The sequence below is a fragment of the Malania oleifera genome, chromosome 2 (assembly GCF_029873635.1).
Source record: "Malania oleifera isolate guangnan ecotype guangnan chromosome 2, ASM2987363v1, whole genome shotgun sequence".
In the NCBI taxonomy this organism is placed as follows: Eukaryota; Viridiplantae; Streptophyta; class Magnoliopsida; order Santalales; family Ximeniaceae; genus Malania; species Malania oleifera.
In genome coordinates this window covers 148323207-148395295 of record NC_080418.1, presented here as the reverse complement: position 1 = coordinate 148395295, position 72089 = coordinate 148323207, and the positions used below count along the sequence as shown (strand labels likewise).

At 37.7% G+C, this 72089-nt stretch overlaps 2 protein-coding genes across 2 annotated transcripts; one reads left to right on the top strand and one right to left on the bottom strand.

Annotated features, from left to right (window-relative positions):
• Positions 1-7467: 7467 nt before the first annotated feature.
• Positions 7468-8619, bottom strand: LOC131148455 (auxin-responsive protein IAA13-like). The gene is made up of 3 exons (XM_058098152.1): positions 8319-8619; positions 7935-8058; positions 7468-7537 (listed from the first exon to the last, which is right to left on the bottom strand). The coding sequence occupies exons 1-3, from the start codon at positions 8617-8619 to the stop codon at positions 7468-7470; spliced, it is 495 nt and encodes a 164-aa protein (XP_057954135.1).
• A 29439-nt stretch (positions 8620-38058) lies between these two features.
• LOC131149305 (casein kinase 1-like protein HD16) lies at positions 38059-69197 on the top strand. Its single transcript, XM_058099647.1, has 16 exons — positions 38059-38688; positions 39300-39428; positions 39573-39646; positions 39754-39823; positions 39904-39959; positions 45463-45534; positions 45643-45737; positions 45835-45901; positions 45989-46118; positions 46208-46426; positions 46525-46667; positions 56405-56579; positions 57374-57464; positions 63049-63206; positions 68230-68418; positions 68914-69197. The coding sequence occupies exons 1-16, from the start codon at positions 38305-38307 to the stop codon at positions 68971-68973; spliced, it is 2112 nt and encodes a 703-aa protein (XP_057955630.1). The 5' UTR covers positions 38059-38304; the 3' UTR covers positions 68974-69197.
• The last annotated feature ends 2892 nt before the right edge of the window (positions 69198-72089 follow it).

Here is a 72089-nt window from a genome sequence, read left to right as displayed (position 1 = left end):
ATGATATCAGAACCTGGTTGGCTTGGTCTAGGCTAGCACTTGCACGGTACCGTTGCTATGTGTCCATGGTCTTCGTGATCATGATATCTGTGTTAACGCCGCTGTACGGAGTGGTGTGAGATTGGATGGTCGATGTGGTTATTTTCAAGAAGTGTGCTGTTATCGCCCCTGGTGTACGGACCAGTCTAGGTAGACCCATCGGACCTACAGACTACTGTTTGACTTGGCAATGGTCGGCCAACCATTGTCAGGTCCCGCCTTCGGGCCACATAACCCAGTCATGTGGGGGTAATACATGACAACAACCAACTAACCTACCAGGATTATTTTATGTTATTATTAGTGTATGAGATGAGATATGTTTATGAAAATGCAGTATATTCTGCTATGTGTTGATATGCATATATTTTTCCATATTTAATAAACAGTATTGAATATGTTATGTATGGTATATGTAGAACACAAAATACTCATGTTGCCACACACTGGTATTAGTTTATTTCCCTTACTGAGAGGTGTCTCACCCCTAAATCTTATACATTTTTTAGGAGCCCCTGATAGGAGAGCGGGAAAAGCCCCGCTGATCTAGATCAGTTGTTTGCCCTCTTTGGAAGGGTAAGTTTTTGGTAGGGACAGTTAGGTTTTGTGGGGGATTGTCCCTAGATTTCATTTTTGAGATGTATATACTGTGAGATAGTAATTGTAGTGACTCTGGTATGTGTTATGCACATTATGATGAGATGTATATGATTTTATACTTTCTGCTGCGTAGGCTTCTGCTGTATGTTTTGTTATATCCCTGGTGCCCACGGGCCCAGGTGGATTGTGACCTGCTGAGCTGGGATGTATGATGTGATGATAATTTATTTATATATAAAAAAAAAATATGTGAAAAAAAAGAGCAGGTCGTTACAGTTCCCATATCAGATGATTATGGGCTGCGCATTGTATTGGACGCACATTGCGTTGGTGAGACATATTTAACGGTGCAATTGTATGTCGAGACCATTCCTCAAATGGGTGTAATCGCGGTAGGCAGCCAGACGCACCTGCAGAGCAATTAGATGAAGTCGATGAAGACACCGAACAAACACATCACCTCGAAGTTGGTGCGAAGGTTTGTGCTATGTCTATGGAAAATTTTAACGAATATCCAGGATCGTCATTCGAGCCATCGGCGTACAAAGCACCTGTTCCTGACACGTTTCCACAGGGAGGTTGCGAAGACGTCTCGAGTGCGGGACCAGCATCATTGTTCGCCATTGCGAATGACGCATTGGACGAGGGCATGCACATTACGAACGATGTTCATCTTGAAGATGAAGACATGCACGAGCAGGAAATGGGTGAAGGGTTAAATGATGTCCCCAATGATGTGAACTTACCCCACCGTGACACGGACGACCCAACGTTTGACGCCCAATTCATGGTCGAGCTTCCGATGTACGGTCATATTGACCTAGATGCTGCAGATTTAACTACGGTGGATGAGCTTCCTATACGTGTGACTCGTTAGGAAGAATCATCTGAGTTGAGTAAGGGGATGCTCTTCGGATCGAAGGATCAGTTAATCGTCGCAATGTGAATATATCACGCTCCCACCCACCATGACTTCCACGTCGTGCGATCTACCCCTGATTTATGGTTTGCTAGGTGTAAGGACCACGATTGCGCGTGGAGATTGCGTGCCATGTATCGAATGATACACCGTTTATTCGAAATCACCTAATATGGTGGTCCGCACACGTGTCTGAATGAACTTCTATCGCAGGACCATAACCAAATCACGTCATCCCTCATTGTTGGGGAGATAGTGAATATGATAAGGGGAGATGCGTCGACGTCGATCGCTACATTGAAGAAGTTCATAAATCATCGATTCGGCTATTCAATCTCTTATAAGAAGGTTTGGTTGGGCAAACAGAAGGCAATAGCCCAAGTATTCGGTGATTAGGAGAAATCCTATGAAACGTTACCGAAGTGGATGGAAGCGATGCGCGCGTACAATCCTAGGACTATAATCAGGTGGAGGTCGACTCATGTTCCAGGTAGCGAGAGAAGCACAACCTTCGTATTTGTATTTTGGTCATTTGCAGCATCTATTCAGGGTTTTCGTCACTGCCCTCCCGTTATATGTGTGGACGGGACACACTTGTACGGTAAGTACAAGGGCAAACTCCTTATTGTGACGTGCCTGGATGCAAATAGGTAAATATTTCCCCTTACATTCGCTATTGTGTAAAAGGAAGTTCTTGACACATGAAATTGGTTTCTGTGTTGTCTGCATTTCATTACCGATAGGGACGATATTTGCCTCATATCAGATCCGCATCTAGGGATTATCGCTGCAGTGTAGCACATTCTTGATTGTTAACCACCACGTGTGCACCACCGATTCTGCCTTCGACATGTGGTGAGCAACTTTAATATGAAAGTGCGGAGTGTCAATCTGAAGCGAATGGCTGAGCGAGCGGGAATGGAGCATTAGGTGAGAAAATTTGACAAGTGGATGGAGAGGATATTCGATCAGGGTGGAGAGCCAGCCAAGTTGTTCTTCGATCAAATCCCTCCTCATATGTGGACTCAGTGCCACAACGGTGGAAAGAGGTATGGGAACATGACCACTAACCTAGTCGAATGTTTCAACGCCATCCTAAAAGGCACTCGTAGCCTTCCCATAATGGCCTTTGTGCAACTAACATTTTATCGCGTTGCACATTATTTTAATAGCCGACGAGAGGCTACTCGTAACGCAATATCTAGAGGAAATACGTTGACTCAGCATATATTGCTAGCGATGGAAAGAAAGAAGCTGAAGGCGATCAGATATCGAGACACGACATTCAACCGGTCTAGGGGTACTTTTAGCATCACGATTACGCAGTTGGGACCCTATAAAGGAAACAATGTCCAAACTTTGAGCATCTAGAGGCCCTAATGCTCATGCGGGAAGTGGCAATCTTTACACTATCCCTATTCTCACCTTCTCGTAGCTTGTGCCAAGACACAACTAAATGGAAGCCAGCATATTGAGCCATATTGGAGCACTATGCGACATATGCTGTGGATTTTGATCTGATTATGCATGAGGCATATTGGCCAGCTTCCTTATTGCCAAATTTGCAGGAAAATCCTGCATATACTCGACATAAAGATCGGCCTAGGAGCTCACATATACACAACGAGATGGATGCCCGGGAAGGTAGAAAAAATATCACGTGTAGTATATGTCGTCAAGAAGGACATAACCGCACGAGATGTCCGAGAAGGACACAACCTGGGGATGCAGCTGGACCTTCGCACTAACCTATCACTTATAGGTTAAATGACGTGTCCTACACATTTAATTGCCATAAGAGGGGCGAAAGAATGATTATGGGTGCTACCACACGTCAACCATAAGATTATGGGTGCTTAGGAATACTACCACATTTCCAAACATCTTTGTGCCATACTACTTCTACCTCTTTGTTTCACACACGTTCCATATGCAATAGATGAAGAAATTTGCCTACTTGTAGCCCCATAATTTCAACAAGTTTTCAGCTACCATACTACTTCCTCCTTCTAAACAAGACGATTATAAATAAGTCACCCGCATCCATTTAGGCGAAGATTCATGATCTTGGGCTCGGGTAAGGTGAGCCTTATTCCTAGATTCCAAATCTAAGATCCCCAGGCCGCCTTCCTTTTTCGGTGAACACATCTCCTTCCATGCTATCCGTTGCCTTTGAGCAATTCAGTCACTCTGCTCATCAATGGGGAATAGTGCATTTTGAGAATAAAAGCTAGGTGGGATATTTTTAGTTGTACACATCTAGGATAAAACCTGAGATTTCCGCTCAGTTCCACCTTACAAAGCAGCCATGACAGATACTCAATTCTGATGATTTTTATGTTGACGCTTTAACTATGCTGTCTTGTTTGCAGGATAGATCCAGGGTCGTCCGATCCTAGTGTACTGACTATGGGCTATTGTCACTGGTCCAGTCGGGCGTGGACTGATTCGCATGCTAACGTGTTATATTAACGAAAGGGCAATCAGAGCGTACAAGAGAGGATAGCGCGGACCACCACATTGTTGATTGGATACGGGACGCGGGCTTTTATGGGATATATCATATTGGCCATATCCAGTTGGATTGGCATCTCGTAACCGCATTGGTGGAGCGATAGAGGCCGGAGACACACACGTTCCACTTGCCACAAGGGGAGGCGAATATCATCTTACAGGATGTCGTGGTGTTGTTTGGGTTGCCGATTGATGGGTTGCCCGTCACTGGTCGTACTGCTGGACCAGTACAGGAGGGAGGCGCCGGTCAAAGGGGAGCACTCCACCGCATATGCGAGAGATTGTTAGGAGTGGTGCCCTCAGATGGTGAGCTTGTTGGTGCCCGCATTCGCATGCGGTTTCTCGAGGGCGAGCTATTTCGCCAGCTCCAGGCAGCTGCCGATGATCACACAGTAGGGTGCCATGCACGTGCCCACATGCTGCGATTGATATGCGGGACGCTGTTCTGCGACCTCTTGGGGAGTTACGTGCATTTGATGTTCCTTCCACTCCTCGCGGAGTGAGTAGAGACGCCCCAGTATAGTTGGAGCTTTGCGACGTTAATGTGGCTGTACCGGGAAATGTGCCACACTGCTGACGTTTACCACTCACAGATTGGAGGAGCACTCCACTTATTACAGGTTTGGGCATGTGAGAGATTCACGTCATTAGCTCCTACATGCCGCGGTATCTGGCATCTTATTCAAAGGGGCGAGGATGGACACCCGATTGACCTAGCTCCACTGGCGTGGAGGTTAGTAACTCCACTTACAATCCTTTCCTTGTATAAGTGCTACGAATATTGATTCGTACTACATACTAGTCGTTACACCTTTTTCACTTATGTTTTATTTTGTACGGGTGGAGGGATCAGTTGTTGGCACCTAATGTTGCACAACACATGCTGCCCTGGTACGGATTCGAGCTGGACATGCACTAGGAGCATGAGGTAGTCTCGGTCATGTGTATTGACAGTATTTTGCATTCTTTGCAGATATCCCCGCCCACCTTTTACATTTACCATATGTTTACGCACAATTTGTATGGGCGCCATACACGGATGACATTTTAGCTGACCTATCGACTGACTATCCAGTTGGGTCCGACCTCTGGGTTGCCCGAGTGTCACTCATATGTTTTCATATTATTGAGTGGCATCTCTCAGACCGAGTGATGCGCCAGTTTGGCTTTCGATAGGGCATCCCAGACCGCTTCTCTACTTTGGGGGTCGATGTTCATGGGGACGACCTGCACGAGATTGATGGTCGTAGTCGGAGGAACACGGATTAGGCTACCGAGCACGCGATGTATGTGAGTATGTGGGGACATAGGCATGACTACATCGTACAGGGAGTGGAGGCGGATGGCCTAATGGGTCCGGAGGATCCGTATTACATGTGGTACAGGTCGATCACACGTCACTTCGTAGATAGGACCGTGGCGGTCTACATGAGCCTTGTACGCATACTTAAACGCATACCTAATTTGTTACCGTTTACATTAACGGTTCAATGTCGTAACCACTATTTTCGTATGCTGTAGGCTGACGTATTACACCAAATCGACGTACTATCATCGGACCCCGCTGTAAGCAATTTAGCGAGAGCTAGTTTGGACATTGTCTATAAGGACGGGAGATGGATCCCTACCCCACGCTGGCCCCCGGCACCACGAGGTGGTCAAGCAGCTCCGGTACGAGGTGGTCGAGCAGCTACCTCCAGTCGTCCATCGAGTTCGGCCTTCTCACCACCCATTGTACATGAGGAGTTCATATTCGGGTCGTCTGCACCGTATGCCCCATCGACAGCCGTTGATATTGCGGGACCCTCCAGTAGACCAGTGGATTATCGATCTGACTCTGCCGCGACCCTGTCGATTTCGTACCTACTAGATAACCCTCTCAAAGCAGAGGAGGTGGACGCACCCGGGTTGCCACCTTGGACTCGTCTAGTGACTACATACGACATAGCTCCCCGTCCGCTTCACCTGGAGATTGATTATCCAGTACCTATGGGCGGAGACAATAGACATGCAACACAACGACGTGACCGAACGCCAGATGCGGACGAGTAGCCAGGTGAGGGCAGACGTAGACGACAGCCACCCCGACACCAGAGACAACCTCCCTGCGGCACCAAGTAGGCGATGATCGTCGTATTATTTCACTTCTACAACATGTATATGTTCATTCTTTCATTTGTACATCATGTATATGTTCATTTGTACATCATATATATGTTTACAACTTCATTTGTACATAATGTATTTGTTCATTACTTCATTTGTACATAATGTTTTATTCATTACTTCGTTTGTACATAATGTATTTATTCATTACTTCATTTGTACATCATGTATTTTTTTAGAATATATCATTTGTACATAATGTATTTGTTCTTAATTATGAATCTATAAAGGACCCCTATGTAAAGTGTCAAGCTTGTATCAATTGTATTTGAAGAATGTTTTCTTTGCACAGGTGCATGGATGGATATTCTCAATTTGTAAACAGGACTCTGCCGAAATTAGTATAGTACTTTGATAGGTTGAATGTATACAAATCTTGTGAATGTAACATTGTGAACATACTGGTATCAATTGTATTTGAAGAATGTTTTCTTTGCATAGGTGCGTGGATGGATATGCTCAATTTGTAAACAGGACTCAGCCAAAATTAGTATAGTCTTTTGATAGGTTGAATGTATATGAATCTTGTGAATGTAACGTTGTGAACATACTGGTATCAATTGTATTTGAAGAATGTTTTCTTTGCACAGGTGCATGGATGGATCTGCTTAATTTGTAAACAGGACTCTGCCGAAATTGGTATAGTATTTTGATAGGTTGAATGTATACGAATCTTGTGAATGTAACGTTGTGAACATACTGGTATCAATTGTACTTAAAGAATGTTTTCTTTGCATAGGTGCGTGGATGGATATGCTCAATTTGTAAACAGGACTCTGCCAAAATTAGTATAGTATTTTGATAGGTTGAATGTATACGAATCTTGTGAATGTAACGTTGTGAACATACTGGTTCCATTAAATTTTAAGAATGTTTTCTTTGCACAGATGCGTGGATGGATATGCTCAATTTGTAAACAGGACTCTGCCAAAATTAGTATAGTGTTTTGATAGGTTGAATGTATACGAAACTTGTGAATGTAACTTTGTGAACATACTAGTTCCATTAACTTTTACCGCAATTCCATTCCATGAGTCATAAACATAATTGTAGAGTAATTAATACAATTGTAAATATATTCTTTATTTTTGTTTATAGGTATTAAAATGTTTTCCTCTATTTGTTTGACATTTTTTTGATTTTTATAATTGTGTTAAGTAAATTAGTTAACATATAATTTCGTATCATCTAGGCATTTCCAAACTTCGATGTCTTCATAATTAATAATCTTAGGTACCAAGTCCATTAGCTTCCGATGTCTTCATGATTCTAAGCCTCTTCACTGTGTTGAGAAACATCCTATACACAAACCAACAAACATATGTTTACCATCTAAACATCCAAAGACAATATTGTCTTTTCCAACGACATAAGCCTCTGCCTGTCCAAAGTACCTAGGAACTTGAATGAAATAGGCCTTAAAAGCATGGTCCAAAATGTTTAATATTACGTTACTAGTAGTGGAGCTACTGCTCCTACACCTTAAAATGTTGCTCGAAATAGACCAACTACTCTTCCACAAGGCTAGTCTTGTCATTTGATGGGATGCCATTTAGGGCTTAGTAGTGCATATACAGACATCAGTCATAAATATGTGCATATATACACACAAAGACTCATTCACAAAAACATATATACATAAGTATAAATATATTGCACTAGTATAATCATTTAAAACGAAATGAAAGGTGCATACTCCCAAGGAACATCTCGTACGAGCATCAAGTCCCCCTCCTTATCTTCATAAATGAGCACAAATTCGGATGATCCATTTAAAAGCTTGGTGGCCTTTCTTGATTGTTCACTCGCTCCACTTGAACCTAGTTACACAATCATAATTACATTTTAAAACTAGAAAGGAATTATCTATGCAACTCATTACTGTCCTAGTCCTACTAATTTGACCTTGATTATCAAAATGTTTATGTCATCTTAAACCACTTGGTTCTAAAAGTTAGTCGTTAGATTGAGGTGCAACAATGATTTAACAATAGTTTCACATCAAAACATTTAAGATTGAATTTATAGAAAATAAGTAAATTATACATTACTAATAAAAAATATAAAAAATAAAGATTACACTCACGAATGGAAGTGATGCATGTGGTTGGATTATCCAACATGTCCTCCCGTGCTTGGGCTAAAGTAGCATATATACAAGAAGCATTTAGATCCACTTTGCTCCCTATTGACAATCCATCCATGTTAACCTTAAGAAACCCAATATGTCCTTTTTTCATAGCAACAGTATTGTTCTTATTGCTACCATTGTACACTTTTTTCTTTGAAGTTTGCTTCAATTTATCATCCTCGCATGTCTCATCTTCTTTAGAGGTCAGAGTCTTTACCTGGTTAGCCAAGTTGTTCATCCTATAAGCCATATAGGCAGTTTCCTTACCTGGTTAGCCAAGCAAGTTGTTCATCCTATAAGCCATATAGACGGTCATCCCACAACCTGACTGCTCCCAAAGAACAAAATTAATTATAGTAATGACTAATGAGTAATATATTAGTTGACACATGGAGAGACAAAATAATGGAGGCAGGCATGATCCCAATCCTTTAACAATCCAAATTAATGGAGGCATATCCCAATCTTTTAGTTATCCTCATGATCAACATTTTATTCTCTACTCTTCATCATTCCAATTTAAAAAAAAAAAAAAAAACGATTAACCCTTAACAGAAAAAATCGAAACACCCATATCAGCAAAATAAAAATGACGTTAGAATTTATAGGAAAAAAATGGTGGAATAGAAACAGAGAGAGAAAGAGGATAATAAAGGAACAAACACAAAATACGAAATGCCAAAAATGTGGAAATTAAAATCTCAACTCCATCAAAAGGAACAGTATGATAAGTTGATGGATCATCGATTCTCTTTGTGCTAGAAATAGCGGCAACAAATGGAACATGTTAATATTTAAATATTTCCTACTAAATAAAGTATATAAATATTTCCCTATTTAATTAAATATAATTAGTGTATATTTATAGTGTATGACTGTTATATTAATTTTTTTTTATAAAAAAACATTTTTAAATAAATTAAAAACTGTAAATTATAAGTGAAAATTTTAATTAATAATTGATTCTTCACTCAAATAATTCAGAAAACAATTTAATTAATAATGAAAATCTGGTGCACAGAAAATCTCGCTACTCTAAGTAGCAAGATTTAACTAAATTAAAATATAAGTAAAAATTTAAATTAATAATTAATTCTTCACTCAAATAATTCAGAAAACAAAATTAGGTGTACAGCACAGAAAATCTCGCTACTTGGAGTAGCGAGATTACGTCTGAGTCATTCTGGGAAATATTTCCCAAAAAGGCGTATTATTTAGTATATTTAAAAAAAAAAAGATAATCTGGGAAAAAACTCCATTTCAAATCCAAAGCAAATCTCGCTACTCCAAGTGGCAAGATTTGCCACGCGTCGACACGAGCCCTTCAGTCAAAAGTAAATCTCGCTACTTTGAGTAGCAAGATTACGTCAGAGTCATTTTGGGAAATATTTCCCAGAAAGGGGTATTATTTTATATATATATATATATATATATTTAAAAAAAAAAGATAATCCGGGGAAAAACTCCACAGAAACCACCACGAAAATCCTATACCCAAACCATAGAACAAAACCTCAAATCATTTCCTAGAATCTAGTATTGCTTCCGCTGTACTCTAAAGTCTATTGAACCTAGCAACCTAAGCTCTGATACCAAACTGTAACGACCTGCTTTTTCCATCTTTTTTTCCCCCACATATATGTACACTGTATAATTTCACTACTCTGATACCTTCTAATAAAAAAACCAAACCATCATCACAGACTAGATAGGTACCGTGGAATCTAGAACACAATAAACTACCTATGCAGCAAAAAGCATAATACATATAACCACATCAATATATACAATACCGGAGTATTAGGATTTTTCCCAAAATATGCATACATTATCATTCCCAAAATACCCTCATCCGGATTTAGGGTCTACTAAAAAAAAAAAAACTTCCCAAAAACAATCACCTACAAATAGGGCAATACTGTAGTCCCCTCTATCTGCGAGCCTGATTTGCTCCCCTAACTGGATCACCTGAAAAATGTTAAATCACTTGGATGAGAAAATGTTTAGTAAGATGAAATATGCTATTGTTAGTGTATGGCAGATGAGTTTACATAATTGTAAAATCTGATTTAAAAATACTATAAATAACTGAGTCTGAGGAAACACATATACATAAAACACAGTATAGCTCATACCTATGATGCTTAATATAAACTGTTTTTCTGAATATTTTATTCATAATACTTCTAATATTAACAGGTATGTCTACAGTTTCTGTAAATCTAGATATATTGTAACGACCTCCTTAATTTCCAAAAAAAAAAAATTCATAATAATAGTACCCATATAATAGTCCTGGCAAATCATAATCCTCCTGGACCCAAGGGTACCAGGGGTAAAGCTGAAATTCAATACCATTACCTAAGCAGCACGAAACGTGAAATCATGTACATTTTAAATTACCATTCAACACAATACCAGAGTTTACTACAACTGTCATATACACACACATCACTCAAAACAACAAAAAACAAGTCCTAGGGTCATCACCAAGAATCCGTCCGACCCCTAGCAGTAAGATTTACCCTTCAAATAGGGTAAAACAGCTTAACTCTAGCGCTGCGAAGCTTTATCTGCTCTCCTATCTGGGGCTCCTGAAATATTTATATAATTTAGGGTGAGACACCTCTTAGTAAAAGAAATAAACTAATACCAGTGTGTGTTAATATGAGTAATTTCGTGTTATACATATAACAGTACATAAATATACATAATAAAACTGTCTGTATCATATATAGGAAAACATATATAATCATAACATACTGAATTTCCATACGTATAAATTATCTCATATAACAATACATAGAAAACATTTTGGATGGTTAGCTGGCTGGTGTTATGTCTTACCCCCATATGACTGGGTTGTGCGGCCTAAAGGCGGGACCCAATAATGGCTGGCTGACCACTGCCGAGTCAAAAGCAAAAGTTTGTAAGTACGATGGGTCTGCCTCTCCTGATCCGTACACCAGGGGCGCCAACACTACAATAAACCACATTGACTGTCATTCTCCCACTACCCCGTATGGCAAGCGGTAGCACTAACATATCATGATTATGATCATAATCATATAGCAACGGTATCATGCATTGTGTAAGCCTAAACCAAGCCAACCAGGTTCTGATAACATACAACATATTTCCAAATAGTGATACATGGCTATTTCATAATAATAACTATCAAGTTAATATCATCATACAAATTTGCATTACATATCATAAAAATCTTCAGCCCTTACACCGGTATTTCATATTTCATAAATCACGGCCCGTACACCGATATTGCATATCATAAAAATCATCGACTCGTACGCCGATATATCATATAAAATCATCAGCCCGTACGCCAACATATCATATAAAATCCTCAGCCCGTACGCCAACATATCATATAAAATTCCGTATCATTATAATATTTTCCTGAAAGCAGTAAAAACATAATATTCCATCATCACAATTTTCCATGGTAAATTTTTCTAATGCTGCACAAATTAGGTATTAAATATATTTCTGATCAACAACATTATTCCCAACATAATTTTACAATATACATATTTATCTGTAATTAAATGTTGTAAAATAATATATATACATTTCCATAAAAAAATTCTGACTTAGTTTATTCCCTTAACTGATTCCTGAAAAGCCCCTATAGTGTCTAGTCCTACAACCGTAGGGTTCCCCGTTCAACACCCTGAAAACAACATTTTCCTGAACAAAACTTTGGTATTTCTATGACTACTACGTTTCCTACAACTGTGGGTAAGCCAAATACCAAATAAAAAGTCTTACCCTGAATTTGGGATGGAATCCAAACTAACCCCACCAGCGATCCACTATAGCAGACTTGAAGAGAACTTTCCCAGGAGTGTCGTGGCGGCCTTGGATCGTCGAACCGATGAGAATCTGGCCTGAAATCCTAGAGAGACGGGTGGAGGATGAAAATGTAGTGAGAGAAAATGATATTTGCCAGTTTCTGCACTAAAATTTGGATTTAGGGCTATTTATACACCTGCACTCATCGACGAACCACGTCACTTCGTCGATGAGGCCATGAAGGAATTTCGTCGATGATGCTTACTCCTTGTCGACAAAATTCAGAACTGAGATATAGCCTCTCGGTATCTTCTCGTCAACGAGACACGTGTCCATGTCGGCGATCCCAATAAGCCACTTCGTCAACAAACGCGAAGGAAGTTCGTCGACGATGCTTACTCCTCATCGACGAAATTCATAACTAAAATATAGCCTCTCGGTATCTTCTCGTCGACGAGATACGTGTCCCCATCGATGATCCCAATAAGCCACTTTTTGACGAACACTCGCGTTCGTCGACAAGAACCTGCTATGACCCCCTTTACAATTTCCTTTTCCTTCTTATTTATTATTTAATCATTATAATTTCTTCGGGTCTCTACATTCTCCCCTTCTTATAAAATTTCGTCCTCAAATTTTACTATCTATATGATTTACCATCCCTTAAAGATAAACAGTCTACTTATTTTATTACTTACCCTCACTTATGGCGGAGGAATACCGTGGTTACATTCAAAGTTTTGGGAGATTACATATACAAAATAAAAATTCTCCCAAAACCAAAAGACTACTTACTAACCAAGCTACTGCATGTACCTGTAAAGAAATTTTACACAATAACTTACAATTTCCTTGGTTATATCTGAGCTTTATGGAACAATTGCGGGTATTTTTGTCTTATCTGTTCCTCAAGTTCCCAAGAAACTTCTTCTATTGCGTTATTCCTCCACACGAATTTCACTAAAGGAATCTTCTTATTACGTAATTCTTGTTCTTTCTTGTCCAGAATCTGTACTAGTACCTCCTCAAAATCTAGCGAATCACGGAGCTCTAATTCACCATAGATGATTATGTGAGAAGGGTATGAGACATATTTCCTCAACATGGAAATGTGGAATATGTCATGTATCTTGGACAACATAGGTGGTAAAGCTAACCTGTAGGCAACCGGCCCCACTTCCTCTAGAATCTCAAATGGGTCAATAAACCTAGGGCTAAGTTTACCTTTCCTTCCAAATCTCATAACTCCTTTTAACGGAGCTATTTTTAAAAACACATAATCACCAATATCAAATTCCAATTTCCTACGACGGTTGTCGGCGTAACTTTTATGTAGGCTCTGAGCTGCACTAATTCTATTTCTGATGAATTGAACCTTATCATACGCTTGCAATACTAATTCTGGTCCCACAACTCGCCGCTCACCCATATCATCCCAATATAAAGGAGAAGGACATCTCCTACCGTAAAGTGCCTCAAACGGTGCCATGCCAATGCTGGCCTAATAATTGTTATTATACACAAACTCCACCAGCAGCATGAACTGTGTCCAGCTACCCCCAAAGTCCAGCACGCATGCTCGAAGCATATCTTATAATACCTGAATCATCCCCTCAGTATGCCCATCTGACTGAGGATGGAATGCCGTTCTGAAAGATAACTGAGACCCTGGAGCCTCCTGCAAGCTCCTCAAAAAATGTGATGTGAAATGCGAGTCTTGATCTGACACAATAGACATTGGCACCCCGTGAGAACAGACTATTTCCTGAATCTAAATCTCTGACAGTCTATTAAGAGAGTGGTTGATCTTGATGGGAAAAAAATGAGTGGTCTTAGTCAAACGATCTACTATTACCCAAATTGCATTCTGGCCATGCGATGCTGACGGCAGCCCTAAAACAAAATCCATAGATATATGATCTCATTTCCACTCTAGAATAAAAAGTGGTTGCAACTGACTTACCGGCCTCTGGTACTCAACTTTTACCTACTGACACATCAAACATTGTGCTACAAACTCGGCAATCTCCTTCTTCATACCGCTCCACCAATACGACTCCCACAGATCCCTATACATTTTCGTACTACCGGGATGAACTGTGTACAAAGATTTGTGAGCCTCTTCTAAAATGGTCTTTCTGATATCAGCATTAGCAGGAACACACAATCGAGTGCAGAACCGCAGAGCCCCATCATCTGTAATACAAAACTCCTCTCCCCGACCACCCTGTACTCTGATAATTACCTCTACTAATTCTGAATCCTCCTTCTGAGCAGCTTTGATTCTTTCCTATAGAGTAGGCTACACCACTAAACTGGCAATACATGCCTAAGAGTGACTCTCGACTAACTCTATGCCGAGTCTCTCCAGATCCATCACGATCGGATACTGAATCTCTATAACTGCCAATGTCGGTCCCATAGACTTCTTCCTCAATGCATAAGCTACCACGTTTGCTTTCCCTAGGTGGTAACTTATAGTATAATCAAAATCTTTAATAAGCTCCAACCACCTTCTTTGCCTCATGTTCAGTTCCTTTTGAGTGAAAAGTACTTTAAACTCTTATGATCGGAGAAGATTTCACACCGTTCGCCATACAAGTAATGCCTCCAAATCTTCAATGCATGTACTACTGCAGCCAATTCAAGATCATGGGTAGGGTAGTTATTTTCATATTCTTTCAACTGCCTGGAAGCATACACTACCACCCTACCATGTTGCATCAATACACTGCCTAGTCCTTTCAAGGATGCATCACTGTAAATAACATAACCCTCACCCCTTGACAGGATGATTAGCACTGGTGTCGTGACAAGTCTTTACTTCAATTCCTGAAAGCTTTGCTCACAGTTGTCGTCCCATACAAATCTGGTATTATTCCTAGTCAGTTGTGTCAGAGGCCCTGATAATGCTAAAAATCTCTCAACAAAACGACTGTAATAACCAGTCAGCCCCAAGAAACTCCTAATCTCCTGGACGTTCCTCGGTTTAGCCCAATTCACTACTGTATCAATCTTACTAAGATCCACAAAAATTTCGTCCCCTGAGATAACATGCCCCAAAAACACAACTTTTTAAAACCAGAATTCACATTTGCTAAACTTAGCATACAACTTCTTTTCCCTGAGCATCTGTAAAACCTGCCACAAATGCATCTCATGCTCCTCATAGCTCCTCGAATAGACCAGTACATCATCAATAAAAACAACAACAAACTGGTCTAAATATTAGTGGAAGATCCTATTCATCAAATCCATAAGTATTGTAGGAGCATTCGTCAGACCAAAAGTCATAATAAGAAATTCATAATGCTCATACCTGGTCTGAAATGCTGTCTTCGATACGTCTTCTGCCCTTATGTTTAATTGATGGTAGCCTGATCTTAGAATACACCCGTATTGTAGTGACCCGAAGAATAATATTATTTTAATAATAAAGGGGGAGGAAAATGGAAACAGGAACAAAAGGAGGCAGTAGACTTCATCGACGAACGCTCCGCGTTCATCGACGACATCGCACTTTGGGAAAATACCCCAATAAATTTATCAATGCCTCGTCGACGAATACAGGGGACTCGTCGACGAGGGTACAGCAGGACCTCATCGACGAGATCGAGCTTTGTTGACGAGAAAATATGAGAGAAGAATTTGGGCTACTTTGAATTTCGTCAACGAGATGACGTGGCTCGTCAACGAATCCCGCAGTATAAATAGCCCTAAATTGATTTTAATCACCAAAATTTGTCGTAAACTCTCTCTCTCTCTCTCTCTCTCTCCCTACGAATCCTCCCTCTTCTCTCTTCGATTTCGGCCCCATTTGTCGCCAGATTGACGATTTGAAGCCACCACGACGTTCCTAGCGGAGTTATCCTCAAGTTTGCTGGAGCGGATCGTTGGTGGAACGAAGTTGGAATTCATCCCAAATTCAGGGTAAGGCCTTTTAGTCAATTTTTGGCTTTCTGACAGTTATAGGAAATGATGTAGGCAAAGAAATATTGATATTCTATTATGAAAAATGTTATTTTCAGAGTGTTGTGTAGGAAGCCCTGCGGGTGTTAGGCCAGTATACCATAGGGGCTTTTCAATAATCAAGTAAAGGAAATATGCTGTGTTAGGCAATTTTACCATGTTTCAGTATAAATTATACGTTTTTATCATATGATTATTCACGATTGAAATTTATACAGTTTATTATTTATGTATAATATGTTTAAAACTTTTGTGTGGCTTGAGGATATGTGTATAGTAAAGAAACATGTCTTATAGTATTTTCAGGATATGATTTACAGAATATATAGCTAGTGGTTATTATACAGTTTACAGTACCATAATTATACAGTTTATAATATCATGATTATACTATTTACAGTATCATGATTATACAATTTTCAGTACCATGACTTATAGATTATAGTTCAATTCAGAAATACAGATGATATAGTTACAGTTCATTTCATTTTCATGGTTAATACAGTTATTTCAGAATCATGGTAAATCAAATAGTTGTATATAGAAATGTATTATACAGTATCAGTGTTGGACCATATAGTTACAAAGCACGTACCGTAGCTACGTACAGTTTACAGAGTGCAACCACTATTCAGATAATACATGGTAGTAGGTCGATCGTATAGTGCCCTAGACGTGGATAGGCTCCCTATCAGATATGGGTTAAGGAGGGCAGATCAAACTGAGGGAGTATAGTGGTTTACCCTGGTCGGCCAGCCAGGGTAGATCCCGCCTACGGGCTGCACAACCCTGTCATGAGGGGTTAAATCATGACACACAGTTATCCACATGGAAAATTTTTAGTTACTATTATGTATATACAGATTTAGAGAGACAGAGAATATACCTATGTACATTAGAAGTATTTTGAATAGTAACCTACAATACTGATATGTTAAGCAATACGGAAATGGTGGTGGTTTTTATTACTTGTACTATATTTACATGATTAAATAGAAACAGATTTTCATAATATTGTAACTCATTTTCCACACACTAGTAATAGCATATTTCGTCTTACTAAGCGTTGGCTCATCCCAGTGTTGAATCATTTTCAGGTGATCCAAGTAGGCGAGTAGACCAGGCTCGCAGATAGAGGGGCTTCAGTATTGCCCTAACAGTGATGTAAGTATTATGGGAGTATTTTTGTATAACCCTAGCCAGTTGAGGGTATTTTGGGGAAACAGATATATATGTATATTTTGAGGATACGTTTTAGCACTCTGGTATTGTATATAATTACATATGGTTATGTTTATTTGATTTCTGCTTCTCGCTGCTTAGGTTGATGATTCAATTTGGTATTAGAGCATTTTAAATGTTATAGTATAAAAAAATGTGGTAATTAAGCAGGTCGTTACACATGTACCCTGGAGCTAATCAAATAAATCATCTATACGGGGTAGAGGATACTTATTCTTAATTGTCACCTTATTAATTTCCCTATAATCTATACACATCTTCATGGTCCCATCCTTCTTCTTCACAAATAACACTGGAGCTCCCCACGAAGATACGCTGGGTCGTATAAAACCCTTATTAAGCAAATCATGTAACTGATTCTTTAATTCTGCCAACTCTACTAGCACCATTCGATAAGGTGCTTTAGAGATCGGCGCTGTACCTAGAAGCAAATCAATAGGAAAATCTACCTCTTGATCAGGTGGCAAGCCCAGTAACTCATCTGGAAAAACATCTGTAAAATCTTTTACTACTGGCGTACTAGTAAGCTTCAATTCATTCCCTGACACTTCTTTCACAAATGCCACGAATCCCTAACAACCACTCAGAAGCCGTCTCCTCGCTCAAATTGCTAAAACCAACTAAGGGAGGGATTGCACTCGCAACCCTATAAACCTGAATTCTGATCTTCCCGGAGGTCTGAACATTACTTCTTTCAAACGATAGTCTATGCTGGTATAATTGGCTGCCAACCAATCCATGCCGAATATTACATCGAACCTGTGCATGTCTAGCATACCAAATCAACAAACAAAATTTTCCCTTGAATATCAACTGGACAACCCTGGAATACCTTACTACACCTAACTGCTGACCCGGTCGGTGTAGTTACTAACAGTCCAGTGTTTAATAACTGTGTTTCTGCCCCAAAAATTTAATACACTCCATAGACACAAACGAATGTGTGGCCCCTGAATCAAATAGTGCAATAACTTTAAAGGAAAGCATGCTAACCATTCCTATCAGCACATCACCGGTTGTCTCAATATCACCCAACATCAAAGTGAAAACCCTGGCTGGAGCCATAATCCCTTATTGGCCTCCACGTGGCGCTGGATAGCCTCCCCGGTATAATCTGGGAGCAGAAGAAATATCTTGTGGTATAAGGCAATCTTGCACCAGATGCCCTTGTCTACCGCAACGATAGCAGATAGCTCTCCGTACTCGACATTCTCCCAAGTGTCTCCTCCCACAAATCTGATAGACAGGAGGATTCTGCACTGCCTGAAACTCACGACCTCCAGTCGCCTGCCTATGTCCTCTACCATAGCTTCCTCTCCTCCACTGAACCTGTGACATCCTCAAAATTCTTATATTTTTATTTATTTATTTATTATTATTTTTATATGTATATCAACATCCATACCTAAGCATCGGAAAATAAATCACATAACCATATATATATATATGTAAATATTGTACAATACCAAAATCCAGTATATATATCGACCATAGCCATACAAAACAAATCTCTCTAGCATTATCTACCCCAAAAATACAAAACTCTGTCAAAACTCACCCTCTAACCCAGGGTAATCAATTTATTCTCTATCAGTGAGCCTGATCTGCTCGCCCAGTTGGCTCATTTGAAAAAATGTTAATATCATGGGATGAGTCCACGCTCAGTAAGTAGAAATATGCTATGACTAGTGTGTGGCAATTAAGTTAAGAATACTTTTTAAATAACAATTGAACTGTAATACAATAATAAATCTGTAAAGCATATCTTTCTTTTCGCCATTTAAAATATAATTGTATCATCTGTGTTTTCTACTTTTCATACTGCTAATATTATACTATACTCATCATATACTGTAAAGCTATATATATACACATAACTGTGTTTTATCCATAGAACTCTGTATGTCATGATTTGACCCCTCATTACAGGGTTGTGCGAACCATAGGCGGGACTTCATCTGGTCGACCCTCCAAATAAGTCAATATACTCTACACTACCTTAGCCCAGCCAAACTCCATCCACTCCTAGGCTCGAGACTGGCTACTACTTCGTCAAACTGGCCCCCTCCACCTATTAAATTAGGGAGCTGCATACTCTCCGAGCACAGTCGACAATACCCACACACTATCTGAGATATGTGATTGCACTCTATCTGTATCTAGCAACACCGTGCTCTGTATTCTTTATCTGTACTGTATCTATCTGTAATCTTCGTCAGGGATCTGATACTATATATATACATATATACTCTTACTATTTTCATCATGTTTCCAAAATTACCATAACGTTATCTTTCTGTACTGTAAATACTGTAATCTCTGTATACTCTATCTGTAGCATTTTGATGCTATCTCTGTATATCTGTCTGTATACTCTGTTTATATGCTACGTCTGTATACTTTGTATGTTATGGTAATAGGAAACATGGCATACTATAAACACTGTATATACTGTTCTATATAAAGTTGTAATATATATACTGATCTGAGTAAAATTGTATACATGTATATAAATATATATATATATATATATATCTGTTTTATGAAACTATTCGTATAAAAGCTGTATATGCATGCATATCTTTCTGTATAATTTATGTGACTATATATATATATATATATATATATATATATATCTATATCTATATACTCTGTATAACACCATATACTGGAAAAACTATATAAACTGTATATACTGTCTATATTTATGTATTCAGTATAGTATGATACACTGTAAAAACTATATAAGTTCTTCATCACATAAATATCCACTTAGGCCACACAAGCATTTAAAACTCATATTTTGTAAAACTAGGTAATAAGCTGGTATATACATACGTGTAAAATCTTTGTTAACATTATAACAATTTCTAGCATAATATATTTCCCTTACCTTAACTCTAAAAAACCCCTATAAAATTCTGGCCTTATACCTGCAGAGTTCTCCATTCAACACCCTGAAAATCAAATCCCTTAGAACAAAACATCAATATTTTCTTACCTACACCATTTCTCATAAATGAGGGAAAGATAAATACTGAATAAAATGTCTTACCCTGAGATTGGCACTAAATCCAAACCAACTTTTCCAATGATCAGCTTCGGCAGACTTGCAAAGAACTTCGCCACGAGCATCGTGGTAGCCTCAGCACAAGCGAGAAACGGGCTCGAAAACGAAGAGAGAAGTGAGAGAGACAGTATGAGAGAGAGAGAGGAGAAAGAGAGAAGCACTGAAATTAGATAAAAATCCGAGTTTTTCACTATTTATAGGGCCAGATTCGTCTACGAGACACGTCACCTCGTTGACGAGTTCTTCAATAATTTCGTTGATGAACTTCCTCCCTCATTGACGAATTTCAGGTTGCCCCAAAGCCTCTCTCGGTATTTTCTCATCAACGAGACGTGGCTTCGTCGACGAGGTCCCTTATGCGCTCGTTGACGAATCCCCTGTATTCATCGACGAGACATTGTGCAAAAATCCTGAGTTATTACATTCTCCCCTCCTTATAAAATTTCATCCTCGAAATTTACTATCTTTATCCCCATCTATACACTCCATCATTTCGTAAAGGAAAAAGGTATACTTATTTTATTTCCTGCTCTCACTTGTGGCGGAGGAATACCGTGGTTACATTCATGTTTTGGGAAATTACATATATAAAACTAAAAAATATCCACTAACTAAAATCAGTACATGTACCTGCAAAAGAAACTTATCTAACTATTATACTTTACCTGAGTACCTCTATACCTCTTGGAACAACTGCGAGTATCTCTTTCTGATCTACTCCTCGAGTTCCCAAGAAACTTCCTCCATAGCGTGATTCTTTTACAAAACTTTTACTAATTGATTTTTTTTGGTGCGCAGTAGTTATGTCTTTCTGTCTAAAATCTGTACGAGTGTTTCTTCACAAACTAATGAATCTTTCAATTCTATCTCTGCATAGCTAATGATGTGGGATGGATTTAGGACGTATTTCCTTAACATGGCAACATGAAACACGTCATGAATTCGATCTAAAGCTGGCGGCAAAGCTAGCCTATAGGCAACTGGCCCTATTCTCTCAAGTATCTCGAAAGGGCCAATATACCTAGGGCTCAACTTGCCCTTCTTTTCAAACCTCATAACTCCTTTCAGAGGAGCTATCTTCAAAAATACTCTATCTCCCACATCAAATTCTAACTCTCGGCGGTGAGTGTCTGCATAGCTTTTCTGCTGACTCTGTGCTGTACTAATTCTTTCTTTAATTGGTCGGATCTTGTCACAATTCTGTTGTACTATCTCTGGACCCAAAACTTGCCTTTCGCCTACCTCATCCCAGAAGAGAGAAAAGCGACAGCTCCTACCATACAATGCCTCGTATGGAACCATGCCGATACTAGCTTTATAGCTGTTATTATAAGCAAATTCAACTAACGACAAAAACTGAATCCAATTGCCTCCAAAATCAAGCACACAAGCACGAAGCATATCCTCTAGTGTCTGAATCATTCTCTCAGTCTGACCATCTGTTTGAGGATGAAAAGTAGTGCCAAAAGCTAACTGCGTACCCATAGCCTCTTAAAAACTTTTCCAAAACTGTGAAGTGAACCGAGGATCTCGGTCGGAGACTATGGATACCGGCATACCATGGACGCGAACTATCTCCTGAACATATATCTCTGCCAACCAGTCCATGGAATAGCCGATTTTAATAGGGATGAAATGAGCGGTTTTCGTTGGACAATCTACAACCACCCAAATCGCATTCAGTCCTTGTCGCACTGGTGGTAACCCTGTAACGAAGTCCATCGAAACGTGGTCCCATTTCCACTCTGGAATGAACAATGGCTGCAACTGTCCTGCCAGTCTCTGGTGCTCGGCATTAACTTGCTGACACGTCAAGCATTGCTGAACAAACTTGGCTATCTCCCTCTACATTCCACTCCACCAAAAATACTCTCTCAGGTCCCCGTGCATTTTAGTACCGCCGGGATGGACCGTGTATAGGGATCTGTGAGCCTCCTCCAGTATAGTTCTCTTGATCTCAGTATTTGCAGGAACACATAGCCTAGTACGGAATCGCAGAGCTCCGTCATCTGATATGCTTCCCGCACTCTAGCCATCACCTCTGCCAACTCCACATCATCGCTCTGAGCTACTTTAATCCTCTCGTATAGTGTAGGCTGAACTACTAGACTGGCAATTACTGTCTGAGGACTCTTCTCTACCAATTCTATACTGAGCCTCTCCAAATCCACCAAAATTGAGTGCTAAATCTCCATAGCTGTCAGTATGGATCCCCCTGATTTCCTGCTCAGAGCATCTACCACTACATTTGCTTTTCCTAGGTGGTAACTAATCATGCAATCATAATCTTTAATAAACTCCAGTCACCTTCTTTGCCTTATATTTAGTTCTTTCTGGGTGAAAAAATATTTCAAACTCATATGATCCGCGAAAATTTCACACTTTCCACCATACAAATAATGCCTCCAGATCTTAAGTGCATACACCACCGCAGCAAGCTCTAAATCATGGACATGATAATTCTTCTCATATTCTTTAAGCTGCTTAGATGCATATGCAATAACCCTACCATGTTGCATCAACACGCATCCAAGACCCTTCAAAAAGGCATCACTGTATATTACAAAACTATCCTCCCCTGATGGAATAACTAATATTGGAGCTGAAACTAACCGCTACTTTAACTCTTGAAAACTCTGCTCATAGACATCAGTCCATTCAAATTTTACATTTTTCCTCGTAAGTCGTGTTAATGGACCTGATAGCTTGAAGAAACCATCCAAAAAACGCCGGTAATAACCTACTAATCCCAAAAACTCCTGACTTCCTAAACATTTCCTGGCCTTTCCCAACTCACCATTGCCTCTATTTTACTCGGATCAACTGATACTCCTGCTTCTAAGATCACATGGCAGAGAAAAGTAACCTGCCTTAACCAGAATTCACATTTCTTGAATTTTGCATATAATTTCCTTTCTATTAATATCTGCAACACCAGCCTCAAATGATGCTCGTGCTCCTCAAAACTCCTCCGAGTAGACCAGTATATCATCAATGAACACCACCACAAACTGGTCTAAGTATTGATGGAATACCCGATTCATCAAATACATGAACACCGTTGGTGCATTAGTCAACCCAAATGGCATCACTTAAAACTCATAATGCCCATACCTAGTATGAAATGTGGTCTTCAAAATGTCTTCCGCTTTAACTTTTATCTGATGGTAGCCTGACCGTAGATCAATTTTAGAGTAAACCTGGGTCCTCTGGAGCTGATCAAATAAATCATTGATCCCAGGAAGAGGATATTTATTCTTGACCATCAGTTTGTTTATCTCCCTATAATCGATGCATAATCTCATGATTCCATCTTTCTTTTTCACGAACAGAACTGGCACACCCCAAGGTGACACACTGGGCCTGATAAAACCCTTATCTAGTAATTCCTGTAGTTGATCTTTCAGTTCTTTCAACTCAACTGGAGCCATATGGTACGTTGCTTTAGATACTGGTGCAAATCCTAGCAACAAGTCTATAGTGAACTCAATCTCATGATCTGGTGGCAAACCAGGCAATTCTTCTGGAAATACATCTAGAAATTCCCTCACTATTGGTATGTCAGCTTGTCCCAATTGTTCTTTTTGCAATTATTTTATGTATGCGACATACACTTGGCAACCACCATGCAGCAGTCTCCTCACCTGAATAGCTGACACCAGCTGTGGTGAGGCACGCACGTGTGAACCCTTAAATCTAAATTCTGGCTCACCCGGGGGTCTGAAAATTACTTCTTTCTGATGGCAATCAATACTAGCGTGATAAATAGCTAATCAATCCATACCCAGTATCACATCAAATCCCTACATATCCAGGACTGCAAGATCGGCTAGCAGCACCCTTGAATACTTACTAGAAAATTCTAAAGTACCCTCCTGCATCTAACCATAGATCCCATTGGCGTACCCACAGGCAGTTCTACATCTAGTAGCTGAGTCTCTACCTCAGTTATTCTGACATACCCCACCGATATAAAGGAATGGGTGGCACCTGTATCAAACAAAACAATCATTTTATATGGTAAAGCAGTAAGAGTACCTGTGACCACGTCTCCAGCCATCTCAGCGTCTCCCGGTGTCAACGCGTAGACCCTCGCCGGCGTAGTATTCCTCTGCTGACCACCGCGGGGCTCCTGACATCCACCTTGAAATGATTTGGGAGCCTGTGCATAATTCGATGGCATCTGGCATGATAGAGCCATATGATCGGGCCTCCCGCATCGATAACAAACATTTTTCCCCAATCGGCACTCACCAAGATGCCTTCGTCCGCATCTAGGACAAATGACAGGAAGTTGTTCGCCCAAAAATCCCCTATGCTCTACCATCTGCCACTGGCCTCTTCCAGATCTACCTCCTCTCCAAGGGCCTCAACTGGGACCTGCCTGAAAACTCGAGGGCGCAGTCCTCTTCCTCTGACTCTATGTCTCTGTCTCTTTAGATAGACTCTCCTCCGCTGTAGTGGCTCTGTCAACCAATTCTGCAAAATCCTGGATTCTCAGTACCGCCACCTGTCTATAAATGTCTCGCTTTAGGTTCCTCTCGAACATTCTAGCCTTCTTCACTTCATCGAGGACAATATATGGACAAAAACACGAGAGCTCGATAAATCTCGCTGCATACTGCTAGACAGTCAATAATCCCTAGGACAGGCTTAGAAACTCTTGTACTCGAGCCTCTCTAACTGAGGCAGGGTAATATCTATCGAAGAACACGTCCTTGAAACGAGGCCAGGTCATCGGCACTAGTATAGCCCTCTGCTCCTCCAACAACCTAGTGGCTACCCTCGGCCACCCCTGCCAGTCTATACGTAGCATATAAAACTCTCTGCTCGTTGGTGCAATGAAGTACTCTCAGAATCTTCTCTACCTTCTGCACCCAGTTCTCAGCAACTGCAGGATCAGTCGCTCCCGAAAAAGCTGGTGGATTCATCTTCATAAATTTCTCTATGGTACATCCTTGAATTGGAGATTGACCTCCCTACTCTCTCGAACTTCGCGCTATCTCAACCATAACTTGCTAAGCCACACTACGTAACACAACATCTGAATCCCTGCCTACTATTCCAGAAGGACTAGCACCATCATCCCCACTAGCGTGAGCGCTATTGTCTCCTGGGTCCATCTTGTAAAATACATAGAACACCATTTCAAAATTCTATTTATCTACAGACCCAACTCATTCAACTAAAACTCCAAATTCTCTGTTAACCATCCCTCCTGATTCTAACCCAAAAATCCACTCCTCTAACCTAAACACATGACTCGTCGACAGTTTACTATAGTTTTCCTGAAATCATCACCCTAGGAAAAACATAGAAACTACCACTAAATCCTGTATCCAGATCACAAAATAAAACCTCAAATCTTTTTCCTATATTTTAGTATTGTTTTCCGCTGCACTCTAAATTCTACAGAACCTAGCAACTTAGGCTCTGATACCAAATTGTGACATCCTCAAAATTCTTATATTTTTATTTAATTATTTTTATTATTTTTATATGTATATCTACATCCATACCTAAGTATTGAAACACAAATCACATACTATACAATACCAGAATCCAGTATACATATCGACCGTAGCCATACAAAACAAATCTCTCCAGCATCATCTACCCCAAAAATACAAAATTCTGTCAAAACTCACCCTCTAACCCAGGTTAATCAATTTACTCTCTATCAGCGAGCCTGATCTGCTTGCCCAGCTGGCTCACCTGAAAAAAATGTTAATATCATGGGATGAGTCCACGCTCAGTAAGTAGAAATATGCTATTACTAGTATGTGGCAACTAAGTTAAGAATACTTTTTAAATAACAATTGAACTGTAATACAATAATAAATCTGTAAAGCATATCTTTCTTTTCACCATTTAAAATATAATTGTATCATCTATGTTTTCTACTTTTCATACTGCTAATATTATACTATACTCATCATAAGCTGTATACATATACGTAACTGTACTTTATCCCTGGAACTCTGTATGTCATGATTTGACCCCTCATTACAGGGTTGTGCGAACCATAGGCGGGACTTCATCTGGTCGGCCCTTCAGATAAGTCAATATACTCTACACTACCTTAGTCCAGCCAAATTGCATCTACTCCTAGGCTCGGGACTAGCTACTACCTCGTCAAACTGGCCCCCTCCATCCAGTAAACTGGGGAGCTGTATACTCTCTGAGTACGGTCGACGGTACCCACACACTATTTTGAGATATGTGGTTGCACTCTATCTGTATCTAGCAACGGTACCGTGCTCTGTATTCTTTATCTGTACTGTATCTATCTGTAATCTTCCTCAAGGATCTGATACTATATATATACATATATACTCTTACTATTTTCATCATGTTTCCAAAATTACCATAACGTTATCTTTCTGTACTGTAAATACTGTAATCTCTGTATACTGTATCTGTAGCATCTTCATGTTATCTCTGTATATCTGTCTGTATACTCAGTTTATATGCTCGGTCTGTATACTCTGTATGTTATGGTAATAGGAAACATGACATACTATAAACACTGTATATACTGTTCTGTATAAAGCTGTAAAATATATACTTATCTGAGTAAAACTGTACACATGTATATAAATATATATATATATATATTTGTTTTATGAAACTATTCGTATAAAAGTTGTATATGCATACATATCTTTTTGTATAATCTCTGTGAATATATATATATATATATATATCTATATACTCTGTATAACACCATATACTGGAAAAACTATATAAACTGTATATACTGTCTATATCTGTGTATTTAGTATAGTATGATACACTGTAAAAACTATATAAATTCTTCATCACATAAATATCCACTTAGGCCACACAAGCATTTAAAACTCATATTCTGTAAAATTAGGTAATAAGTTGGTATATACATACGTGTAAAATCTCTGTTAACATTATAACAATTTCTAGCATAGCATATTTCCCTTAACTTAACTCTAAAAAGCTCCTATAAAATTCCGGCCTTATACCCGCAGAGTTCTCCACTCAACACCCTAAAAATCAAATCCCCTAGAACAAAACATCAGTATTTTCTTACCTACACCATTTCTCATAAATGAGGGAAAGATAAATACTGAATAAAATGTCTTACCTTGAGATTGGGACGAAATCCAAACCAACTTTTCCAATGATCAGCTCCGGCAGACTTGCAAAGAACTTCGCCAAGAGCGTTGTGGTAGCCTCAGATCTTCGATCCGGTGAGAAACGGGCCCTGAAAAGAAGATAGAAGTGAGAGAGACTGTATAAAAGAGAGGAGAAAGAGAGAAGCACTGAAATTAGATAAAAATTCGAGTTTTTCACTATTTATAGGGTCAGATTTGTCGATGAGACACGTCACCTCGTCGATGAGTTCTTCAATAATTTCGTAGACGAACTTCCTCCCTCGTCGATGAATTTCAGGTTGCCCCAAAGCCTCTTTCGGTATTTTCTCGTTGACGAGGTCCCTTATGCACTCGTCGACAAATCCCCTGTATTCGTCGACGAGACCCTGTGCAAAAATCCTGGGTTGTTACAGACCCTGTTGATAGCCTGAAGGTGCAGATCTCTTCTTCTATCGCTACTCCTCTGCGTCCATACGCTCACTAATCTCAGCCAAGGTTGCTCTGTCGACTAACTCGGTAAAGTCCTGTATCTTTAGCACTACCACCTGCTTATATATGCTTCTCCTCAGACCTATTTCAAACTGTCTCGCCTTTTTTACCTCATCAAGAACAATATATGGAGCGAAATGAGAAAGCTCTATAAACCGCGTCGTATACTACTAGACTGACAGCTGTCCTTACTTCAGATTCAGGAACTCTTCCACTTTAGCTTCCCTAATAGTGCCTGTGAAATATCTGTCAAAGAATAATTCTTTAAATCGGTCCCATGTCATAGTTATCAGCGTCATCCTCTACTGCTCCAGAAGTCTCACAACAGTCCATCACCTTTTGGTCGCCCCTGTTATTTTATAGGTGGCGAAGAGGACCCTCTGTTCCTGCATACACTGTAATACAACCAAGACTTTCTTAATCTCCTGCATCCAGTTCTCGACGGCTGCAGGATCAACTCCTCTTAAGAATGCTAGAGGATTTATCTTGGTAAACTTCTCTATTGTGTACCCATGGCCTGCAGACAGGCCTCCCTGCTCTCTGGAACTCCTAGCAATCTCAACCATAACCTGCTGAGCCATGTTGCGTAGTACCGCATCAGAATCAGTCCCGCCTGCACTTGAGGAACTTGCTCCATCACTACAGCTCTCATGAGCACTACCTCCTCCTAGGTCCATCTTGAAAACAATAAACGTGATTTAGAAACCCTATCCTTATATTTACTCGCCTAACATAATCTCTTATCTTAACATCCCCATCTTATTTCTAAATCCATTCCTATATTCTAAGAACACAGCCCGACAATAGTTTACCATGGTTTTCCTAAAATTGTCACCCCAGGAAAAACACATAAACCACCATGGAAGTCCCGCCTCTAGACTATTGAACAACACCTTAAATCCTTTTCCTATACCCTGGTATCCTTTCCGCTGCACTCTAAAGTCTACAAAACCTAACAACTTAGGTTCTTATGCCAAACTGTAACGACCTGCTTATTTTCCAAAAAAAAATTTCCATAATAATAGTATCCATATAATAGTCCCGACAAATCATATTCCTCCTGGACCCAAGGGAACTAGGGGTAAACCTGAAAATCAATACCATTACCTAAGCAGTCGGAAACGTGAAATCATGTACATTTTAAATTACCATTTAACACAATACCAGAGTTTACTACAACTGTCATATACATACATATAACCCAAAACAACCAAAAACAAGTCCTAGGGTCATCACCCAAAAATCTGTCCGACCCCTAGCAATAAGACTTAGTAAAATAGTTGAACTCTAGCGCTGCGGAACTTTATTCGCTCTCCTATCCGAGGCTCCTGAAATATTTATATAATTTGGGGTGAGACACCTCTCAGTAAAGGAAATAAACTAATACCAGTATGTGGCAACATGAGTAATTTCGTGTTATACATATAACAGTACATAAATATACATGATAAAATTGTCTGTATCATATATGGGAAAACATATATAATCATAACATACTGAATTTCCATACGTATAAATCATCTTATATAACAATACATAGAAAACATCATGAATGGTTAGCTGGCTGGTGTCATATCTTACCCCCACTTGACTGGGTTGTGTGCCCCGAAGGCGGGACCCGACAATGGACTGCCGAGTCAAAAGCAAAAGTTTGTAAGTACGATGGGTCTTCCTCTCCTAGTCCATACACCAGCGGCGCCAACACTATAATAAACCATATCGACTACCATTCTCCTACTGCCTCGTACGGCAAGCGGTAGCACTAATATATCATGATCATGATCATATAGCAACGATACCGTGCATTATGTATGTAATAACCCGAAGAATAATGGTATTTAAATAATAAGAGAGAGGAAAATGGAAATAGTAAAAGGGGGCGACAGGCGTTCGTCGATGACATAGTATTTTGGGGTCATCGACGAGGATGCGCTTTGTTGACGAGAAGATACCAAGAGGCTATTTTTTTTCAGCTCTGAATTTCGTTAATGAGGAATAGTATTCGTCAAAGAATTTCCTTCTTGACCTCGTCGAGGAAGTGACGTGGCTCATCGACGAAAGCCAATGTATAAGTATGCTAAAATCAGATTTTTCAATAGAAATTATGCGAGAAACTCCTTATCTCTCTAGATTTTCGTCCCTCCCTCCTTTTCTCTAGGATTTCGGGTCGATCTTTTGTCAGTTCGACGATCCAAGGCCACAACAACACTCCTGTGAAAGTTCTCTTCAACTCTGCTGGAGTGGATCGTTGGTGGGGCTAAGTTGGAATCCATCCCAAATTCAAGGTAAGACTTTTATTCAGTATTTGGTCTTCCCTACAGTTGTAGAAAATGTAGTACACGTAGAAATACTGAATTTCTGTTCTGGGAGATATTATTTTCAGGGAGTTGAACGAGGAACCCTGCGAGTGCAAGACCAGTATATTTTAGGAGGCTTTTTAGAAATCAGGTAAGGGAATAAACCAAAGCAGTTATTTTTCTATGAAAATTATTATTAAATTATTAGAAGAATTATGTTCAGGAAATCATGTAGCATATTTGTATATTATTGAGAAAATGCATATTTGGGAAAATACTGCTATTATATTTGAAATGTATGTATTAGTATGAAATGTCAGAAATTATGATTTCGGTATAGAATATATGCTCTTATTCAGAACTGTGTGGCATTAATATTATTTTATATGAAAAGTATTATGTTAAGGCAATTTTACACATAAATTATGTTTTCAAAAAATATGGAATAATGCAGTACATTACGATTTTGCAATACATGATAAATAACATATTTATTCAGATTATTATTTATGAAATGTTCGATGCAAGACGGTGATTGATAGTCGGCACAAGGCCGTGTATTATATATGATTTCGGTGCAAGGCCATATTTATGAATGTTCGGCGCAAGACCGCAAATATGAAAGAAATCGGTGCAAGGTCGTATGTATGTATGTATGTTATTACAAAAAATGCTATCAATTTATTTATGTTAGACAAGTATATTATCATGTATTATATGTTATCAGAACCCAGATGATAGTTCAGTTCAGTTTCAGGAGCACAGTACCGTAGCTACACAGATCATATTACTATGTTCAGACTTGTGCTAACTGCCCCTGCAAGTAGAGGGGGCGGGAGATGGATAGTCTATGTGGCTTTCAGTGTAGAGTTGTAGATGTCCACCTGACAATCCAGATCAGGGTGTGGTGGGCCCATTGTACTTACAGACATTTTTGACTCGACAATGGTCGGCCAGCCATTGTCGGGTCCCGCCTTCGGGCTGCACAACCCGTCATGGGGGGTAATAATGACATCAGTTAGCTATACATCCTAGGTAAATTACAGTATTACCAGTTATATCAGACATTTTATGTACAATATGATTTATTAGAAATTACGAAAGTATATGCTTATTCAGTTATGTTATGATGAATGTTTACTGGTATATGAAATATATTGCATATATATTATAGCATCAAATATTCATGTTGCCACACAACTGTATTTAATTTATTTTCCCTTACTGAGAGGTGTCTCACCCCGCAACATTAAATCATTTTCAGAAAACCCAAAAAGAGCGACGGATCGGGACCACCATTGAGATAGTGTGATACTCTCCCACCAGGAGGGTAAGTTTTAATATAGGAACAGGATAATTGTGTTGTGGGTTCCTAGATATGTATATATTCTTGTATTTTTTGAGATTTGTATATAAACACAGTATTTTGGAATTTAGTTGACTCTGGTATTATGTATTTTATGGTTATGAGAATGTGATTTATATTTACTGCTGCTTAGGTTTCCGCTGTGAATGTCAGATGTGTCCCCGTTACCTACAGGTTCGGGTTGACTATATTAATAAATATAATTTTACTATATGATTAGATAAGAAGGTAGTTACAGTGTAAGCCTAAACCAAACCAACCAGGTTCTGATAACATATAACATATTTCCAAATAGTGATACATAGCTATTTCATAATAATAACTGTCAAGTTAATATCATCATATAATTTTGCACTATATATCATAAAAATTTTCGGCCCTTATGCCGATATTTCATATTTCATAAATCACGGCCCGTACACCGATATTGCATATCATAAAAATCATCGGCCCGTATGCCGACATATCATATAAAATCCTCGGCCCGTACGCCGATATGTCATATAATATCCTCGGCCCGTATGTTGATATATCATATAAAATTCTGTATCATTATAACATTTTCCTAAAAGTAGTAAAAACATAATATTCCATCATCACAATTTTCCATGGTAAATTTTACTCATGCTGCACAAATTAGGTATTAAACATATTTGTGATCAACAACATTATTCCCAACATAATTTTACAATATACATATTTATCTGTAATTAAATGCTGTAAAATAATATATATACATTTCCATAAAAAATTCTGACTTAGTTTATTCCCTTAACTGATTCCTAAAAAGCCCCTACAGTGTCTAGTCCTACAACCGTAGGGTTCCCCGTTCAACACCCTGAAAACAACATTCTCGTGAACAAAAATTTAGTACTACGTTTCCTACAACTGTGGGTAAGCCAAATACCAAATAAAAAGTCTTACCCTGAATTTGGGATGGAATCCAAAATAACCCCACTAGGGATCCTGTAACGTCCCTCAATTTCTTAACATAAAATATCACATAATAAATAAAATGGTCAACCCGAACCCGTGGGTAGTGGGGACACCTGTCATACACAGCAGAAAACCTAGCAGCAGTACACATAAAATCTCAAACATCCAGTCATAAAATATAATACCAGAGCATTCTATACATCCTCACATACATCCAAATATCTCTAGGGTCAAACACAAAATAACTCTGACGCTATTACAAAATCTTACCCTTCTCACAGGGTAATCTCACTAGCTCAACGGCGGCCCTGACCCGCCAGTCTCTCAGGAGCTCCTGAAAAATTAATTAAGTTTGGGGATGAGACACTTCTCTGTAAGGGAAAATAAACTAAATACAGCTGTGTGGCAACATGAATATTTAATGCATTTGTATGTATAAAGTACATTTCATAATTCTATAAACATAATCATATCGTACTGTGTAAACATATATTTTCACATCTATTAACAAATCATATCATACATAAAATCATCTGTTATAACTGTAGTACTGAAAACAAACCCAGGATGACTAGCTAGCTGGTGTCATGTATTACCCCCCATGACGGGTTGTGCAGCCCGAAGGCGGGACCCGACAATGGCTGGCCGACCACTGCCGAATCAAATATGTCTGTAAGTACGATGAGCCCGCCACACCCTGGTCCGGACTGCCAGGTGGACGTCCACACTCTACTGAAAGCCACATCGACTATCCATCTCCCATCCCCTCGTGGGACGGTAGCACTAATAAGGCCTCGTGCCAAAATGAACCCATAGCTACGGTACCGAGCTCCTGGTCTGAACTAAACTAACATCCTGGTTGTGAAAACATATAATACATGATCATACGTAACATCATTACGGCCTCGTGCCGAAAACATAGATACGGCCTCGCGCCGAAATCATACATATGGCCTCGCGCCAAAATCATAGTAAATATGGCCTCGCGCCAAAAACATAGATACGGTCTCGTGCCGATAACATAAATATATGGCCTCGCGCCAAAATCGTTTCAGGTATATATATACTGAAAATACAACATTTATCACATAATCGTCAAAACCATCACAACATAACTCATATTTTCATAATAGCTGAAATCATGCTTTGTTCGTAAAATCTTTCACATCATAATACATTTCACACAAAATAATATTCATGCCACACATATGCTGTTAAAAGTCATACTTCATATTCTAAAATCTTGAATTACTTACATCTTATACATACATATACATTTTAATCATCATAGCAGTATTTTCCCAATCGTACATTTTATTCGTAATACATAATATAACATATGCTTTTCTAAAAATAAATTTAGAAATAATCAATAATAATTTGTATGAAAAATTACTGCTTTAGTTTATTCCCTTACCTGACTATTGAGAAATTCCTTAGGACCCAAAATTTCACGCCCTTGGCGCCCGAAATATAATTCCTGCAATTTACAGTTTCCCCCGATTAATTAATTTATTTCTCCACAATAATACTCATCTAGCTTCCCTAGGCTCCAAATACCTCAAATTAATATTTAAACTATTATTTAATATCCCTACTTAATTTTTTCAAATTTTGCCTGCGGGTCCCAAAATTACACCCGCGGCGCTCACCCGAGCCCTAAATTTCAAAAATCCTATTTCAGTCGCAGATGCTTAATATTTTAGCATTTCTAAATTAATGCTAATTAATTAAAAATAAGCCCCTTAATAATCGCTGCACCCCAAATTTGGAGTTTTGGCCCGACACCCCCATGAGAATTCCGTCCCACTAGACTTGTAGAGAATCATCCCTAGATTCTCGTGGTGGTGTCCGTTCGTCAATTGGGCTTATATTTTACAAGAAATTAAAGAAAAAGGGGGAAATGGCTTACCCCAGGGAATATGCTTACGCCGCTCCTACCACCGATCCGCTCCGGTAGAAATGACGGCAACGGCGAATGGAGTCCAGTGGTATTTTCGGATTTTCGATCGGACGAAAATCCGTCACGAAATCGAGGATAGAGGGAGAGAGAATGAGAGGAGAGAGAGAGAGTTCAGAGAGTTACAGAGAAAGAAAAGAAAAGAAAAGAAAAGAAAAGAATGAAGAAGAAGAAAGGTGGGGGGGGCGTGAATCCAATTTGAGAAGTCACCTGAAGCTTAATAATATATTTTATTAATAAAATAAAAATAAATTTTAATTAATTATTTTTTTTTCTTTTTCTTTTAAAATCTGATTAATTAATTAATTAATTAATAATTTTTTTTAATTAATTAATTTTTTTTTAATTTTTAAATTTTTTATTTTTTGGAAATCAATCCGCTAATCTTTTATATATCTTTTTGGGAGTTTTACAGATCCATTATAGCAGATTTGAAGAGAACTTTCTTAAGAGTGTCGTGGCAGCCTCGGATCGTCGAACCGATGAGAATCTAGCCCGAAATCCTAAAGAGACGGGTAGAGGACGAAAATGTAGTGAGAGAAAAATGATATTTTCCAGTTTCTGCGTTGAAATATGGATTTAGGGCTATTTATACACCTGCACTCATTGACGAGCCACTTCACTTCATCAATGAGTCCACGAAGGAATTTTCGTCGACGATGCTTACTCCTCGTCGACAAAATTAAGAACTGAGATATAGCCTTTCGGTATCTTCTTGTCGACGAGACACATGTCCCCGTCGACGATCCTAATAAGCCACTACCTGCTGTGACCCCCTTTATAATTACCTTTTCCTCCTTTATTGTTTAATCATTATAATTTCTTCGAGTCTCTACACACACACACACACACACACACACACACACACACACACATATATATATATATATAATAACTGGAAAAATTTCCCTCGATGGATAGTTGAAAGTCATGATTTAACCCCTCATGACAGGGTTGTGTGGCCTGCAAGTGGGACCTATCACTAGCTGCCCGACCAAGATAAGTTAACTGAACTTCGAAAGTTAGATCGGCCTCCTCAACCTCAATTGATGGGGAGTCCGTACAAAACATAGGCACGATCGACTGCTGAAAATCCACATACTATTTGAGTTATGTGATTGCACTCTGAACTGAAAATAGTTACGGTACCGTGCTCTTTTGACTGAATCTGGTATATGAGGGTCTAATACTATATATGTAGCTGATATTTCTATATTACTGTTTACCATGATTTTGAAATAACCATAACACTGTAAAACTGATATGAAAATCTGAAAAACTGACTGAATATTTAATATTTGTATATCTGAATATCTGTTTGAATATCTGAGTATCTGGGTGTCATGGTTCTGAAATCATGGTATTTTGAAAATGCTGAAAATATATGTTTTTGTACGTATACTGTAAATCATGGTATCTTGGAAATTCTATAAATCATGTTTCTGAATATTCTTTAAAATTTCTATCTATATGTATACTGAAAATTCATCATTTTATAGAATATATATATTCCATGGTATTTTTTACTAATATACTGTAAAACATGGTATTTGTGAACTGTATAAATACTGTACCAATCTGTTACGAGCTCATGTCACACAATTAAATAATTAGATTCACATGCTCCCAAATCTGTATTTTCTGTTATACTAATATTCTATGATCTGAATAATAATTTGGTAAAACATATAATTTTTACTGATAACTATACTAAAATTTCTTAGCATAGAATATTTCCCTTACTTGATTATCTGAGTACTAAATGCTATTTACAATCTCACGCGTGCGGCGTTCATAATTTCAACATCCTGAGATAACACACGTATAATTTCCCAATCAAACAACTGAATTCACCTAAATAATTATCACATACATATTCTCCCCAAATCCATATATGCATAATTAATAGACTATAATCCATGTATCATTTTACCTGGGTTCCTAAAATATCACCCACTGGGGTCCACAGAACACCCTATTCCTGAAAATGTAATATCCTGATTTTACTTTACAAAATTCCAGTATATTCTCATATAATACAAAATTTAGGCTCAAATAAACTTGGTAACAATACCCAAATAATCTATTGACCCTGGTTTTGGGATGATTCCCAAACTTTTCAAGTCAACATTTTGCTCCGGTTATGCTGTAAAGAATCTCCCCAGGATTACCGTGGTAGCTTCTAATTGTCGAACCGAGGAGAGACAGAGCCGGAAACTTAGAGAGAAGTGAGAGAAACCGTGTAGAGAGAGAGAAAAAAAAAACTGATAAAATAAAATTTTCTCGCTGAAAATCTATTTTGGGATATATATAGAGTGCTGTCCACGTGGCCTCGTTGACGAGCCGCGTTTCCTCGCTAACGAATCCAGGCAATAGTCTCGTTGACGAACGCCTTCTCCTCGTCGATGAGATTTAGGCCCTAAAAATGGCAATCTCGGTAACTTCTCGTCGACGAGACACGCGTCTCCGTCAACGAGCCCAAGAGCCCTGCTCGTCGACGAGCTCTTCTACACTCGTTGACGAGACCTTGCTGAAATCCCTTCTCTCTATTTATTTTATTATTTAATTATTATAATTTTTCGGGTCTCTACAGAAAGTGAATTTCTCGAACTCGATATAATTTAGTGTAAGTGCAAAATATCCTCATAATTTTTAGATAATTAACTTCCTAATTAAATTGCAATTTTTTTTTGCCATCTTCTTTATAATTGATTTGATTTTTTGAATGCTCTAAACACTTTTATAATCACCTCGTAATTATTTTATATCTTCCTAAAAGATCTCTCATCAAATGAGAAAATATATTTTTTAATTCCTATTTGTTTTTTTGTGTTTTAAAAATTAAAAAAAAAAGAAATTGAGGAGCATGCATGTGAGAAATTTCTAGGGTATTTTTTTATAGGTATTTATGGATTGTTTGATCGTGTTTGTGTGAAAAAATATGACGCATAACATGTATCATAATTAAATAAGTATTAAAAATGATAATAATTTTTTAAATTCTAAAAGTTAAAGCAAAAAATGTTTTTTATTAAATAGTTATAAAAATACTAATCACCTCATAATCATCATTTGCAACTTAGATATTTTTTATAAAAGATAAGCTAATTAATTTGTGTCATAAAAAGTTTTTTGACACGTTGAGGATAAACTAAAAAATATTTAAGATTAAATAAAGCTCGACTTTTTGTCCAATTTCTATGAAAATATTTCATAAATAAATTTAAAATCATAAAACATTAATTTTTTTAAATTTTTTAAAATTAAGACAAAAAAATATACCTTTTCTAAATGTCAATATGTCAAATTCTAAATGTTCATATATATGATATTATGAATAAATATTTTTTTGTTATTTAAAAATTTATTTAATTACTATTTCAAAATTAAATATATGAGCTACGGACAAGTGCACGTGTGGAAAAATAGCTAATTATTTTATAACGGAAACATCGCCGATTTCATGTCCTCCTTTTCGCTCTCTCTCTCTCTCTACGTTCCCCATTTCATTTTCGACAGTGTACGCGAACGAACCCTAGAACATCTTCAACAACATACATACCTCAAAAGCCGAAAATTCATCAATGATTGGGGTTCTAGAGATTAGTTGAGGACGATAATGGTCCAATCGGGAGGATACTGGGTTAATTGCATGGGCGAAGGATGCCGGAGCTGCGCAGAGGAGTACGCCGAGGTCGTGCTCCGGTAGACCAGCGCCGGAATCCTGTGATATCGGAGCATTTGGTCGGAAACTACATACGCACTCGCGCGGCAGCGGCGAAGGAAGCTGCGAAAGCAAAGGCGGCGGAGGCAGTCGAGGAGGGTAGGCCGCGGACGAGATTGGCGGCGAAGAAAGAGAAGGAGCCGCAAGTAATCGTCATATCAGAGAGGAACAGCGATTCGGATCGAGAGCAATCTAGGAAGCTCGAGGACGCAGAGGTAGAACGAATTGTCGTTGGGACGATGGGTGATGATAGTGGTGGGTTGAGCGCTAACAAAGTTACCGGGCAGGAGGAAGAAGGTAGCACCGCGCCTTTTCCTGAAAGGGTGAGCATGCATATTCTTTTTTTTGCAATTTCGATTGATTGGAAAAGTTTTGACCATTTAATGTCTATTATTGTTTGAGGATTTCTTTGCGTGTACATGCATTGATGATCTATTGGGTTGAAAATATTTCAATTATATCCGTTGCTTGTATTTAAAACATTCAATGAATGGCGGGATACATATATGGTCTCATTTCTCCGATGGAATTCCATTTGCATGTTGGCTTGGTGTATAATTGGAAGTATTTTGGCTATACTATATACTTTTAATTAATATCTTGTTCTTATAGCACTCTGTTTCAGGTACTCTGTTGAATCAATGTACCAAGTTCTATAGTTTGGTTATTTGTGACTGTTGGTCTTCATTACTAACGTAGGAATTAACAGTGAGTTCGGATGGAGTTCAGGATTTGGATTTGTATGAAATTCTGCAAAACTCAACATGATATTGTATGATACTCAGTCTAAATCTGCACAATCCCAAATCCTGGGCTTGAGATCCATTCTCCCAAGCACAAGCTAAGCAAGTTCACATGTATTATGATAGTGTGATAATATTTTGTTATTTCCTGTTGTCATGATTGTAGCTCTGATGTTGGTTTGTTTTGATAGGTTCAAGTAGGAGGGTCACCTCTCTACAAGGTTGAGAGGAAGTTGGGAAAAGGTGGGTTTGGTCAGGTATTTGTTGGTCGTCGTGTTTCTGGTGGCAATGACCGTACAACAGGACCTGGAGCTATGGAGGTATATCTATAAAGTCTTTGAATATCTAGGGTGTTATATCTGTCCATTGGGTTTCCCTCTATTATTTTCAAGCATCCTTCCAATTTGCGTATTTATTAGATGCCTCAGAAGAGACATGTTATTTCAAGTTTGTGTTTTTATTAGGTGGCCTTGAAATTTGAGCACAGGAACAGCAAAGGCTGTAACTATGGTCCTCCATATGAGTGGCAAGTGTACAAGTATGTATGAGAATTTTATTGGATAGTGGAATTGTTTTAGTAATAAGTGGCTGTTCTTATTTGTCTAACTCCTTCTTCTTCTTCTTGATTTTTTTTTGGTTTTGCAGCACTCTAGGTGGTAGTCACGGAGTGCCTAGAGTGCACTATAAAGGAAAACAAGGAGACTATTATGTAATGGTAGGATTCACTTGGCTTCATCCTCTTTTATTTTTATTGTGAGATTGAGAATATTGGTTGACTTTTGTTTGTGTCTGCAGGTCATGGACATGTTAGGTCCTAGCCTATGGGATGTATGGAATTCTTCAGGACAGTCGTGAGTATCCCACTTTTTATAACCAATATATATATGTGTGTGTGTGTGTGTGTGCGCTTTTTGAATACCCAGTTTTTATTTATTTATTGTTTTCTTTTTGGGAAACTTGATAATTGTGAAGAACAACAATAGAAGCACAGTTATTCAAGTGAATTTTCTTTTATGAACAAAAACCATTTAGAATGAGAAGCTTTATTTATTTATTTATTTTTCTGAATCAGTTTCTAAAATGGTGGACAATATAGAATGCAAAAAAGAAAACTTTAAGAGATTAGAAGAAGTTTTGAGAAAGTCAAATTTAGATGTCTTTGGAGATATAAGGGTTAAGAAGTCTAGAATTATGGAGATCTTGATTTGTTGGATATAAAAAAGGGAGGGGGGGGGGAGGGCTTTTGGATGTTGAGGTTGCTAAGCATGTTATTTTGAAGAATTAGGTGGAGGATCTAATTCTTTAGCAAATTAGGAGTTGGAGGCAAAACCTAAGTTTAAATGGGTTAGGGAGGGTGGTTGTAATTCTAAGTTCTTCATAGATTGGCTAATGGGAAGTTGAGAGCAATTTGATTAGAGAATTGGAATTGAGGGAGTGGGAGGTTATGTGAGCAAGGTTGATTGCCAAAGTTCTCCGTCTCTCTCTCTCTATTGATAAAGATTATTTTCACCTTATGGTTGAGGGTTTGGTCAGTAATCTCATTTCTAATGTCCAAGTAGCTTGGTTGGAGAGATCTTTTGTGGAGGAGGAGGAGGAGGAGGTTAGTGCTCTAGGTCTGGATGGATTTAATAAGGCTTTCTTCTCCAAGATTGTTGGGATGTGGTTGAGGGTGGATCCGGTCAACTTTTTTAATGAGTTTTAATGCGAATGGGTTCTTGGGAATGGTATTAATTCAATGTTTATCACTTTGGTGCCAATTAATGCTTTTTTTTTGTCTCATCACTTTATTACTAGTGTGTGCAAGATCATTGCAAAGTTTCTTGTAGATAGGTTCAGTGACACTATTTCTAAAGCTCAAATTGTTTTTGTTGGGGATGGACAATAGTTGCTATTTTAGTAGCTAATGAGGTGGCGGAGGATGTTTGCTGAAGGAAAGAGAAGGGGATCGGATTTAAACTGGATTTTTGAGAAGGAAAACGGTCACGTTAGTTGGAATTTTTTGGATGATATTTTTCTTGACAAGGGTTTTGACTAGAGGTGGTGGTCTTGGACGAGTGGGTGTTTATCTAATGTGTCTTTCTTAGGTGAAATTTTTTGGAGAACCCAAGTCGTGGTTTAGGGCCTTGGGGGGTGTTAGGCAAGGGGATCCACTTTCTCCCTTCTTGTTGTAGATGCTTTAGCAGGTTGGTAGATGGAGAGGGTCTTGAGAGGGTTTGAGGTGGGTAGTGAAGGAATGGTAGTGTCTCATTTACAGTCTGCGACTCTGCGGGGTGAAACTATTTTCTTTCTAGCTAATCATGAAGTCTTTCTTGAATGTTCTTTCTATTCTTTAGATTCTTGAGCAGACCTCTAGGTTAAAAATTCATTTGGAGAAGATTGGGATGGGGGCTATTTTAGGGCTTTGGAATTGGTTGCTTTGGCTGTGTGGTAGTATAGATTGGCCTTTTACCTATTTAGGTTTCCTTTTGGTAATAATTGTAGCACTGTAATATTTTGATGTTGGCTAAGGTGGCTAGATGTTTGGATGGGTGGAGAGGTGCTTTATTTATTTTACATGGTTGTATCACCCTTGTTTAAGTTTGTAAACAAGGTTGTTCCTCTCTCTCTCTTTTATTCCTCTTTATTGCTTATCCATTTTTAGAATTCCTGTTGGGGTAGCTAATGGAATTGAGAAAATAATGAGGATTTTCTTTGTCAAGGATAGGGAAGAAGAGGGATCATTTGGTTAGTTGGACTGGTTATAATGTAATACACATATTTTCACTGGAAAGGGGTTGAATTTATCTTTATTTTGGGACACAGTACAATTTTTGGCTTCCCTTTGGGCTTTTGCAGCAGGTGTTTTAAGGAAACTTGTTTTTTGAATCTCCGTTGGGACTGGCAGGCTTTATTATCTTTGTGATGTGAGATGGAAAGCCAAACATTGTACTCTGTCCCAAAATAAAGAAAACTTGTTTTAAGGAAACTTGTTTTTTGAATCTCCGTTGGGACTGGCAGGCTTTATTGTCTTTGTGATGTGAGATGGGAAATGGGTAATTGGATGGAAGTCTTTGACCAAAATTTGAGACCATCTTCAAAGAACAGGGTCAACGGATTGTTGGGTCCTGTTCTTGAATGGGTTTTCTTTATTGTAGTAAGCTTATGTGTATTTTTTAGGGCTTTGTTTATAATAGATGTGTTTTTTTTTTTAAATTTCATTTGTAATTTCATGCATCTTTAGTCATTTATATGTAATATCTCGTAATTTAGGAATTGTAATAAAATAAATTCCCATGATTTGCAAAAAATATTGCTCAGAACGTGCATATATGATGACTGGGTGGTATGTAGACTCTGTGGCAAAGCATAGAAATAGCACAAGTAATTTTAGTATCATTCAAAATCATTTAAATATTCAAATAAAATAATAATAGTGATAAGCCCATGCAGTGCAAAGTTGGATGTGCATATACATTTGTTTTATCTGCTCATTCATAAATAGGTATTTAAGTTCAAATTCACAATATGATGAACCTGAATTCAATTTTTATATAGTTTATACTTTGTAGAGATTTGATTGGTCCCTTCCTTGGATCCCTTTTGGCTTGAGGCATGCACAGCGAAGCAAAACAGACAATAAAAAGGGTAGACTTGGGAAAAATGAGCAAAAGTTGATATGCTTGAATGAAAAACAAAGCCAAAGAGAGCATCGCTTGGTGGCACCAGGCCCAACTGTATTCAGTTTTAATATTAGTTTATCGATAGATTACAGATATTCAATAAATGAAAGGGGAAAATTTCACTGAGATCAACATTATTATGGCTATGCAACTGGCAATAATATGGGGATGGGAGCCTGGTATTTGAGAATTATTGATTAGGGAACAATTTGTGTGGGCCCACTACTTTTCTGGATCATCAATACTATCAATGGCGGTGCAAATCCCCAAGGATGGGCTTGGGGATTCTTTGTCTTCTATTCCTCTTCACTTTTTTTTTTTCTTTTCCTTTTTTATCTATTTACAGTACCAGCTAGTGTTGGTGGAAAATTAGAAAAATTGATGAGTGATTTTTAAAATTTTTTTTTTTATGTGGTTGGGTGTGGGAAGATGGTTCTAGGGATCATTATTGGTTGGGATGGAGTTTGTAAGCTGAAAAAGTGTGGTGGTTTGGACCTTTCAGGCCTCTGTAACCTGATACGTAAGAACATTGCCTTGGCGGGTTGTCTATTGCATTTTTCTTTGGAATCTGGATCCCTATGGTCTAAAATAATTCACAGTAAATTTGGAATCCAGCAGAATACATGGGATGCCAGAATCAGGATTAATGATACTCATGGAAGCTCCTGGGAGTTCATTTCTCAGATTTTGCAATTTTCTTTCCTTGGGTTATTGTCCATGCACATGATGGGGAGGAAGTGCGGTTTTGGGAGGATTTGTGGACTGGGCAGTTTTTTTTAGCTCTGCATTTCCTTGCCTTTATTTCCTATCAGATCGTCATAATGGTCCAGTTTGTAAAGTTATTCTTTTTGAGGGTACTATTGCCTCTGAGGGTTTTTATTTTAGAAGGAATTTGAGTGAGAGGGAAGGGGTGTTAGTTGCCTTTTCTCTGACTTCTCATACTGATTCTAGAGTTTGGGTTTTGGATGTGTAAAGTGAGTTTTCCTGTAACTCCTTTTTTTTTTTTTTTTTCTATTGTCTCACCCTTGATGTAAATCAGTCCCATTTTTCTTTGCCTTATTTGATTTGAAAGCCAAAACTCCACAGGGATTGTACCCACTGGTGTAGGCTCTTTGAAGCTCTGAATATATGGGTAAAAATAAGGATTATTTTTATGAAAAATATTAAAAATTATTGGTAATCAGGATTATTTGTATGAGAGGTTGAGAGCATTCAGCTAGTTTAAGGCTATAGTTTTTCTTGTTAAAAATTTCATTTATAGTGATACATAGATATTCTTTGCTCTTTGGTCTCCCATCAGGGTAATTTTTGTGAGAGTACCTCAACTCATACCAATGTGTTTGGAAGACTTCAATTGTTTGATTTTTTGGCTTCTTGGTGTGTGTGTGTGTGTGTGTGTGCCTTTTCTTTTTAAATTGAAGTTGTCAAAATTCATTAAAGGACCCAGAAGAAAGGCCAACCTTTGTACATATGATGTATGTGGAGATGGAGACTAAATACTTACTGTACTGGTCAACCTTTGGTCATGTGAGTTATGGTGGAGATGTAGACAAGATACTAACCCTAACATGGTGTTAGATTACCACTTTACCTAAAAGCTTAAGTTATTAGGTTGTGGACCAACAGCGTGTACAAAGCTTTAACTCTCCCCTGCACATGCAGCATGACAGCACATGGGGAGATAAATAACACCCATTACAGGCAACGCAATAATTTTTAAAATACCACATGAATAAACACGGGCAACAATACTAGAACCCAGGACTTCCTGATAACCAGCTCTGATACCATGTTAGATTACTACTTTATCTAAAAGTTTAAGCTATTAGATTATGGGTCAACAATGTATATCAAGCTTTAATATATAGTATTATCAATAAAATTTAAAAGGATAGACTAGGAAAAAAAGGAGCTGGACAAGTGGTATTCAACAGCGAATTTGAGCTTATGTATAGGAAGTTCTGCATCTTCAAAACATTTTTGGTTTCTCGTATTCCACACCTTCCATGTCAAACCTAAAGGCACTGCCCTCCAAAATGTTCTAGATTCGTTGACAAAATATTCCTAGAACTTTTTTTGAGTAACAGTATACTTGAGTTCACAGCATTAGTCTATGGGTACAGCTTTGACATTGTGTGATGAGGCCATATGCTGCAATATCTGAGTTATATTTGGCTGCAATGTTTCCTCCACATAAAATGACAATGACTTAGGTTTTTGAAACTACGATGAAATTTGTTTTCTTTTTCTCCTAATTTTGTTGTCATTTCTTTTCATTTATTTACTAATTTTTTCAGGTTAACTTAGTGATATATCTTCTTCTTCTTCTTTTAAGTATAGTTGAGAAAAAAAATCTCCAACATCTTCCAATGGTTTATGACAGATCATTCACTTGTTGGTGTTTTTTTTCTCATAATTTTAGGTTTATGATATATCTAAATAATAAGTGGATGGCATTACAAGCTATTTGCTGTTAGTGGTGCCTTTTTCTTGCCCTGCACTTATAAGCTTAGTATATGAGATGCTTTTTCAACTCCTACATTTGATGCATCATATCAGAGAGTTTTTCCTTATTCTCTCCCTTCCCCCAAACAAAGAAAGCATATTTTGTGCTCTATTTTTTTTTGAATATGTTATTCTCCTTGCATTTTTCTCACCTTTTTTATTTTTTTTATTTTTTGCATTCTGTTTGCAGGATGTCCTCAGAAATGGTAGCTTGTATTGCAGTAGAGTCTTTATCAATCCTAGAGAAGATGCATTCAAGAGGGTATGTTGTGGTATTTCCTGTTTTTGAATCTATTTACAAGATATAGGTATTTCTTATTTTATTATTCAATTGTTGCTTGTTTCATTTCATATGACTGCTTGATTTTAGTTACGTGCATGGAGATGTAAAGCCAGAGAACTTTTTACTTGGTCAGCCAATGACAGCACAGGAGAAGAAGTTGTTTCTGGTTGACCTTGGATTAGGTGAAAATCTCATGCTACTATATCTCTTTATTTAATATCTTTAAAATTTTATTTCCTTTTTTTTTTTTTGGCTTTTGTCATAAAACTTGATTTTCAGCAACAAAGTGGAAAGACTCTTCTAATGGGCAGCATGTTGACTACGACCAACGCCCTGATATGTTTAGGTGAAGGCCATGTTCTCAGGATTCATTTCACGAATTTACTCTTTCCTTCCATCTATCACATAGCATTTTACCTTTTATTTTGTCCAGAGGAACTGTTAGATATGCTAGCGTTCATGCTCACTTGGGAAGAACTGCTAGTAGGAGAGATGATTTAGAATCTCTTGCATATACACTTATCTTTCTTCATCGAGGCCGGCTACCCTGGCAAGGATTTCAGGTATAATTGTGTTTATAATCTATTCAAGACCTTTTTGCTTGTGCAATAACAAATATTCAACTTCTACGCATTCATTTACTTTTTGCTAGGGTGATAACAAATCCTTTCTAGTTTGCAAGAAAAAGATGGCAACATCCCCTGAAATGCTGTGCTGTTTCTGCCCTGCACCCCTCAAACAATTTCTTGAGATTGTGGTGAACATGAAATTTGACGAAGCACCCAATTATTCCAAGCTAATTTCTCTGTTTGAGGGATTGATTGGTCCAAATCCAGCTATACGGCCAATAAACACTGATGGAGCTCAAAAGGTAGTGCTGTTTATAACTGAAAATTTTAACTTGAATTTCTCTTTCTAGGATGCTCATTAGGGATGTGTAATTATTATTATTTACATAATCAATGCTAGATTATCTATCAAGTTGGCCAAAAGCGGGGCAGGTTGAATATTGATGAAGATGATGACGGGCAACAGAAGAAGAAGGTTCGATTAGGGGTTCCTGCTACGCAGTGGATTACAGTCTACAATGCTAGGCCACCAATGAAACAGAGGTATAACTGTTTCGAATAATTTCTATTGTCTTTCTCCCTCCAATAAAATGCGTGATTCAGTTTTTTGATGCATATATAAATGTATGGGTAGTAGGGAAAGTTATTCTTTAGCATTCATGTGTGCATGCATGCTTATTTTTTCTTTATCCTTTCTTGTGGAATTTGAATTTTTTATTGTTAACCACATGGCTTGAACTATGAAGATGTTTTTTTTCTTTGGCCATCATTTTTAACGTTAATATTTTGGCAAGTTCATAAATAAAGGGAGTGAGGAGTGATTCTGAACCTTCTGCTGATCTTTTTTTTGGGTGGATTAGGCATTTATGAATCTATTATATGAGTTTTTAGAAAGATGCCAGGCCAATGCTTGTTGAAGTAGGTTTGAAACTCTGCCATCAGAACATTGTTTTGCAAGAAGGCATGAAGAGCTGATAAATCTTGGTTGGTCTCGTTCTCTGGCACTTGTAAAACGATTTAGAAGGTTTTATTGGTGGTTTACAAATTAATAAAATGATTTTTGGCCCTGGACTAAAATGTTTCAAACCACTCCATGAGCTTGTAGTGGGACATATATGGTGCTTGTTGAAGGCAGCTCCTTAATGGCATTTGGTGGCATGCTTATGAATTTAATGCTAATGAACCAGAGATATCTGTTAGGTTGAGAAATCAGTACAGCCAAAAGAAAAAAGGTTAGAAATCCAGTGATAAATTTTCTGAGTCAATGCCCTTGCAGGAGTAGGGTTTAAAAATTGTTTTTTCTGTCTATTAGAGGTCCTTGGATGATTGTGTTCTTTATTCGTTACTTATCTATTCTATATTATATAGAAGTCCAGATATGCTAAGGGTTTAGCACATTTGTTAGGCAAAAAGATCCTTATTTTTGAAGATAACTTATGAAAAATTAATTTTATATGGACCCACTTTAAGTGCACCATACAATTTAAAAAAATCTCCTAATTTTCAAAAAATTTTCTATATAAAAAAATATCCTGTATGGGCCTAGTCCAAGTACAATATTGTATCTAACAAAAACATTCATACTTTCTAAGTTTGTTCATACAAAAATACCCTTCCAGGGACCTTTCCTGAGCAAAATATTAAGGGCCTGTTCAGTTGTGGAAAATAATTTTATTTTCCATTTCAAGTTTTTTTTTTTTAAAGAATTACAAAAGTGCTACCTTGATTTTCTAATTTTCCAACTTTTGTATAAAAAAGTTATAAAATGTCTTTTTATTGTTCTCCAACTTTCCTTTACAAATAATAAAAAACTGGAAAACTTGGTGGCATTTTGTAATTCTTTGGAATGCTGAAAATGGAAAATAAAAACAATTTTCCACAACCAAACAGGCCCCTAAAAACTGTAAAGCCCATTTTCACCCATGAAATTTTGATAAGATGATGCAAAGACAAAACACATGAAAATGAATTCCCTTTGGCACAAGGTCATTGGGAGTAAATTTTTTAGTCTCATCAGAATGGCTGGGGTACCAGAGTGGCGGTTGCCCAGCTCTTCTTCCCTCTCACTTGCTTCAAAATGGGTGATGTAAATTTGATCTAGTTTTGGGAGGATCTTTGGTTGGGGGAGGTTATCTTGGAGGCTTTGATGCTGCTTCTTTTCAGATTATCTTCCTTCCACAATGCTCTGATCTCTTGTTTTATTCTCTGCAGGGGTATAACTTTTACTTGGGATTTCCACTTTCTTAGGAATCTCGAGGAAAGAGAGGTTGATCAGCCCATCACCTTTTTAGAATCTTCTGTTCCTCATTGGAGGAGTGATTCTAGGGTGTGGTTAGGGGATTCTTTGGGTTCCTTTTTGTTTAAATTTTTTTCTTCATTTATTGAAACCTCCAACCCTCTCTTCTTTTCCTTGGACATTGGAATAATGTCATTTGGAAGACTAAGGTTTCTTTTAAGATCAAGGCATTTGTTTGAACTTTGTCTCTTATTGGGATTGATAAGAATGACTTTTTACTGGTAAGGAGGCTGTATAAAGGCCAGCAGTCTAGATATCTGTGCGATGTGCTTAGAGTCTATAATGAAACTGATGCACATCTCATATTCATCGTTGGATGGCACAACGCTGTTGTCTACCTTGTTCTCTAGTTTGGTGAAATGTGGGTAGCCTCACTGAGTGTGGCTGAATTCTTTTTGTTGCCATATTGAGGTTTTGGAAAGAGCATAAAAGGGGATGGCCGATGGTCTTGTGGATATATGTGATTTATGCTATTCTCTGGTTTGGTGGATTGAGAGACGGGAAAATTTTCAGCGCTAGAACTACTTCTTTATTCTTGATTTGGGATGGAGTAGTCTTTTTGCTTCTTGTTGGGCCCTCCTTTGGAATTTTTTGGGGGGTTTCATTTGTCTGATCTCCAACTGACTGGAGGACAGCACTTCAGCTGAGTACTGGTGGATTTCTTGCTCTCCGAAGCTTGTATTTTTGTTCATTTTTTAATGAATGATTTTTTTTCCCTTATAGTAAACACATAAAAAAATATATGTTTATATGCTGACACTACAAAGTCTATAGTCCAAAACTACTTGCTCAAGCTAATATATAAAAAATTCGTTTTTTCTTACAAAAATTTGATCAAATAATCCAGACAAAAAAAATGAATATGGATAGGCTTACAAAGAATTTGGCATTGTCAAAGGCATTCTGTTATGAAATGATGAATACTGTTCCTATAAAATAATCTAAACTCCATACAGAAGAGGTGAAATTTCATATTATCCTTATCAAAATTAATTATTCAATTTATTCGATCCATACTCAATCTATGAAATAATAAAAGAAATCAAAATATAAGGATGCTCTTATTATCTTGTATTAATACTTTCATTAGTTTTGGATTTGCCTGCATAGGCATATATAAGCACAAATTGTGCTTATGATATATTAAATACTGCTTTTTTGTTTTAACGAAAAAAACTGCGATCTCTAGTTCCTATTATATAAAATTAAATTAGTCACTTGCAATGTCTCATGGTAAATATGTGCTTCTAATATATTTGATATTGTTTTTAAACTACAATCTTTAGTTCATATTGTATAACAAAGTATATCCATTATAAAATTAAACTACCTCACTTGTAAAATGTTAGGGCAAATCTTGTGCTTATAATATATGTATTATATATATATGCATTACAACAGTCTTTAGTCCTACTGCTATATAATAAAATATATCCATTTATAAAATTAAATTGTAAGGGGGGCCTCAGCCCATCCAGATTGTTTTTGTGATATTTTGGAACTTGTTGTTTCAAAGCGGCAAAAAACTCTTGCGAAATTCCCATGACAAAACCTTGAGATACTTTTCACTTGTCTTCAGCAAGTCTGGGACCTTATTTCTGCAATTACTCAACTTTCACTTGCAAAATCTCGTGTGCAGTGCAGAGGATAAGTTTTCTAGTTATCATTTGTAGGTGCTGTCCTTTATGCTGTTGGATGAGTTAAATTATATATTAATGGGTGGTAGTGGGAGGAGAATTCAAATAAATGAAATGCAAGGTTTATCATGAAATATGAATACATAATCAACGACATACGAGTGTTATTATATGAAAGTGATGTGGCTGTGTGATCTTTATATAATATTTATGGAATGGTATAATTTCAGTAAGTATGAATGATGATGAGCAAAATGAGGACTTATGACTGGGACTAAGCAACAAAAAGTCGGTGGTGGGATGCTAGAGAGAGAGTGGGGGGGGGGGGGGATGATGGTGACAATTGATGTTGCTGCTTTCTTCTATTGACTGTGCCTATGCTTGCTGCCACTGCTTCTCTTCTTCCTCTAATCTACTTACGACAAGAAAACCAAAGCTTGGACTTTTATTTTTGGGTGTTTTGTTAGAAGTTATTTATGTCTTCTATTATTATTATTATTATTATTATTATTATTATTAAGTGTGTTGTATGTTAATTAGTGAGAGTTAGTAAGGGTATTATTGTCATTAGAATGTATGTAATTTGTATTATAAAGACCTATCTTCAAGTTAGGTAATTCATTTTAGTCAAATCTTAACATGGTATTAGAGCGTGATCCAACAAAAACACTATTACCCTCAGCCATCACTGGAAAACACCATTCCTGCAGCTGTCATTCCCAGATCCACCTCCATCCCATATTATTTCACAAAACCAACCATACGAACGAGCCCTCACGTGCTGGCCAAATGCCAGCAGGGCCGACCCCGCGCACCGTCGCGTGAGTGAAGTTCCAGCCACTTTTCTTTTTTCTTTTCCTCTGCCATGTTATTATTCCTTCTCTAGACTATATTATCAAGCTGTTAGGCCTGGTTTTTGCTAAAAAATTCAACCTTTTTCAACCATGCACTCCCGGTATTCTGTTAATCTCTGTTCAGGGTTTGTGAAGGCTTCTTTGTGAGTTTTTGGGAGCCTTGGCAGTGTTCGTATATTTAGTTGTGAGGCTGTGGCAGTGCTATATCTGTTGGTTATTTGTTCACCTTGTCCGTGGTTGTGTCGGTGCTTGACATAGTTTGTGATTGTCCCATTTAGTTTTGATTGTTCTTGTTGTTTTGGTGTGGTTGGATGGAAAGAACTATAATCAGTGGTCTAAAGCTGTTTAGATTTATTTAGCAGGATTAGGGAAATATGACCACTTGGGAAATATGACCACTTGCTCCAATCTGATCCTTATGATGAGAAGAGAAAAGACATGTGGGTTCAAGAAGATGCCTTGATTTTTTCCCTCTTATGGAATTCAATGGAGTCACTGATTGCATGGATGTGTATGCATCTAGATACGTGCAAGGAGATTTGGGATTATGTCAAACTTCTATACTCCAGTTACATTACATGTATGTATGATTTATCCTAGGAGTACTTTCAGTTACAGCAAGGAGATAGGAGTGTTGCAAATTATTTTGGAGAGAGGAAGTGTGTTAATGAGGAGCTTAACGTCGTGCAACCTTTAATCCCCGACGTTCATGAGATGCAGAAGTAGAGGGAGCTGATGACAGTTCTTCGTGTTCTAGCAAGCTTGAGACCTGAGTTTGAGGCAACACAATCCCAGATACTTAGTAGTGTCTAGCTGCCATCATTTATCGATGTTTATTCTTGTGTCCTTCGTGCTTCCTTTTAGCATGCATTCTCCTACTCTTGCATCTAGCTTTGCGAGGACAACCTTTGCTACTCAGGGTGATTCTAGTTTTCTACCAAACAATCGCAAAAGTTATCAAGGTTGTTCGAGTGGTCGTAGTGGTAGAGACGGACGAGGTAGAGGTGCTCCTCGCAAGTGTAGTAATTGTGGATGGAGTAATTATACTATTGAGCAGTGTTGGGATCTTCATGGCAGACCTTCACGTGTTGCAAATGCAGCCATCACTGACTTCACACCTTTGGGGGCAGCCAATGCAGTCACCACCGACTCCTCATCTTTGGGGCCGAGTGGGCGGCAACGTACTGTATCTAGTTAGAGGAAGAGTATTCCAAGTTCCAACAGTATCAAGCGTCACAACAAGCTTCTCTTCCCATTGCATTTCTTGCCCAAATAGGTAATAACACAATATGCTTGTCATCTAGTACTTCTCGTCCTAGTCCTTGGGTTATAGACTCCTCTGCCATTGATCGATCATATCACAAGTATATTTAACTTCTTCTACACTCTTTAATATCCTGCAAATTTACCATGTGTTACTCTTGTTGATGGATCCACCATTGCAATCAAGGAAATTGGGACTCTGAATCCCACTTCTTCTATATCTATTCCTTCGATTTTATATATTCCCAAATTTTCTTTCAATCTTATGTCTATTAGCAAAATTACTAAATCCATGAATTGTTTAGTGACATTCTTCCCTGATTATGTGGTTATTCTGGATTTGAAGACAAGGAAGACGATCGGCGAAGGGCGTGAAGTTGGACTCTATCACTTTGAGCCGCTATCTCCTTCTACCGCGTGCACTGTTGTTGCCACATCTTTCCAAATTCATTGTTGCCATGGTCATCCTTCATTGGAAAATTTAAAATTTCTTATTACTAGTTTGAGTTTTGTGTTTAGTCTCGATTGTGAGTCTTGTCAGTTGGGAAAGCACCATTGTGTTCCTTTCGCTTCCCGAGTCAATAAACGGGCTACAAGCCCTTTTGTGTTAGTTCATTATGATGTTTGGGGTCCTAGTAGGGTTGTGTCCAAGTTGGGTTTTCGGTGCTTTGTAACCTTTGCGGATGAATATTCAAGAATGACTTGGTTATATTTTATAAACGATCGTTTTGAGTTATTTCATGTATTTTGTGCCTTTCGTTATGAAATAAAGACTCAATTTGGATTGCTAATTCGAATACTTCAAAGTGATAATGCTAAAGAGTTTTTTAGTGCATAATTCACTACTTTTATGACTTACTTTGGTATTGTTCAACAATCATCCTATGCCGACACTCCGCAACAAAAAGGGGTTGTAGAAATAGGCATCTTCTTGAAATCACTCGCACGTTAGCATGTACCTAAAGTGTTTTGAAGTGATGCTGTACTTACTGCTTGTTATTTGATCAACAAAATGCCATCTTCTATTCTTGATGGTAAAATTCCCTACTCCATTCTCTTTCCTAATTCACCTGTATTTTCTCTTCCTCGTATATTTGGCTGTGTGTTCTTTGTTCATCAACTAACTTTTAGGGTGGATAAGTTGGATCCTCGTGCTGTAAAATGTGGCTTTCTGGGTTACTCATATACTGAAAAGGAATATTGTTGTTATAGTCCTGTGCTTCATTGCTTATTTGTATATGCCAATATTACCTTCTTTGAGTCTACACCTTACTACACCTAGTCACTAATTGCTTCTGAGCTTAATGTATCTCTTCCTTAGCCTAGTCTTCTAGATTCTACGTTGCTGTCCTTGCCCAACCAACCATCTGAGTCTCCATGTAGTTCGAGCCCTTCTTATCGTCTTGATCATCCTAATTTGTTGGTGTATTCACAACAACGGCTCCAAGAAAGAGAATCCCTTTTAGCTTCTGCTACCACGCCTTTGGTTTCCTCGTGTGATGATCATACTTCCCTTGATATTGATCCTCCTATTGCTATTCAGAAAGATCCCATTTCCAACTATGTTTGTTATGACTCCTTACCACCTTCCTATTATTGTTTTGTTATTGCTCTATCATCTACCATCCTTCCTAAATCTGTTTCGGTAGCTTTAGCTCATTCTGGGTGGAGGGATGCTATGGTTGAAGAGATGAATGCTTTGCATGACAATGGTGTTTGGGACTTGGTACCTCTTCCTCCTAACAAGTCTGTAGTTGGTTGTCACTGGGTTTACACTGTGAAAGTCAACCCTGATGGTTCAGTGGCTTTTCTAAAGGCCCGTATTGTTGCTAAGGTATACATGCAGGTGTATGGTTTGGATTATTCTGATGCTTTTTTTCTGGTTGCCAAACTTACATCAATACATTTGTTCATCTCCTTGGCTATTACTTGTCACTGATCTCTACATTAGTTAGATGTGAAAAATCCTTTCTTGCACGGTGACCTTGAGGAGGAGGTTTATATGGAGCAACTACCTGGGTTTGTTGCCCTGGGGGAGTCTGGCTTAGTGTGTCGGCTCAAGAAGACTTTATATGGTTTAAAATAGTCTCCTAGCTCATGGTTTGGTCGTTTTAGTGTTGTAATACTTGAGTTTGGTCCAACGGTATGCTGTGGATCATTCGGTGTTTTATCGCCATAGTTCATTTGGTAGGATCCCTCTTATTTATGTGGATGATATTGTTGTTACAGGTGATGATGATAAAGGTATTTAGAGTCTTAAAGTTTTTCTACAGGCTAAGTTTCAGACCAAAGATTTGGGATTGTTGAAATACTTCATAGGTATAGAAGTATCTAGATCTTGTATCGAAACTGTTTTATCACAGAGGAAATATGTTCTTGTCTCTTGGATGAAATTGGTTTGTTGGGAACAAAACCGATTGACACACCCGTAGATCCTAACACCAAGTTAGTGTCGAATATGGGCGATTTGCTACCTAATCCTAGACAATACAAGGGATTTGTTGGAAAGTTGAATTATCTCATTGTCACCTGGTCGAATATATCTTTTTCAATCAGTGTTGTGAGTCAATTTCTAGATTCTTCGAGGACAGGTCATTGAAACGTAGTATTTTGCATTTTGAGATATCTCAAAGGTGCACTCGGGAGAGGTCTTTTATATCGTGATTAGGGTCACACTTATATCCATGGATATACAGATGTAGATTGGGCTGGATCGCCTTCCGACTGGAGATCCACAACTAGGTACTGTATCTTGGTTAATGGTAATTTGGTTTCTTGGAAAAGTAAGAAACAAACTGTGGTGGCAAGGTCAAGTGCTGAATTAGAATATAGAACTATGGCTCATACTGCTTGTGAACTTGTCTGGTTCAGCCTATGAAATTGATGTGTGACAATCAAGTTACACTTCATTTTGCCTCCAACCCGATTTTTCATGAGCAGACAAAGCACATTGAAGTTGATTGCCACTTTGTTCGGGAGAAACTTGTGCAGAAGCTCATTACCACCGCTTATGTGAAGACAGATATGCAGCTTGCTGATTTGTTTACCAAAGCGTTGGGGGGTGCACGTGGTAAATTCATTTGTAACAACCTAGGAGCATATTGACATTTATGCTCCAGCTTGAAGGGGAGTGTTAGAGGTTATTTATGTATTTTATTGTTATTATTATTAAGAGTATTAGTATGTTAATTAGTGAGATAAAGTAAGGGTATTATTGTCATTAGAATGTATTTAATTTGTATTATAAATAGAGGGAGTGACATATCTTTTCAAGTTAGGTCATCTATTTTAATCTAATCTTAGCATATAACAATGAAGGATTTTTACACTAATAACAATTGGGCTTGGAGTAAATGTGGGAATCAATAGATCTCAAAATTCAATTCATGAAAAGAGTAAAAGAGTGCAATTTATGAAGTGGGGGTAAATCCATGCCAAATCTGCTCTTAGAGTGTGGATTTATGCGCAAGTTCAGAGCCTCCAAAAGGTGGGTTCAGTTTGTGCAACTCTGCAGCAACTTCTTCTGGGTCATTTTGACATGATGCAAATGCTTCTGCATGTATTATAGCCCATTGAGTTGCTCCCTAGGTCACCTTTTGGTTTTCACTGCATTAAATCCAGCGGTGTCCGTTGTTATTTCTCATATGATTTGGGCTGCGTTCTCAATATGATTAATATCTTGCTCCTTGGCATTCCCTTTGTTTAATAATGTGAACTTTTGCTTGCTTCTTTTTATATTACGTTGTCCTTCTATTGTCTTGTGAAGTTGTATAATTCCTTTGTTTAAAAAAATTGTAGCGGAGGATAGCTTACCTCCATGAAGTACTGTAATACCAATGCCGAGCTAAGCAAATAAGAACCAAAAAATTAAGCAACGTTCAATCTAGATTATAGTCATTCTAATTCAGAAGGTTTCTTATTACAAGAAAATTCCATTTGTCTACAAAGCACCAATCCAGTGGAGACAGATATTGCAGATTTATGTTATTGCTACTGTGAGACTGTGATAGAGATCTGAATGGAAGTGGGACCCTGGACTGCCACACTCATGGTCCCTGGTACAGTTGGAGGGTTTGCCGTGGTACCTGGTGTGGCTGATGCTGGAAGACATTCTTTCGCTTTGCTCTTGTTGAGCATGCTAAAGCCCAAAGTAATGATAACTGGCATTTGATGAATATGATTCTCTAATCTTGATGTTGCCTGATGTACTGATTATTATTCTGTGCACAGGTACCATTACAATGTTGCTGATGCAAGACTGGCCCAACATGTGGAGAAGGGGAATGCTGATGGTCTGCTTATAAGTTGTGTGGCATCTTGTACCAATCTTTGGGCTCTTATTATGGATGCTGGAACTGGTTTCACAAGCCAAGTTTACGAGCTATCACCTTTCTTTTTACACAAGGTGAGTTCTTATGAGCCACATTTTTATTACGTAAAATGTTAACAAACCAAGCCTTAAGTCCCATTAAGTGGGGTTGGCTGCATGAATCCTTTTCCACGAATTCACACGATCAAGTTCATATTCCTTGGACAGCTTAAGAGCTACTAAATCCTTCCTTATTATCTCATTCCATGTTATTTTAGGTCTATCCCTACCCCTTCTACTACAAATGGCAGTAACTAGCTTACTCCTAATTGGTGCACTATTTGGGTTGCTTTTCATGTGCCAAACCATCTAAGCTTCTCCTCCATTATCTTCTACCGGTGCTATGCCTAACTTCCTGCGAATATGTCCGTTCTTTGATTTATCCTTTAATGTTATACAGCTCATCCACCTTATCATTTCATTTCGGAAATTTTTACTTTTTGATTTTTTGTTTTTTTAGTTGCTCAACATTCTAATCCATGAAAACATGGCTATCCATCCTAGGGAGCTTTCCTTTTAATTTTAAGGATATTCTATGATCACATAGCACACCCGAAGCACTCCACCATTTTACCCAACCTGGACTTTGTATATATCCTCTTTGATTTCTCCTTCCAATTGCATGATTGATCCAAGTTCTCAAAATGTGCTAGTGCGATTAACTTCTTGACCTACCTTCAAGCTTAATATTTTCTCCAATATTCCTTCTACCATGGCTGAAATTAGATTTTATAACTTATCCTAAAAATTACATACTTTTATTTAATATTTTCATTTCAAATCTTAAAATTTATAGAACAGTCTATTAATTCAATGCTTCAACATGACAGGAATGGATAATGGAACAGTGGGAGAAGAACTATTACATCAGTTCTATAGCTGGTGCTAACAATGGAAGTTCCCTTGTGGTGATGTCCAAAGGTTTGTCTGCTTCATTGGGGATGCCTCTTGCTAAAAAAGAAAAAAAAAAAAAGGAAAAAAAAAAAGAAAGAGCCGTTTTGACCTGCATACTGATACTACCACCTAAAGTGAGAGCCCTGGAAGTCCCTGAGTGGCTTCTGGGGGATCTCTTCAATGCTCAAGTTAGATGAGGAGGTGAGAGCGGGGGAAAGGAGAGAAGGGACAGATTAGTGTTGTCTTACATTTGCCTCTTCTCTTTTCGATCCTTTATACCTTTGTTAGAGTGGGCCCAATTCCTCCTCCCTAAGTGTAAGATTTCCTTGTGCCTCATCATTAAAAGTTGAGGGGATTTATTATTGGTGGGTGCTGAAATGGAGCTTTGTTGTTTTCATGGTCCCTAAAGCTGGTTCTGTGGTGGTAATCAGGTTTATTATCAAGTGTGGGTTGCGTGAAAGGATTGCGCTTGCTGGGGGGAGGCCATTTCTGATCTGGTCTGGACACTGCTTGCACGCAATCACACCAGACTGATCTGGTTACATGTGTGGTGCAGGACCTTGATGGTCTGAACCTGTGTGTGTTTTGACACGTGATTTGTTTGAGCTGACCTGATCACATGAAGTGCACAGCCTTGCTGAACTGATCTGATTACTTGTTGTGTATGGCCCTTCTGTGCTGACATGATCACGTGAGGCGCATGGCCTCACTAACTTGATCATGTGAGGTTCCTGACCTGGCTGAGCTGACCTGATCTCGTGAGGCAGATGGCCTCGCAAAGCTGATCTAATCAGTTAGGGGGCCTTAATTCTTTGTTTCTCCTACAATTATATTTGTATGCACAATCTGCAAAGCAGTCTACGCACAGCTAATATTTTTACCTCCATCAAGTTGTGTGTTACAATCCTACGTTTTTGTACATGACACATGCAAGATGACCGGTTGGGCAGCCTTGAAGGGCATGGTGATCATATTGGATGGGTCGTGAAAGGAACTACGGTAAATTTGGACTCAGTTATGGAGATCATATGATGTAATTTGTGAATGTCATTATGATGTGGTGATGGATCCCGACAATTATCAAGGTGGCGTTCTCGGGCCAATGATGTATGATTCTTCAGACCCTAGATGGATGCTCATGGTAACATGAGAATATAATGGAAATGTTATATCTTTAGGGAAACACCACGTGAGCATCCTACTATCCCGAAGTGCCCTTTTGGGCACACACCATGAGGGGCAGGCTTTTGACACCATTAAGGGATGTCCTCTAGGCTTCTGTGTGGAGTTGGGAGCCCTATGGAACAGCCCATTGGAGACATGGAGACTGGGCGTGCATTTGTGTTGGCCTTGGGGTTTACCCTTGAATGATTTTGTTTTATGCCAAGTGTTGAGGGATGTTGAACATTTGTATGTCTATCTCGAGTAGTATATGGTGTTGCTTCCCCTAGCCCCAGCTTGCAGGTGGTTAGTACACTTACATTAGGAATGTTTTACCTTCAATTCTTGTGGAATGTGAGTTCAAGACCCTTACCGTTTGAGCCATGGCACTTCAGTGACAACCTTATAGGGACAAGGTTGTCGTGCCGTGAGACTTTACCACTGAATTGGATCCATGAGTGTTTCCATGTATTTGGATGACTACGGATTGGACTTGGTGTGGTCTTGTCGCCTCACAGGTGTCTCTGTTACATGTTGGATAGATAAAGGCAAAGGTAATTCTTGTGGCCTTGGAACTTTGTCGCCTTATGACAATTGGCATCATTAAGAGCTGAAATCAAATTGATATTGTTGGCTTCAATGCTCTAGTTGAAGCTTGAGATTTGGCATTGAGTGGGGAAGGATCAACCCACCCATGGGTGTGTTTTGGTCACTCTCCCCTTCAATGGTGTTGTTATTTGGGTGGTTTGGCCGATACTAGCTTTTGATATCTTTCTATGAGGAAATAAGGATGCTTGAGATTACCCTATACCTCGGGTGTAGGGGATACGAGGTTTTTTTGTGGGAGCTAACAACTAAGATGATTTAGAATGCTCTGTGCCTTTGAGGCAGATATTGATGCCATACAATAAGATTACACTTATTTTGGTTGGCACTGGAGTTTGGATGGTGATCTCTGGGAAGATTTTTGTGGTGTCATCATTACATACTCAGAGGTGATATTCTTAGATATATGGAAATGGATGATTTCGGGAGTTTTGCCGAAGGTGTCTTTCACCTAAACTTAGGGTCATATTCCATAGAGAGAGGTAGAATTCTTGGATTTCTGGGAAAGCAAAGGAGAGTGGTGAAAGCTCTTGTGCAGCTAATCCCCAAGCCGCTTGAGTACAGCTTCTATACTGTTCATAGTGGTCTGACGGAAACCTAGTTAGGTGTGTACTCGAAGGGAAGTGCAAATGTTGCTTAGAGTATGGTAGTCAAAGGCGCAAGGCAGACTGATGCTCAAAGGGCACCTGAAGCCTAGGCACGAGCTGAAGGTGCCCGCCTCACGAAGTTGAGGTCCACCTTAGCACTACTATTTGAGTTTTGAGATGTCAAAATATTCAGTACTAGAACATAAAAATGAATATTATAACCCTAGTTTTCAATAATATGCTATACTCATGCCATAAGTTCCACAAAATGGGAGTAGAAATAAGGAGCAGGAAACGAAAAAAAAAAAGAAAAGGAAAAAGCAGCAGCAGTGCGGCTGTGACTGAGATGCCAGTAGGCAGCAGGAGCAAAAAAAATAGAGCACTTTCCAAATAAAACGGCAAAAAAAGTTCGAAGAAAAGAAAGGAAAAAAAAAACATTAAAGAAGGGAGCTCAGGGTAGTAGAGCAGTTTAGAATAAGACTGAGTAGCAGCAGAGAAGAAATTTCAGAAGGTGAAGAAATTCCAAAAAAAAAAAGAAAAAAAAAAAAGAAAAGAGGAAGACACAGCTGAAAGAAAAAAATTCAAAAGGGGATTTGCAGCTCTGACTGAGAGCAGCACAGCAGGGTCTAGAAGATGAAAAGAAGAAATATGTCTGAGAGCAGCTGAGCAGATGTGCCATTGTTAGAGGGCATTGGGGTTTGGTTGTTGGAGGGCATTGTACCCATGTTTGCTAATGGGCAGATGTGCCATGCAAGCCAAAAGGGTCTTTTGTGTTTTGTGCAGGTGATTTCTATGCAACTCAACTAGAGGGCAGATTATTTAGAGTTTGCTGTGAAAGCGTGAGTTTGAGATGAGAAAGCCAGAGTTAGTGGAAATAGAAATTCAGTCACAGTGACTTGGGTTTGGGGCTGGAATGTAGGACAATTAGAAGCATGAATTGGTAGCAAATGCTTGTGTTTGAGGTGAGAATTGGTCCATGTACTGTGAGGATTAGTGATTTTTAGCTTAAATCTTCTCAATGGTATGTTTCATTGGCAAGATGGTGGATGGGTGAATGTTTTTGTAGTTCGAATATTAGAGGTTGTAGAGAGATCTTGAAAGGAGCATGCTCACGGTCATGATTGTAGATTGGTGGAATGGATGCTCAAATTTTGATTTTTGATTTGGAAGTGTGAATTGGTTACACTTTAAGAAACTTGGGAGATGCAGATTTTATTTTTGGGGTCATATGTCAAGATTTAGACTTGATTTTACTTCTGTTGGGGTAGTCCTACCTACCAGTGATGAAAGCAGAGAAAGAAAAGTTGTGGAGTCTTCATTATAAGTGTTCATTAAGAAGAGGGGGATTGAAATGAACTTCTAGATGATTAAGAGTTGGGGGCAACGTCTAGGTGTTTGGATTTTGTAGGGGTCTTGGAGTTGGGATATAGTCGTCACTTGAATGATGGGTCTGATTTGGGGTATCTCAATTGTTCTCAAAGCTTGAGGTGGACATTAAGAGGTAGTTTGCCTTGGTGAACTAGAGGATTGGTCTTCAACTCAGCTTGTGAGGGAGTTTTGCTTTCGAGGGGGCAATGACAAAATACTGATTCATAGCAAGGATGATGGGGAATTAGAGAGCAAAATGTTGTTTTTAGAGGAAGTTGAATATTAGTTTGGGTTTTGTTTGGAACCTAACTTTGTATTTGGGAATGTCTTCCATGAGGGTCTTCTAATGATATTGGGTTTAGGTCTTTGTTAGAAATCATAATTAGATTGTTTATTGTGGAGAAGATTGGTTTGAGCCTTGTTTTTCTATGGGTTTTTGCTTTGTGTTTTTGGTTGGTTAAGACTAATGTGTGTTTTAATTGACGAGGACGTTGATAAGATGAAGTAAGATGTTAGGGTCCTACATTTTTGCATCCACCATACATGCTAGATGGCTGGTTGGGCAGCCTTGGAAGGGCATGGTGATCACGTCAAATGGGCTGTGCAAGGAACTATTGTAAACTTGGATACAATTATGGAGATGTCATAGGACATACTTTGAATGTCAAGAGTGATGATGTGTATCCAGACAGTTATGATGTGTGGTTCGTTGGATCTTAGATGGTTAATCGTGTAGAGAGAGTGTGGCAGAAATATTACATCTTTAGGGGGACCGTTAGGTGATCGTCTTACGACTTCTAGGCTCCGGTGTCTTTTTATGTAGTGAGCACCTCAGTGAGCGCTTGGGAACAGACTCTTCACATCCTTGAGGGTTGTCTTGGGCTTCAGCGTGTGATTGTAGTCCCATCGACAACTTATTACAAAATGAGGTCATGGGTCACTCTCAACTCGAAGGTCGGGATGTGCATCTGTGTTGGCTCTGGGGTTTATGCTTAAGTGGTGGCATCTTATACAGATTGGACTATTGAGGGATGTTGAAACTTTGTATATTTGTCTTGAGTAGTATATGGTGTCACTTCTTTTGGCCTCAGCTTGTGGGTGGTTAGTAACAACTAACAAGTACACTTACAGGAAAAACGTGTCATGGGGATCGGAGTTACCTTCAATGCATGTGGATTGTGAGTTGAACACCCGTATTGCTTGTTATTGTTCCTAGGTGAAACACAACCTTAAATGGAACAAGGGTCGTCATGCCACAAGACTTGACCACCGAATTGCATTCATGAGAGTTTCCATGTATTTGGATGAGAGCTGGACAGGACTTGGTGTAGCCTTCTTGCCGCACGGGCATGACTATGTCATATGCTGTGCAAATTAAGTGAAAGCTGATTCTTGTGGCCTTGGAACTCTGCTGCCCCATGACATAGTGCTTCCTTCATCTCTTTGTGTATGCTCGTTGCTTCTATTTTTAAGTTCTTGATGATGAGAAGTTGCTTTGTTGGGTATTAATGAGATTTGGGTATTTGGCCGCCATTAAGTGTTTTTTCTTTTATTTTATTTTATTCCTCTAGTGTTCTTTTTGGCTTCTGTAAGTTATGTTCTCATGTTTTATGGTTATGAATTATCAAGCAAGGCATTAAGAAAATTAGGAAGCTTGTTTAACAATGCTTTTAGCTTATTAGGGATATCCTGCACTCATGAGTTCTTTTTCTATTGTAATTTGGCTCTTTGATGTTCCATGCATGTGTTATTTAATTATGTTTTGTTGTAATTATTTTCTGTTTTATTTCTCAACCTTGTATACTCTGACCCTGGGGTTTTGATGGGACAATTTTTTAAAGCTTTTTAGTTTCTTTTTTCACCACCAATTCATGAATAAATTTCTACAGGCACCCAATATACGCAGCAGTCTTATAAAGTGAGTGATTCTTTCCCTTTCAAGTGGATAAACAAGAAGTGGAGAGAAGGGTTTCATGTGACATCTATGGCAACAGCTGGAAATCGATGGGGTATTGTTATGTCTCGCAATGCTGGCTTTAGCGATCAGGTTTAGCTTCATTTCTCTTCTCCTTGAAAACTGCTGTTTTTCTTTTTGAATAATATTTTAAATATTCCTTTTTTGATTTACTTTTGCTTCGAGGCACATGGGTTGGTGGGGATAAATGAATATTCTGGAGTTTGAATGCTGTTTGCTTCTACAAACTATGTTTTTTTCCTGCATTTTTCTTCTTTTTTTTTTTGGTTTTCAAATTATTATGCAACTTGATGTTTTCCTGCATTACTTCGTTGAGTGCAATCAACCCCACTGATGAATTTGTAATTAATTAATTTATCTATGGACTAATCAAATTTGAGAAACCCAGGTTTGTTCAATGGTGGATTCATAATATCCTGACATACAAATTTTTTGGAGAAATTATTTTATGTACATACATATATACATATGTAAATATTTGCATATATACAAATATAAATTATTTCTAATAGAAAACAATCACATTTGATGAATAATTTTTCACAGCATGCTACTTGATAAAGTTGATAGCTGAAATGATGAAGTGATGAAGACTTGTAAATGCCTATTTACTAATGTCTATGACCCACGTAGAGATATTGAACTGGATCAAATAAAGAGTTTATTTTTTCTTATAAAAAATGATCATTTAGTTTTAAAATGAAAAATATACATTTTGCGAAAAACATGTGGTAAACTGTATACATGGTCTCCTTTTTGACGAGGAGCTGGGGAAGAAATAGAATTTTTGGAAGTTGGGGGTGAGGTTGGGGGGGGGGGGAGTATCATTTGAGGATATGGGGCTCAAGTAACCAAGCATGGTTCATAGGTCATTTGAGGATAGTTGGGAGGAACAACCATGAATGAACTTTTTCCAAATGCTTACAAATTATGGGGATGGAACCTTATCTATCATAAGGTTTGGGAATTTTAACTATACACAACATAGAGTCTTAGTGTTAGATATATGTATTAAAAAATGGAAGAAAAAGGATAAAATAAACCAGTGTTAGAGAACTAGATGGTGGAACTTAAAAGGAGAAAATGTAATAAAATTTAAAAATAAAATGATCAAATATGGGGATTGGACCATAGAGGATGGGATAGATACAAATACTCCTTGGAATAGATTAGCTAGCTCTATTAAAAAGATAGCAAAAGAGATTTTAGGTGAATCAAGGGGAAGATTCTCGAATAGCAAAGAGAGTTGGTGGTGGGATAAAGATGTATAAAAAATCATAAAGACAAAAAGAATTTGGTATAAAACGTGGCAAAAATGTAGAAAGAGAGATAACTTTGAAAAATATGAGGAGACAAGGAAAGATGCAAAAAAAGGCTGTTCGTGAAGCTAAATATAGATCATTTAATAGTTTGTATGATAGATTAGTTACAAAAGAAAGGGAAAGAGATATATTTAAACTTGCTGAAGTTAGAGAAAGGAAGAGCAATGACTTAGGAAATGTAAAATGTATAAAAAGTGAGGATGATATTGTCTTGGTTAAGGACGAAAATATTAAAGAAAGATGACGAAGTTACTTTAGTAAGTTTAACGAAAACCAAATAGAAGGCTTAAACTTAGAATTGTCAAATGGGGAAAAGACTAAAAATATAAGATATATTTGCAAAATTAGAGTTAATGAAGTTAAGTTTGCACTAAAAAAGATGAAAAATGGGAAAGTTATGGGATTAGATAACCATCCCAATTGAAGTTTGAAAATGCTTAGGTGATAATGAAATTATATGGTTAATTAATTTATTTAATACAATTGTAAAAACTAAGAAAATGCTAGATGAATGGAGAAAAAGCACTTTAATACCTATATATAAAAATAAAAGAGATATTCAAAATTGTAATAACTATTATGGAATTAAACTTATGAGTCATCATACGATGAAACTATGAGAAAGGGTAGTTGAACAAAGATTAAGGTTAGAAACAAAGATCTTAGAAAATCAATTTGGTTTTATGCCTGGAAAATCTACCACAGAAGCTATTTATCTTTTAAGAAGATTAATGGAAAAGTTTAGGGAAAAGAAGAGGGACTTGCATATGATATTTATTGACCTTGAGAAAGCATAGGATAAGATACCTAGGGAAGTTCTATGGTGGGTTTTAGAAAAAAAGGGTGTATGTTGTAGGTATACCGATGTCATTAAGGATATGTACGATGGAGTAATGACTAGTGTAAGGACTATAGATGGAGAAACTAGAGAATTTCCAATCACTATAGGTGTACACGAAGGATCTTCTTTGAGTCCTTATCTTTTTGCTTTAGTGATGGACCAATTGACTAAGAGTATTCAAAAGAAGGTTCCATGGTGTATGTTGTTTGCAGATGATATTGTATTAATTGATGAAACTAGGGACTGAGTAGAGACTGAGTTATAATTATGGAGAGAAGCTTTGGAATTTAGAGGCTTTAGGATAAGTAGAAATAAAACAGAATATATGAAATGTAATTTTAGTAATGATAGGAGGAATATTGGAGACAAAGTTAAACTTGATGTTGAAGAAATAAATAACACTTGTAGATTTCGATACCTTGGATCTATTATGTAAGTTGAAGGAGAAATTGAAGATAATGTAATGCATAGAGTTAAAGCAGGTTGGGTAAAATGGAGAAGTGCTTCAAGTGTGCTATGTGATTGTAGAATACCTTTAAAATTAAAAAGGAAGTTTTATAGGACATCTATAAGACCAGCTATGCTATATGGATCGGACTGTTGGGCAACGAAGAAACATAATATCCAAAAAGTAAAAGTTGCCGAGATGAGAATGCTTAGATGGATGAGTGATATAACATTGAAAGATAAATTAAGGAATGAACATATTCGTGGTAAGTTAGGTGTGACTCTTATAGAAGATAAGATAAGGGAGGGACGACTCAGATGGTATGAACACTTGCAATGTAGGCCATAGTGCACCTGTGAGGAAGAGTGATTTAGTTACCGTGGGGGGTTAGTAGAAGGGATAAGGGTAGACTTAAAATAACTTGGGAGGAGATAGTGAGTAAATATTTAATATCCTTAAATCTATTAAAAGAAATATTCCATGATTGCATAAATTAGCGGAAAATGATTCATATAGCCGACCCCACTTAGTGAGACTAAGACTTGGTTTTTTTGTTGTTTTGTAATAAAATATAAGTGCAAAATTGTATTTTTCACTTTCCCTGCACCCGGCCTAAATTTTGTTCTGCCCCTAGTAAGTAGTTGTATAAATGCAAGGATTTTTTTTTATTTTTATTTTTTGCATTAGAAGTATAAGTAAGAATTCAATAACTTAATAATTAGCTTTTGTGCCCTTTGGAATGCTCAAAATTGTTTTAAGGTTGCACAGGTGCACTAATGCATAATGGGTACTGGATCACAAGGCACAAGCCTGCACTCAAGTAAGGTTTAGCACACATTTTTTAAAAAGCATATAAAAAAGGTTATGTAATGAATTTATGAATTATCAATTTAGCTCCATTTTTATATAAATGATAATATGTGAACTCTATTGATCTAGGTGCTAGCAGGGCACATTCAATTAAGTCATTGAGTAGTTATCAATAGTGTGTTCAATTATTTTCTGTTTTTCTGGATTGAAATAGAAATTTGCTTTATTTTCATGTCTTTGTAGTATTTGGAGAAGTTTTGGATCAAACCGAGGTGAGCTAGAATATACAGTGGTTGATCTCCGTCATAGTCCAGAACCTGTAACTGATTAACAACAGCATTAAGAGCAATCTTTTGAAATTCATTCCCTTGAATTTTAAATTGTAAATTTTGAGCGAAAATAATTTACTAAAGCCTTAATTTTCAGGGGATGTCCCCAAACTTGAAATTTGGAGAACCAGTGTCTTGTAAATTTCTGATTTTATTATTGAAAGGGAGTTAAATTGTTGTTTTTCGCTTTAAATCTTTTTAGGAAATGAAAAAGGGAAGAGCAACTATGAAAAGGAAAGGGTGAATGTTATTAAGTTAGACAGAAAAAAAATCCTACACACAAAAAAAAATTGCATAAATATGCATCAAGTACAACCTTTCATGTGCTTGGTGTTTGGCCAAAAAGTCATTGTCTTGTTGCTAGAATGTTGCTCCCCTCACTTGATGCTACTTTAAGCATGGGCCTTGGTAACTGGGTGAACAGCTGACCTCAGCTTCAACATATTTTGGCTTGGTTCACTAAATAAACGAGCTACAAAATTATGCCTAAGCTTGATTGTTTTTAAACGAGCCTAAACTAGCCAAGCTCAGTTTTCAAGTTTGACTTGTTTACCAGACAAGCCGAAAACAAGCCAAGTGTAACCTGGTTCAATTTTACTGTTTCTATTTGGTGAGCTTGAAAATTGAGCTCAGAATCATAAATATAGCTCAAGCAAGTGCCGATTGAGCCACACTTTTTCAAGCTTTTGACAAATGGCTTAATTTGTTTATAAATTTTGGAAAGTGGATGGAAAAAAAAGAAAGAAAGGAAAACAAAGAGAGATGCCCTATCAGCCATAAGCTAGACTAAATGGGCTGTTCACAAAAATCTAATGAGTTGAGCTCAACTTTGTTCAAGCTTGGCTTGTTTATTGAACAAGCTTTGAAAATCAGGCTTGGGAGTTGGTTGCTATTAAATGAGCTCCAGTGAGCCTTTACTGAGCTGAGCCACCAACCTGTTCATCTATGACTTGGTTTATTTTGCAGCCGTAAGCATCTTTGTGGCTGAGGTGCACTTTTGACACCATGCCTTTGTCTCTCTTTGTCAGCATGTACTATTTATTCTCTTGATTGCATGTTATCTAGATGGAACTTCATTTGGTTTGTTGAGTGCATTGTTTACTTCTAATGAAATCGTCATTGACTAGTAAATCTGCATTGCTCAAACAAAGTTTGCATTGGTAAGATTTATCTAGCAGATTGTTAGTGATCTCATCTGTGCTGACTTGGATTGAACTGTAGTCTAAAATGATTGTTCCTGGTCAGTTTCACATGGCCTGGGCTCTAAAAACTAATTTGATCTGAAAACATATTATATGTGGATTTATTTAGCAATGGCTTCACCTCTCTCTCTCTCCCTCTGTAGGTTGTCGAGCTTGATTTTCTCTACCCAAGTGAGGGAATCCACAAACGTTGGGATACTGGTTATCGAATAACATCAACAGCTGCTACTTGGGATCAAGCCGCTCTTATCTTGAGTATGCCCAGGCGCAGGCCTGGGGATGAAACCCAGGAAACTTTACGTACATCCCAGTTTCCAAGCACGCACGTGAAGGTAAATACTAGATGGAACTGTTCAGTTACATTTGTCGAGATTGTCTACTAAATCAAGAAGGCAGCCATTTGTGGTCCACTGCGTCTTTGCTTCAAACATGGGGAAGTCTTGTTTTTGGTAGCACACTATTTGCTTGTGTTTCTTGAGATACATGTGGAATTCTTTACCAACTCATGGCCTCTACCAGTCCACCTTGCTGGCCAATTATATGCTGCCAATGCCACATTGTCACTGGGAGCAGTTCATTTTTTAGGTGTCACCTTGTTTCGTCTGTCTTCAAGAACATTTACCCAAAAATTCTCTGGTCACAGGATGAATCTTTCTGGGATGCTAAAGTCTCTGATTGGTTATAATTTTTCTGTTCAGAGTCAAACTGGCTTCCAAATGAATAACTGATCTTCCCCGTCTTTTTTTCCTTCTCTTTGCCTTTTCTTTTTTGTTAGGAAGAAGGTTACCAGAGTGGATTCACTGACTTGGTTTTGTATCAATCTGCAGGAAAAATGGGCAAAGAATCTCTATCTGGCTTGTGTGTGCTATGGACGAACTGTATCATAAATCTCGGAATCTGTGGAAAAAGAAAAGCAAATCAGTGTATTTTGTGTACCTTTTTTAGCCCCACTGCACAGTCTCTTGCACCAATTGTAAAAACTGGTAGTAGGGGCTTCAGCTGCTGCAGCAGTTATTGTTCTCACCCCTTATATGGTTTTTGTGTTTTATTGCTGCTTGTATTATTGGCTAAATACTGAAGTTTCTAAATCATGATGTGTATGCATTGCTTATTTTTTTTTTGGGTGATTCTGGTTGCAACTTGCCTTGATTTTTTATGGGGATAGTCCTTGTTTTAAGGCTGCTTTGGAGCTTGACGGCTGGAAAGAAACATATGAAAGAATTTAAAATAGTAGAATAGTAAAATATAGAATAAATCAATGAAAAAATTCTTTATTTTACATGCAGTAGCCTCTGGTTTTTGTTAATCTCAATCACTTGTGAATGATTTTTATTTTTAATGATAGTTGAGAGACTATGTCCAAGATTTTAGGGGTTGGGAAGGGGGGGTTTGCGTTTGTTTCTTGAAAATTGGTCCTCACAAGTGTGGTGTACTGATATTTTTTTTTGGGTCTATTCCTTTTATTTTTGGATATCGTCCGGGTGTCCTCAGCCGGCATCTACCATATTATCTTGGGATGCATCACAGTCGAGACTAATCCCCACGCCCCACAGAACCCATCCCAAGACCCTGCAGGGAGGTAAATCAGGATTTACGATGTTGGGAACAAATCTCGATTTCATTTAGTGGTAGACGCTTGGAAGGGCATAATGTGCTCTCTCTATGTAATTGCCTTTTTTTTTTTGGTTCTCCCACTAGATGGAATTTTTTGTAGTGGGGCCTTATCAATCCTAAGGTTACTTCTCTGTGACCAGTTGATCATTGGTTAGAGTGCAAGGAAATAGCTAGTAGGTGTAAGGCTGTGCAGTGTAACGACCTTCCTTTAGCCTCGCAAAGCTTTATAGGCGACCAAAGAAATTCTCTCTTATATTTTATTTTTTTTATTAAATTCTATCTAAAATAAAAAAATATTTTAATATAACTAAAAATTTTAAAAAAATTAAATATTAATACTATAAAATTAAAGTTTTGGTTATAAATTTAGTATCTATATAATATATTTTTTTTGATAATTGAAAATATAAATTTTTAATTTTTTAAAAAATATTTTTCAAGTAATAAATGGAGTCCAAAAGATGGGGAGGTGGAGGACCTCTTTTCTTTGTTGGTATTTTTTTTTGGAAGATTGTATTTCAGGCCTGGAATTTGGTTATTCAAGAGTACTCTTATAATTTTATTTTGAGCATTTGACCAAAACCTCATTCTCCCCTCATCCTTTTAGACTTGGAAGGCCCCCATCAATCTTATTTATTTCTAAATGTGACAAAATTTCAAATGATATAATAGTAAAAGAGTTGGGAGTCCTAACCTACAAATACTAGTAATAGATATACACTGTGCACTTTTAAAAGTTCTAAAATAATTATAAAAATGTTGCTGGAATGGTGGTTTCTAAGAAATATTAATTTATTAATTATTAAAATTTTATTTTAATTTTATACAAAGCTTGTATTTGGGAGAATGAACTTCGATCCTTAAATATTTGAATATGAATTTATATGAATTTAGATAAAATGTAACATAAGATTATAATAATTTTCTTTAAAATATAAATTAATATAAGTTTTAAAGTATGTGATATAACCAAAAAAGGACCACTAGTATTTATGTAAGACCAAAGAATAAAATGACATCAGGGATCAATAGAAATGAGGTAACATTTATTAATTAAAGTAAGGAGATAACATACCAATCTTTATTCTTTAGTCACATATCCAAAACCAAAATGTAACTTTGTGCAATGCAAGTAAATATTCATTAGAAGGAAAATTAATGAAGAGACATCTCGAATCCCTATGAAAAGAACCTCCTAAAGAAGGTAAGGGATCTCATCTCTTTTTTATTCACTTATTTATTGTTTCGATCATATAATCCTTTCAAATTACCTCATTTAGGCATCGAAATAGTTTCTTGGAGTACACTCCGGATCCTCCAAATAGTTTTCTATTTTTTAAAAAAATTTTAATAGATAATCAAAGTTGTGATTAATCCAAATATTTTCGAACAAATTTTGATGGCAAGAATACCCAAAACATAGGTTAGTACAAAATATTTTAAAGAGAATGAGAAAAGAAAAATATACGTTGAAAAATGGAGTTTTTTTTCCCTATTTAGTTTTATTTTATTTTAAAATATTTAAGGAAAGTCAAGGGGGGGGGGGGGGGGAATTTATTTCCCTAGTTGATGCATCCTAAAAAACACTCGATCATCCAGCGTCTTTTAATTTGGGAGAGCTCATCATTTTTTGATGCGTGGCGGATGCTAGATGGTCTAGCGTTTTTTGCTCTGCTATTTTACGCCTTCCTCCTTCCTTTTTCTCTACGAATCATAGAGCAGGCCAAGGCTGAGAATGAAAGGATCATCATAGAGGCCGAACGATCTAACGAACTCATACCTTGCAGGTGATTGTTGCTTTAGATTGGAGAGCCGAACGTTGTGAGACAAAATCGAATCTGAACGTTGGGGAAGGTATTATATCAAGGAGGGAGATGAGGTATGTTTCCTACATTTAAACATTGTTCTTATTTTGTTAATATTTAGAATTTTGAGTACAAATTTATGTTAGTTCGTGGTAAAAATTAGTATTTGATACGTTGAATTTGATTGTATTGAATCAAATTTGGTGATTTGAAGCATCATTTTGGAACCCCCAATTTGAGGTTAGGGTTTTTTTCATGTTTTAATTTGTTCATATTTAATTTATTTGAATTCGTTTTTTTTTTTTTTTGTTAAGATTCAAAATTTTGAGTAAAAATTTGTGTTAGTTCATGGTAGAAATTAGTATTTGATACGTTGAATTTGATTGTATTGATTCAAATTTGGGGATTTGAAGTATAATTTGGGAACCCCCAATTTGAGGTTAGGATTTTTTTTCATGTCTTAATTTTTTCATATTTAATTTATTTGAATAAATGATGAATGCATATGCATGGAATTATATTATATGATTTGTATTTTTTTTATCTTTTATTTATGTTAGAACACTAAAAGGTTTTCTTGTACA

Excerpts from the sequence above, each read along its gene's own strand:
- LOC131149305 (XM_058099647.1), top strand. The coding sequence starts at position 38,305 with ATGCCGGAGCTGCGCAGAGGAGTACGCCGAGGTCGTGCTCCGGTAGAC. Across the intron at positions 39,647-39,753 it reads TATGAGTGGCAAGTGTACAA|CACTCTAGGTGGTAGTCACG; the intron begins GTATGTATGAGA and ends TTGGTTTTGCAG. Across the intron at positions 46,668-56,404 it reads AGGCCACCAATGAAACAGAG|GTACCATTACAATGTTGCTG; the intron begins GTATAACTGTTT and ends TTCTGTGCACAG.
- LOC131148455 (XM_058098152.1), bottom strand. The coding sequence starts at position 8,619 with ATGGCTTATAGGATGAACAACTTGGCTAACCAGGTAAAGACTCTGACC. Across the intron at positions 8,059-8,318 it reads CATCACTTCCATTCGTGAGT|GTTCAAGTGGAGCGAGTGAA; the intron begins GTAATCTTTATT and ends TTGTGTAACTAG. Across the intron at positions 7,538-7,934 it reads GTACGAGATGTTCCTTGGGA|GATGTTTCTCAACACAGTGA; the intron begins GTATGCACCTTT and ends GTTTGTGTATAG.